Source organism: Xenopus laevis, chromosome 1S (assembly GCF_017654675.1).
Source record: "Xenopus laevis strain J_2021 chromosome 1S, Xenopus_laevis_v10.1, whole genome shotgun sequence".
In the NCBI taxonomy this organism is placed as follows: Eukaryota; Metazoa; Chordata; class Amphibia; order Anura; family Pipidae; genus Xenopus; species Xenopus laevis.
In genome coordinates this window covers 6,686,742-6,750,396 of record NC_054372.1, presented here as the reverse complement: position 1 = coordinate 6,750,396, position 63,655 = coordinate 6,686,742, and the positions used below count along the sequence as shown (strand labels likewise).

The 63,655-nt window shown below is 41.3% G+C and overlaps 1 protein-coding gene and 2 long non-coding RNA genes across 6 annotated transcripts in view; all 3 read right to left on the bottom strand.

The window, feature by feature from the left end:
- rnf24.S (ring finger protein 24 S homeolog) overlaps nucleotides 1-17,600 on the bottom strand; it is a 61,719-nt gene extending 44,119 nt beyond the window's left edge. Inside the window, exons 1-2 of one of the 3 annotated variants that reach the window (XM_041579362.1) lie at nucleotides 17,451-17,586; nucleotides 14,448-14,500 (exon numbers count right to left, since the gene is read on the bottom strand). The gene's annotated coding sequence lies outside the window, so the exon portion shown is untranslated. Of the gene's footprint in view, nucleotides 1-14,447; nucleotides 14,501-17,450 lie in introns of all 3 variants that reach the window. The other 2 variants (XM_018242977.2, XM_018242979.2) reach the window with 2 other exon arrangements.
- A 13,610-nt stretch (nucleotides 17,601-31,210) lies between these two features.
- Nucleotides 31,211-35,818, bottom strand: LOC121399262. Its single transcript, XR_005964861.1, has 3 exons — nucleotides 35,409-35,818; nucleotides 31,612-31,650; nucleotides 31,211-31,479 (listed from the first exon to the last, which is right to left on the bottom strand). It is a non-coding gene; the product is annotated as an uncharacterized LOC121399262 (long non-coding RNA).
- A 449-nt stretch (nucleotides 35,819-36,267) lies between these two features.
- On the bottom strand, nucleotides 36,268-54,816 carry neil3.S. 2 transcript variants are annotated; one of them, XR_005964860.1, is made up of 5 exons: nucleotides 54,113-54,816; nucleotides 48,452-48,575; nucleotides 39,135-43,647; nucleotides 37,923-37,996; nucleotides 36,268-36,685 (listed from the first exon to the last, which is right to left on the bottom strand). It is a non-coding gene; the product is annotated as a nei-like DNA glycosylase 3 S homeolog (long non-coding RNA). The 2 variants fall into 2 exon arrangements; XR_005964859.1 differs by lacking the exon at nucleotides 39,135-43,647 and having other exon boundaries at nucleotides 54,113-54,360.
- Nucleotides 54,817-63,655: the final 8,839 nt, after the last annotated feature.

Sequence of the window (63,655 nt, the reverse complement as noted above, 5' to 3'; positions counted from 1 at the left end):
GGGCTCCTTTTGCCTAGAAGATGTATTAGAGGTCACTCTATTAAACTCACCAGACATCATGTCTCTCTACATGCAGAATTTGTGCAAAAGGCAGTTATTTTGTTACAGCTCACTCAACATCACGGATTCCTTTTGCACAAATCCTGCATGTAGAGAGACATGATGTCTGGTGAGTTTAATAGAGTGACCTCTAATACATCTTCTAGGCAAAAGGAGCCCCCCTATAAGATATATTGGATCTAACTGTCAATGAATATCTGACACCCAACTGCTGCATGAAGACAGAATGAAGAGAAACAGATGCTGAGAGAGGGATAGTGAACATAAACTTGAATATTTCAGAAACAGTACAGAATATTTATTGATCGTATTTAGAAAGTTTCTTATTTCAGTATGAGGAAGTTTCTATTAAATTTCAATTTTCACGATAGTTCCCCTTTTAATAAAAGCTGCCCAGAGTATCAGGATGCTGAATAGAATAGTGAATATAAACTTGATTATTTCAGGAAAAAAAATGCAGAATTTTTAATTGATTGTATTTAGAAAGTGTCTTATTTCATTATGAGGAAGCTTATATTACATTTTCACCATAGTTCCCCTTTAAGCACACAGCTGACTTGCATAACTGCCAATACCGACTGGGTGGTCGGTTATATCATCAGAAAACACCCTTAACCCTAACTACAACTCCCATCGTCCTCAGTCTGATATGCACAGCGCATTTCCAGGAAGAGCCCAAGGGGCTGACATTTAATGCTTTCATTATGGCAGAAGTGCGGAGGCTCGGGGTAGGCCGTGTCTATTATACACAGTGAGTGCCAGCAAGGGGTACCCACAGCTGTTGGGAGATTTCAGTAGGTGCACGTGTGAATGCCAAAATACACCTGTCTCTGGGTCCTCAGGTGAGATACTAATCCTGCTGCTGACAGTCAAAGGGAACACACTGGCCCTTTTCAGAGAGGATTAACTCCTTCCATTTGAGATAATCAGGCGCCTGCCAACAGAAGGCAATTTATCAGAAGATTACAGGTGCCCGGGCATGTCGGTTAGGCCTGGCAACTAGATTACTGATCATGGATACAGAGAAGGAGGCATCCCCAGTACCAAGCCTCAAGCCATGGCAATAAATATGTAAGCAAAAAGAACTACAACTCCCAGCATTCCCAGCGAGCTCATGGGAGTTCTACATTGGCATGGCACGGAGAATAGGAAAGAACAGGCTACGAGGAGCACAAAGCCCACAAGAGGGATTTTATCCATTTTCCAAAATATTCAAGGGACGCACGTCAGATTCACTCGTGTGTTGAAAGAAGACCAGCAACACCGGTATCTTCAGTAATTAAAATAAATGTATTATAAAGTACATGTGCAGCCTCGGCGGATAAACAAATTAAAATCACTCTGGCCTCAACCGAGATTATGATCTATACTTATTCTTATAAGAGTCTGCATAGGGGATATGTTTATATATATATATATATATATATATATATATATATAGAGATAGATAGATAGATAGATAGATAGATAGATAGATAGATAGATAGATAGATAGATAGATAGATATAGGGATGAGACAGCGTCTCTAAGGTGGCATCCTATGACTTTACATATTATATATATCTAGTGAATAAAGTACCCCTCTAGTAAAATATAAGGATATTATAAAATATTGACATGACCATATTAAAGTACATATAAAAGAGGCCGAGTGTTTTTATACAGGTCATGGAACTCAGAGGTAACTTCTAATATCCTCATATTTTACAACTGGGGGTACTTTATTTATTATAATACACAAGTTTCAGTGAGTCATGTGACAGAAATGACATCACTAGTCACCGTTTATAACTGATGACATCACTAGTCACCGTTTATAACTGATGACATCACTAGTCACCGTTTATAAGGATATAATTAATTTACAAGATATTCATGGCTTTTGTGCATTATATATGAATACACACACGTTGTTTTAGCAACAAGAGCTAGTCATTGCAGATTATAGCAACAATACGACTGTTCCAACGAGTGTATAAACGCAAATTCACCCACATCAAACCAGCCCCCTGTGTCACATAATGGCGCAGCCCCTCCCCCCATAAACATTACATTCTGCTCTACTATAGGAGCAATGGGAAACAGACACATAAATCCAACAACTGCAAAATACATTACCCACCTGCCACCCCAATCTGTCACCATTCTGTGTCCCATTGTGTTACATTACTGCTCTTATCTTATGGATTTGACCCTTTCTGACCTGACCTTCATCACAGCATCATCATCTTCTGCTTAACACTGTCTGACCTCTGCCTGTCTGCTGACCTTATTAACCCTTGCACAGCCTGACCAAGCCATGTCTGGACACACACACACACCAATATTCACCTGAGCTAAATAAAAAATCTGTATGACCGATAACCAGTTGGGCAGAAGTATATGGTCATCAGCTCCAAGTGATCAGAAAATCAGTAGGATCAATGCGAGTACTCACCCCAAATCTCCCCCTAACTGGCCTTCAGACTGGGCCCCCTTAGCTCATAACAAGGTTACAGATATATAGAAACATTGGGGTGTCACCCTGCTATAGTTCCAGGGGTACCCAGGGTACAAATAAGCACTCACCCCAAATCTCCCCCTAACTGACCTTCAGACTGGGCCCCCTTAGCTCATAACAAGGTTACAGATATATAGAAACATTGGGGTGTCACCCTGCTATAGTTCCAGGGGTACCCAGGGCACAAATAATCACTCACCCCAAATCTCCCCCTAACTGGCCTTCAGACTGGGCCCCCTTAGCTCATAACAAGGTTACAGATATATAGAAACATTGGGGTGTCACCCTGCTATAGTTCCAGGGGTACCCAGGGTACAAATAAGCACTCACCCCAAATCTCCCCCTAACTGACCTTCAGACTGGGCCCCCTTAGCTCATAACAAGGTTACAGATATATAGAAACATTGGGGTGTCACCCTGCTATACTTCCAGGGGTACCCAGGGTACAAATAAACACTCACCCCAAATCTCCCCCTAACTGACCTTCAGACTGGGCCCCCTTAGCTCATAACAAGGTTACAGAAAATTTATACTCTTCCCCAGAATATAATTCAGAAAACAGCACCAGATTCCTTAAAAATATTCAATTTCCTTTGATCTCACAGGATCAACTATCCAACCTGAATAGTCCAGTATCAATAGAAGAGATATCAAACGTTATAAAAAATCTAAAAAAGAAAAAATCGGGCGGGCCTGATGGACTTCCCCCAGTTTTTTACAAACTATTGAACACTAAAATCTCTCCATTCCTAACCAATCTATTTAACGAAATTCTTTTATCAGGTAATAAACTTCCTACCAGTTCTCGATCAAATCTGATAATCCTCCCAAAGGAAGGTAAGGACCCCTCTTTACCTTCTTCTTATAGACCTATTTCTTTACTAAACCAGGACATTAAACTGCTTTCTAAAATATAGAAATTTTTTCATACTCACCGTAATTTCTATTTCCAAGTCACTTCCATGGCAGCATTCACCAACATGGGTTAATCCCGCCTATCAGGTCACTGGACAGGAAAGAGTTAACGATCGGTATAAATACCTTGCTCCTCCCAGCAATCCTCGTCTAGTAACAAGCTCCAGAAGAAGGGAGGGAAGTTGGTGAATGCTGCCATGGAAGTGACTTGGAAATAGAAATTACGGTGAGTATGAAAAATTTCTATATTTCCCAAGTCACCCATGGCAGACAATTCACCAACATGGGATTTCCCCAAGCTTAAAGAAGGGAGGGACCATTATCGATCAACCAAAAAACTTTATTTAGCATGAACAACAGATTGCAAAATCTTTCTTCCAAACTTTGCATCTTGAGACAACATCACATTCAGTCTGTAATGACGAATGAAGGTACAAGAAGATGTCCACCTCGCAGCCTTGCAGATGAGGTCTGGCGGGGCCTTGGCTTCCGCCGCCCAGGAAGTAGCCATGGCTCTTGTAGAGTGAGCCCTCAGGTCCTTAGGAATCTCATTGCCTATCAACCGATAAGCTAGAGCAATGCAGGAGACAATCCAGCGGCCAATCGTATATTTAGCTGGTGCCATACCCTTTCTAGGGCCCCTCGGAATCAGGAATAACTTGTCAGATTTTCGCCAATCCTTCGTTCGCGTCAGATAATGCGAAACGGCCCTCACCAAGTCCAAAGTATGCCATTCTCGCTCCTTGTTAGACTTTGGAGACGGGCAGAAAGAAGGTAGTGTAATTTCCAAATCGGCATGAAATTGGGAGATTACTTTTGGAAGAAACTCAAAAGATGGTCTCATAATCACTTTGTCCGGATAGACAACTGTGTCTGGCTCTTTTGCTGACAAAGCAGAAATCTCACCAACCCTGCAAGCTGAGGTAATAGCGACCAGAAACAGGACTTTCAACGTCGCATGCCAGTCCGAGGCTTTCCGCAAAGGCTCAAAAGGTGAAGACATTAAGGCTCGTAAGACAATCGTAAGGTCCCAAGGTGGAACTATGGATTTCTTGAAAGGACACACCCTTCTCATTGCGTTGAAGAACCGGTTAACCAGAGGCTCCTCCGCCCAGGAATGACCACACAATGCAGATAATGCGGAGACTTGACCTCGCAGGGTGCTTGTGCTAAGTTTTCTCTGGAAACCCACAAACAGGAACTGAATCACCTGTTGGACAGTAGGATCTTTTGGGTCAAACTTGTGTTGTACTGCAAATTCTGCGAAACACTTCCAGACCCTGTAATATTGAGCCGAGGTAGAAGCCCTCCGAGCCTTCAATAAGAAATTCACCAGATCTTCCTGGAAACCATATTCTGCTAGCCTCTGCCTTTCAATTTCCATGCCGTCAGTGACAGGGAATCCACTCCCTCGTAGACCACTGGGCCCTGGGATAACAAATCCGGCTGAAGAGGCAGTCTCAGAGGTGGCTCCACTGCCAAACTCTGCAGGAGCGGAAACCAAGGGCGTCTCGGCCAATACGGAATTATGGCTATGACCAAGGCTTTTTCGACATCCACCTTTTTCAACACCCTCCAAATCATTGGAAAGGGCGGAAAAACATAACCAAATATCCTGCTCCAATCTTGGAGGAGTGCATCCACTGCTTCTGCCAGAGGACATGGTGCCCTGGAGAAGAACCTGCTGCACTTGTGGTTTTTGTCCGTGGCCATAAGATCGATTTCTGGCCTTCCGAACCTCTGTACTACGCCTTGAAAGGTTAGCAGACATAAACTCCATTCTCCTGGTTGCAAGGTGTTGCGACTGAGAAAGTCTGCCTCCGTATTCTGACTGCCTGGAATATGTAAGGCTGTCAGCCCTTCTAGATTTTCCTCTGCCCACGTCATTATTGGGGCCAGTTCTTTTAGCAGTCGGGCGCTTCTGGTGCCACCTTGCTTCTGCACATAAGACACAGTTGTAATATTGTCTGACTGAATCTTTACCCAGGCATGTAGAATCTTTTCTGAAAAGGCCAGCAATGCCTCTTTCACGGCCCGTAGTTCCAGAATGTTTGAGGAGACACCCTGTAGGTTCCAATGACCTTGAACACTGCGGCCTTCCAGTACTGCACCCCAGCCTCTCTCTGAAGCGTCTGTCGTGATCACCACATACGGGGGGTTTGCGAGGACCATCCCCTGTGTCAAATTTCCTACAACCAGCCACCAACTTAAACTGTCTTTGGCGTCCTCTGAAACTACAATTCGTGAATTTAGTTTCAACTGTCTTGAAGCATTCTCCCTCAGGAAGAATTGTTGGAGAGGCCTCATGTGCCACCTGGCCCACTTCACCATCTGGATCGTAGATGCCATGAGACCTAGGACCGACATGCATGATCTTACTGAGACTCTTTGTTGTTCTTTGAACTGTATTATTTGTCTCAATATATGCTGTATCTTTTCTTGAGGAAGTGAAACTATTCCTTCCTGCGTATCCAGGTGTGCACCCAAGAAGACCATCCTTTGTGACGGAAGTAAGCTGCTCTTCTCCCAGTTTATTACCCAACCGAACTGTTGGAGTACCAGGATTGTTCTGTCCCTGAATTTCAGAGCTTCGTCCCTTGATGAAGCCACCAACAGAATGTCGTCCAGGTAATGAAATATAGGCACACCTTCTACTCTTAGAAAAGCCACGACCGTGACCAGGACTTTCGTAAACGTTCTTGGGGACGTTGAGAGGCCAAAGGGAAGGCAGGTAAACTGGACATGTTGACCTCTGAAAGCAAATCGAAGATACTTCCGGTGTGTCTTGTGCACTGGTACATGGAAATATGCGTCCTTCAAGTCCAGATTTATTAGCCATGATTGTGGAGGAACTGCTTGTAGGATGGACGTCAGTGATTCCATTTTGAAGCGCCTGCAGTTGACAAACTGATTCAGAGGGCGTAAATCCAGTACCGGTCTGAATGCCCCCGAGGCCTTCCGGACTAGAAAGAGCTTCGAATAGAAACCTAAGCCCTGTTGGGACTTCAGAACCCATTCCACTGCCCCCGAGTTCAGGAGTTGATCTACATACTCCTGTAACACTTGGTCCGAACCTGGTACCTGCGGGACTGAAGACATCTTGAACACATTGCGAGACGGCACCCTGTGGAACTCCAACTGATATCCTTCCTGAATCACCCTCAGGACCCATTGGTCTCTGATTTTTGAGGCCCAGACCGCATAAAAGGATGTTAGACGTGCCCCCACTCTGCTGGTCTGAGCCGGCCTGATCTCATTGCTTCTTCTCCGTATGGCTTGAGCTGAAAGTAGAACTTCTCCTATTGGGAGGCCTACTTTCCCCCCTTGTGGGCTTCCAATTCGTCTGTCTTCCGGCAGTCCTTCCATATCTAGGCTGTCTTGAACCCCGAAAGGACCTGTTAATGGGGGAACTAGGCCTCCCCCCTTGACGCCTGAATCTCTTCTCCTGCGGCAAAAATACACTCTTGCCCCCGGAAGCTTTCTTAATGATGGAATCGAGTTTCTCACCGAAGAGCATCTCTCCCTCAAACGGCAACTGACATAAATTCCCCTTAGAGGCTGAATCCGCCAGCCATGGCTTCAACCACAAAGCCCTTCTTGAGGACACCGAAAGTGCCATAGTTCTTGAAGCTAGATGTACCAGATCTAGAGAGGTATCTGTCATGAAATCCACCGCTAGTTTCAATTCAGACAACATTTCACGTAACCCAGACCTTTTGACATTAGAAGAAATAGCATCTTCCAGGTTATTCAACCACACCTTCATAGCTCTTGATGTGGAGGTCATAGCTACTGCCGGTCTACAAGTTGCTCCTGCCGCTATAAACGTCTTCTTGAGGTTGGTTTCGATCCGTTTCTCCATTGGATCACGGAAAGCTGCTGCATCATCCACTGGCAGCGTCGTCTTTCTTGCCAACCTTACCACCGCAGCGTCGACTTTAGGCGGATTGTCCCACAATTTAGAGAAAGACTCCTCCACCGGATACTTTTTTGCAAATTTCCCCTGGATAACAAACTTTTTCTCTGTTCTCTTCCATTCAGAGCTGATGATTTCCTTAATTGAATCATGCACCGGGAAAGTCACCTGTCTTTTCCTGACCGATGGGAAGAATTTATCTGCTGAACTAGACTTAGGTAGCTCTTCCGAAAGACATAGCGTCTTCCTTACTGCCTTTACCAGATTCTCTATCGCTGTAGGATCAAATGCAATCTCTTCCTCAGAAAACACTTCTCCCTCCTCTGAGAGTTCTGAATGTGCGTCCCCTGGAGAATACAATTCTTCATCTGACACATCCGATAGAGACTCATATGGCAAATCTCTGACCCTCTTAGCTTTCCTCTGTACCCCAGAGGTAGAAGCAGTAGCCTCTTGCATGCCTTGTACTACAGCTTGCTTGATGATGGAGACCAGAGCATCCAATTGTGGGGCTCCTGAAGGCTGAGGGTCTGCAGACGCTACTGGGTCCGTAGCTGAAGCCGCTTTCTTTGAGAGAGTAGGCTCCCCTTTCTGCAATTCAGTTGACATATGTAGGCTGAAAATGGAAAAGACAACCATCAGCCACTAATTATCGTTCTCTCTCATTACATCCATATATCCACAGCCAGCTTACCTAGGACCTTTGGGCTGAGATCCTTTTCCAGAGCCAGGCTGATCCATAGTAACCTGTAACACATTATTCCATAAGCATAAATTTAATTACAAAAGCAAGATTCCACTGGAAAGGCACTCACAGTCTGTAGCCGAGTGAACCAACGATCTCCAACTTCCGGCGAAGTGTACTATCACACCCAGCCAAAACGCCAGCCTTGCACACACTGCCAGCGTCTTCTTATTGCGTCACTTCCTGACGCCGTTTTCCCGCGCGTCAGTCCGGTCGCGCGTCACTTCCGGGCGCGCGCGTCCATTTCCGGGCGCGCGTCTTCTTTGAGCGCGCGTCTTACGCGTGCGTCACTTCCGGCACGCGTCACTCCGTTCGCGTCAACTCAGGCGCGCGTCTTACACGCGCTTCCGCGTCCGTACTCGACGCGCGTCCGCGTCAGTATTGGCCTTTGTGCTCTTCCATGGAACAAAACACTTTACCCAGCCTCGAATCCATCTGAAACGGCTGATCCTCTGGACTGCTTCATCCTCCTCTCTACCTTTAGGAGGGAATTCTTACAGCAGCTCCAGCACACAACCCTGCCCAACGGGTTCTTCTCACCACAACCCGTATAGGGTGCACTTGGAGGCATCAGAGGGGAGAGAGAGAGAGAGAGAGAGAGAGAGAGACCCACTCTGGTATGGTAAGCTTAGCAGCCTTTTAGCCATCTGTAGCAGCCTGTAGCAGTCTGTAGCAGCCTGTCGTGACCTGGACAGGAAAAAAGACGAGGATTGCTGGGAGGAGCAAGGTATTTATACCGATCGTTAACTCTTTCCTGTCCAGTGACCTGATAGGCGGGATTAACCCATGTTGGTGAATTGTCTGCCATAGGTGACTTGGGAAATTTTAGCTGACAGACTTTCCTCAATCCTACCTACAATTATCTCTGAAGCTCAAAATGGCTTCCTAAAAAATCACTCAGGCATAAAGAATATAAGAGCAGTTTTTTCAGCAATCTCATTTGCCAGAAAAAACAAAATCCCATGTACCATCATAAGTCTGGACGCTGAAAAAGCATTTGACAATGTTGTCTGGGATCATCTTTTTAATTGCCTTGAGCACTTTGGAATAACAGGCCCTTTCTCCAGCTTTGTTAAATACCTATACACTTCTCCTGAATCCCAAATATCAATTGCAGGAGCGAAATCATCCCCTTTCAAAATCTTTAAAGGAACCAGACAAGGATGTCCTTTATCTCCTTTACTCTTTAATATCTCCCTTGAACCCTTGATTAAAGCCCTAGATAACTTGGTCTCATTCCATGGTATAAAAATTAACAAAATTAATTTGAAAACCCTTGCATATGCAGATGATCTGTTACTGTTAACTCAAAATGCTAATGACTCACTGGTAGAGATTTTCGAATTACTTAAAGATTTTGGCTCTTTTTCGGGTTATAAGATAAATGTAAATAAATCCGAGTTAATGAATATTAATGTAAGTATACCGGACTCTAGTTTTTTTCTAGGTCTTAGAATCCCAACGGATTTGAGGAAACTTTATGCATTGAATTTTACCCCAGCATTCAATAAAGTGTTTTCGCTTTGTCAGAAATGGAAAAATGCTCCACTAAATCTAAAAGGGAAAATAGCATTTTTTAAAATGCTGATTTTTCCCAAAATAATCTACCTTTTATTACATTTACCACTCCTAATAAAGCACTCAGATATCAAAAAGCTTGATTCCTCGCTGACTAACTTTATCTGGGGGAATAAGAAACCTAAAATTTCCCTTTCCAAATTACGTTGCCCCTACGATTTGGGGGGGTTAGGAGTTCCGAACTTCAGGGTATTTAATCTAGCTTCTATAACCCGTTATCTAGTCGAATGGGTGTCAGGTGGAGATAGATATATAAACCCTAAATTAGAAATAACTCAAGAAAATCATTCCAATATAGTGAATATTCTTCATTACAAATGGAGTGAGATTCCTTCAGATTTCAAAAAAGACCCTCTATTCAGAGACTCGCTATTCACGTGGAAATTTCTCTTCTCAAGTCATGGCTTTAATCATATGCAAACCCCATTTATGCCTTTAGAACTTCTTTGGAAAAAATCAAGATCGGGATATCCTTGGTTCCTCCCATTCAGAAGGAAATATCCACCTTTTATGATCAAAGATGTAGTGGACCCCACAAATGGCAATTTAATTAGTTGGAGTGATTTTAAGAGTCAAAATAACCTGAAATCATGTGATCACTTCATATACATGATTATCAAGAGTGGTTTACTGAGATTTCCAAATAGAGAGTCACTTGCCCTCCAGAAACACTGGCTAGCCGACTCAATAAATAAATTCATAGAGAAATTCTATCCATTGAACATACATTTTATTTCTCAAAAACTATGGCCATCATCAGGTAAACAAAATCACCCTCTTGCTAAAGTGGCGGATAAATGGTCGGGTTATTTACAAACAGAAATCTCACCAAACCAACTTTCTCAATCCATTTGTAAGTATAATTTGAACTTTACATCTGAAAATTGGAGAGTTCAACATTTTAAAATGGTCCATTTGGGGTATGGGAAAATGTTCAAAAAGTTTTCAGGTTCATGCCCCCAATCCTTTTGTCCTAAATGTACTCAATTAAATGTTGACTTGTTTCATTACTTGTGGAGCTGCCCTGAAATCCATAAAGTCTGGCTCGCCCTAGAAAAGTTTCTGAACCACAAACTTAACCTCCATATCAAATTAAACCCAGTTTGGGCATTACTACACCTGAATTATCCTGATTCATCTTTGAAGCCACAACCAAAATCTTTATTCAATAATCTTAACAACGTTATTACATTGTTGACAGCAGCTACAAAGAAATTGTTATTCTTAAACTGGTTATCTGTATCTACACCAACGATAAAGGATATCTTGTCCCTCTTAAATCACTTATGCTGGCAAGAAGCGATAAGGATTAAGACTGCTGACCCTCACCTTAAACAAGATTTCATTAATAATTGGTCGTTATATTGGGACTTTTTTGACTCTACTAACAAACTCCGTTCACTTGGGCTGCTACATTTATAATTGTAGATTGTAAATCATTTTAAAATGTTTATTTACATTTGTGATGTGTTTGTAGTCACTTATATGTTCCAGCATATCCTTAATTTTATCTTTCTTGTTCAACTTTCAAGATTAGCTGAGCATTATTAGCTTAATATGTTTTGTTTTACTTTTGTTTTCTTACTTAGTTCTAATAACAGCTTAGGTGTATTCTCCATCATCAAATTCTTCTAGGACACCTAACTCTCTAAGCTGTATAAGTTTGTGTTATAGTCCTTCAATGGACAAATGTTATATCTTGCTTGTTTTTGTAAAACCCAATAAAACTTTAAAAAAAAAAACAAAAAAAACAAGGTTACAGACATATAGAAACATTGGGGTGTCACCCTGCTATAGTTCCAGGGGTACCCAGGGTACAAATAATCACTCACCCCAAATCTTCTCCTAACTGACCTTCAGACTGAGCCCCCTTAGCTCATAACAAGGTTACAGATATATAGAAACATTGGGGTAACAGTCACCCTGCTATAGTTCCAGGGGTACCCAGGGTACAAATAAGCACTCACCCCAAATCTCCCCCTAACTGACCTTCAGACTGGGTCCCCTTAGCTCATAACAAGGTTACAGATATATAGAAACATTGGGGTGTCACCCTGCTATAGTTCCAGGGGTACCCAGGGCATAAATAAGCACTCACCCCAAATCTCCCCCTAACTGGCCTTAAGGCAGGGTCCCCATGTTCTTCTTTAATATACCGTAGGGGTGCCAGCCCCACATTATGTGATCCACTGGGATAACTGGAAGGCTTATATTTCTATGGAGATATTGCAGGATAGGAAATAGTGGGAATTAAAAGACCACCATAGTTATTGGGAAGTTAAAGGGATGGTGACCTTGTATATAATGAAACATTACACCAATGCTATGATTTAATAACAGCTAAGCAAATCATTTTCCCATTATAATTCAGGTATGTTTAACTGCAGCGATACAGTTCCGGCCCAGGGATCCCCAGGGCACGTGTGCAGTACAGAAATTGCTGGGGTTCTGTGTTGCACTTGCTCTCACCCACGGCACAACAGGGGCATTTTTAAAGGCGTTTTTCCATGGCTGCCCCATGGCTACACAGCAGCTTGTTTATATAAACTATAGTAGTACTTATCTGTTATCTACTGTGTATCCTGTGCTTGAATGGCTGCCCCCATGGCTACACAGCAGCTTGTTTATATAAACTATAGTAGTACTTATCTGTTATCTACTGTGTATCCTGTGCTTGAATGGCTGCCCCCATGGCTACACAGCAGCTTGTTTATATCAACTATAGTAGTACTTATCTGTTATCTACTGTGTATCCTGTGCTTGAATGGCTGCCCCCATGGCTACACAGCAGCTTGTTTATATAAACTATAGTAGTACTTATCTGTTATCTACTGTGTATCCTGTGCTTGAATGGCTGCCCCCATGGCTACACAGCAGCTTGTTTATATAAACTATAGTAGTACTTATCTGTTATCTACTGTGTATCCTGTGCTTGAATGGCTGCCCCCATGGCTACACAGCAGCTTGTTTATATAAACTATAGTAGTACTTATCTGTTATCTACTGTGTATCCTGTGCTTGAATGGCTGCCCCCATGGCTACACAGCAGCTTGTTTATATAAACTATAGTAGTACTTATCTGTTATCTACTGTGTATCATGTGCTTGAATGGCTGCCCCCATGGCTAGACAGCAGCTTGTTTATATAAACTATAGTAATACTTATCTGTTATCTACTGTGTATCCTGCGCTTGAATGGCTGCCCACACGGCTACACAGCAGCTTGTTTATATAAACTATAGTAGTACTTATCTGTTATCTACTGTGTATCCTGTGCTTGAATGGCTGCCCCCATGGCTACACAGCAGCTTGTTTATATAAACTATAGTAGTACTTATCTGTTATCTACTGTGTATCCTGTGCTTGAATGGCTGCCCCATGGCTACACAGCAGCTTGTTTATATAAACTATAGTAGTACTTATCTGTTATCTACTGTGTATCCTGTGCTTGAATGGCTGCCCCCATGGCTACACAGCAGCTTGTTTATTTAAACTATAGTAGAGTTTTTGAAGCAAATACACCAGTTTTACCAGCGTAGCACAGCAGTATTTTACATTTTCAATCCTTTAAAACACTTTAATTTATGGCTTTACTGTTTCTTAAACTCCAGACAGAAGCCCATATAGCAGAAGGTAAGTGCACAGGGCAGTAGCCATATGTCTTGCCTCACCGAGGTGTGAAATCCCCGTATTGCACATAAGACGTTCTATCATCTATTTATCAAGAGAGGGTCAGTTTCCGTAGGAGTGACCATAAGGATGTGTGAGCATTAGTTGTACAATTCCACTGCAGACGGCGCATTACTAACTCACAAGCAGTACAAGTGCAACCACCACATTTCTGCCCTACAAATCTCCCATAGAGGGTGTGAACAATACACTTTCCTTCCTTAGCGGGTGCAGTAGGAGCTGCTATACTGGTTACCAGCAACAAGGCACTTCTTCCATTGTCTGATACTATTGGGGTGCACAGCTTACAACACAGAGGCAACAGTCTGGTGGGAGGGAGGAGATGTATCTGGGGTAAACATTTAGATTGAGTAAAGCGGTGCTCCCCTGCCGCTTGGAATGTTTGGTATGACCCGCAGTGCAGTTAAAGAAATAGTACAGACAATACAATCGCCACTTTCTATTTATAACCAGGAGCATAAATATTGGCACCTACTGTATATATCATATTCCACTCACTGCAAGGATAGTGATATATTCATAATACTGGTATGGGACCTGTTATCCAGAGTGCTGGGGTTTTCCTGATAACGGATCTTTCCGTAATTTGGATCTTCATACCTTAAATTACTAGAAAATCATATAAACATGAAATAAACCCAACAGGCTGGTTTTGCTTCGAATAAGAATTATTATATCTTAGTTGGGATCAAGTACAAGCGACTTTTATTATTACAGAGAAAGGAAATCATTTTGAAAAATATGGATTATTTGGATAAAATGGAGTCTATAGGAGACGGTTTTTCCGTAATTCAGAGCTTTCTGGATAACAGGTTTCCGGATAACGGATCCCAGATTTTGTGCACTACAACTCCCAGCAGGCTTGCACACACCATTAAAGACAGAGGATTCTGGGAGATGTAGTCCAACAAGTTTATCAGAAGGAAGCCTGTTCCATGGATTAAGGGAAATCCTGCCCCTGATTCCCTATGTGCTCTCGGCTCCATTTAATGACAATTAGGAGAACAATAAATCTGCAAATGTTATAAAGATAAAGCAACTTACAGAATGCACAAGGTAGAGGGTCCTGGTCTCAAGAGCTTACAGTCTAGAGATTGCTGGAAGAAGAAAAAACCCAGATTCTGCAAATTAAAGAGCCAGTGGCAAGCTGCAGGCAAAAATGGGCTATGTCAGACTGGACCAAACCAACTGTAAAACAGGATGGGGGGGGAGACTTAACGTAACATCCCAATTTCCCCCATAACCCCATTGTTATCCATTTGAGATACTGACAATCATGTCCTAACAGAGCAGGTCCACAACATACAGAGCCCCGGGAGCTGCTTTCTATAAACCCAATCAGCCGAACCCTCTGCAGAGGTAAAGTGAACTCCCCCCGCTGTAGCCGAGTGATTGAACAAACCAGCATTCTCCTTCACAAAAGCCACATGGTTGGGCTGATAAACATAAACACTGCAGGGGGGGAGCTTCAAGGCCACAGCAATCCACTGAATAGGGACGGCAGAATCATCCAGAAACAGGCAACCTCTCCCCCCTCCTCTGCTGTTGGTACATTCTGTCCCTTCTGCTGTCAGGGGTTGATGGGAGCTGCAGTTCCACACCGGCTGGATATTCCATATTATTAACATGTGCAGCCAAAAAAATAAATTTCTGTTAAAATGACCTGACCTCACCCTTTATCTGTTTTGTGCCACAATTTCCTCCAGCACAGAATGGGTTAACATCCCAGCCCTCGTCCAGAGTTGGGCACCTGGGCACTGGTTCCATAAATATTCTACATATGTGCCCCCTGTATAGTCGTATAGTGCAAATAGCCACGTATTGCCTGCACTCGTACTGACCACTCACACTCACGTCAGGGACTCGTCCTGTAATTATACAATGAGCAGAAGCTATACACAAATGTTCCTGCATCTGTATACTGGGCACACGCCATCCACTATATACTTGGCACAATCACACGTCACTATATATACTGGGCACAATCACACGCCATCCACTATACACTGGGCACAATCACACGCCACTATATACTGGGCACAATCACATGTATATACTGGGCACAATCACACGCCACTATATACTTGGCACAATCACACGTCACTATATATACTGGGCACAATCACACGCCATCCACTATACACTGGGCACAATCACACGCCACTATATACTTGGCACAATCACACATCACTATATATACTGGGCACAATCACACGCCACTATATACTTGGCACAATCACATGTCACTATATATACTGGGCACAATCACACGCCATCCACTATACACTGGGCACAATCACACATATATACTGGGCACAATCACACGCCACTATACACTGGGCACAATCACACATATATACTGGGCACAATCACACGCCACTATATACTGGGCACAATCACACGCCACTATATATACTGGGCACAATCACATGAATATACTGTGCACAATCACACACCACTATATACTGGGCACAATCACACATATATACTGGGCACAATCACACACCACTATATACTGGGCACAATCACATGTATATACTGGGCACAATCACACATCACTATATATACTGGGCACAATCACACGCCACTATATACTTGGCACAATCACATGTCACTATATATACTGGGCACAATCACACGCCATCCACTATACACTGGGCACAATCACACATATATACTGGGCACAATCACACGCCACTATATACTGGGCACAATCACACGCCACTATATACTGGGCACAATCACATGAATATACTGTGCACAATCACACACCACTATATACTGGGCACAATCACACATATATACTGGGCACAATCACACACCACTATATACTGGGCACAATCACATGTATATACTGGGCACAATCACACGTCACTATATATACTGGGCACAATCACACGCCACTATATACTTGGCACAATCACATGTCACTATATATACTGGGCACAATCACACGCCATCCACTATACACTGGGCACAATCACACGCCACTATATATACGGCACAATCACGCATATATACTGGGCACAATCACACGCCACTATATACTGGGCACAATCACACGCCACTATATACTGGGCACAATCACATGAATATACTGTGCACAATCACACACCACTATATACTGGGCACAATCACACATATATACTGGGCACAATCACACACCACTATATACTGGGCACAATCACATGTATATACTGGGCACAATCACATGTATATACTGGGCACAATCACACGTCACTATATATACTGGGCACAATCACACGCCACTATATACTTGGCACAATCACATGTCACTATATATACTGGGCACAATCACACGCCATCCACTATACACTGGGCACAATCACACGCCACTATATATACGGCACAATCACGCATATATACTGTGCACAATCACACACCACTATATACTGGGCACAATCACACTGGGCACAATCACACACCACTATATACTGGGCACAATCACATGTATATACTGGGCACAATCACACGTCACTATATACTGGGCACAATCACACATATATACTGGGCACAATCACACATATATACTGGGCACAATCACACATATATACTGGGCACAATCACACGTCACTATATACTGGGCACCAGATAATTGGTCATTAATATTTTCAGTAAACACTGGGCATGATACAAAGTGTCATTAGATCAGCTGAGAGTTCATCACCCTGTGCCAACTAGACCCACCCTGTGCCAACTGCATTTATTCTCCATCAGGAATTGGCACCAGTATTTGTACAGACTCAGGGCTCAGTCCTACAGGGACATTCCTTCCTGCAGATCAAACACTTATGATATTTGAGTTTTCTGAGCCACAGAGCTAGCAATCACATGCCTGACATCAGCTCCCCGGCCAATAAAAGACATTCCCTCCTTGCAACCCGACTCCAACCTAGAAAAGCGGACCGCTGAGCAGCCTGCAGCCCCTCCTCCTTCCCACACTTCTGTCTGTGACACCCCGAGAACTGCCCCCGTGACCCCACAGCCTGCACCGACCCCACCACAGTCTGCCCCGGGGTTACTCACACAAGAGTCTGTGCGGGGAGTCAGAATGTGCCAGTCAGGTGGGGCGCGCGTAGGATCCAGGCTCGGGGGTTAGAGACTCCGCTGTGTCCGCAGATACAAGTGAAAGCGACGAGCTGTCTGGGCTCCTTTTGTGGCACGTAGCTGGGGAGAAGGTGCCCACCCACCAGGAAAAAGGGCGGGGTTATGAAGGGAGGGGCGTGGTGCAGTGGGGGGAGGGCAGTTTAGGCTAAAGCTCAGTGTTTCCCTTGTAATTCATGTAACAACTACTAGTAATTAATTTATTAACCCACCTATTCATATGTACACTCTGCACCTTCACCCTCACACTTACTCACCATTGTATTAATAATATGCTGGAAATTGCCTGTGTTCTGCCATAGGTCCTACCCCTGCCCCTGTCACATCATGTTATATACATTAAAGGGCAATTTCACCCAGACTAATGTCTCCTGCCTAATTACAGGGCTTGTTCCCCTTTAAATTAACTGTTAGTATGATGTAGAGAGGGATATTCTGAGACAATTTGCAATTGATTTTCATTTTTTATTATTTGTGTTTTTTGAGTTATTTAGCTTTTTATTCAGCAGCTCTCCAGTTTGTAATTTCAGCAATGAAGTTGCTAGGATCCACATCCCCCTAGCAACCATGCATTGATTTGAATAAGAGACTGGAATATGAATAGGAGAAGCCTGAATAGAAAGATGAATAATAAAACAGTAGCAATGACAATACATTTGTAGCCTTACAGAGCATGGAAAGAGCCAGACGAAAAATGAAAATAATTCTAAAACTATAAAAAATAAATAATGAATACCAATTGAAAAGTTGCTTAGAATATTCCATTCTATAACATTACTAACCAGGGCCACCGTCAGAAATCACGGGGCCCCCTATAACAAAATTTTACCCCGCGCCCCCCCGCTCACTCCACATAACAGTTAAAAGACCACACAGACATCAGCATTAAAAAAGGTATCTCCCCCCCCCCCCACACACAAGTTATAAAAAGCTATTGAGGACTAGGACCACCCTATAAGTTAAAAAAAAACAAAAAAACATTGGCACCAGGGCCCCTCTTACAAGTTAAAAAAAATTGGGGCCCCAAAGAATATTTTTTTTAAAAAAACATTGGCGCTAGGGCCCCCCCATAAAAGTTTTTTTTAAAAAGTATTGGTGCCAGGGCCCCCCTCACAAGTTAAAAAAATTGGGGCCCCAAAGAACATTTTTTTAAAAAAACATTGGTGGCAGGGGCCTATAGAATATTAAAATAATACATTGGTGGCCAAGGTGCTGCTGTAAAATGCTATAGACCATAGTCTGGACTAGGATTCACAATAGGCCCTGGCATTCCAAGTACACAGAGTCCCAAATAGCCCCCCAGCAGCCCAATAAATAGTGACTGTAAATCAGTCACCTTAGAGGTCATTAAATTATATTAGGGACATTAAATTATATTAAGGCATTAAATTATATTAGGGGCATTAAAGTATATTAGGGGTAAGAGATTAATATTCTGTAACCCTTGGCCTTGTACATCACTGTCTATTGCAGCTATAATATATGGAATATTCATGGATCAATAAGGTCATTTCCCTAATGATATCCATGGCAGCCTGATGATAATACTAAATATAGCGATATATTTGCCCATTAAGAATAGGGAAAGTCCATTCACTGATTAATTCATGTATATACTGATATATAAAATGAGTGTATTGCTGAGTTACTGATATATGTGTATAATATAATAGAGATAAAGGTAAAAAGGAAGTTATATTGAGCAACAATTATTAGATATTTTCAGGTTTCCGCTGTCAGTGGGACGTGGGAGTTCATGTAGTTCAACAACTACCCTCTAACTATACATGTGCCTTGTAGGCTCCTCCCTCTCTGTCTCAGTGTAAGAAGGTCCTCCAATGAGAATCCAGCCTGCACTGTGCACCCCACCTTCCCCTGTTACACCCGGAGGCATAAAACAAATGTTTGTACCACCAAATACGTGGCAATGAATAGCAAGATTCCTATTGGACACTTCTTTTGCATATGTAATGAAGTCAGGCCTCATGGAGAGCTGGGTATTTTTCTCAAAATGATTTCAGGCAGAATTTCCTTATGAGGAAACGTTTCATTCTGAAGGATTTGTAATATCCGAGCCATTATGGGGCTGCTCCTGCCTGTGTCAATATTCTCCATTGATACCAACCCCCCCCCACGCTGATCATATCATGAGTTTTATTAAGAAAGATTTAATCTCCAATATATAATCCCACAGGTGGAGCCTGCAGATACTGTAGATGGAGCACAGGTTGCACATGATTGGTTTACTTTAGCCCCATCCCCAAGCTCCCAGCATTTCCTGAGCTTCTTTGACTCTAAATCCAGCTCTATGGGGGGAGGGGGGTGCTGGGAGTTGAAGTTCCGCAGAAGCAGCTGTACTGCAGCTGAACATTGTTTCCATATACTCTTCTTGTCTTCTGGGTTCATTTTTGAAACCATCTCCTGTATTCTCTTTGCTGCCCCCTGTTGCCAGAGAAATGCAATGAGACAACAAGCTGTCAGTCATCTGTGTACAACTATATGGAAAACATCAACTGCCGGTTATTAAAGGGTAAATGAAGCCTCCCATTTACTGTGTAGCACTATAGTAAACAAAGTGGCACTGTCTCTACTATGAGCTTACTTTTAAATATATTTGTGCCACGGATGAGACCTTTTCTCTCAGATGTAAGCCCTCGCAACGGTGTGGAGGCAGGGTGTAGTGCAAATGTAACAAAGTACTCACACACAAGAACTGGGGGCCAGTGGTTCTTTATGCTTAAACATAGAAATTAGTTTATTTACAGAGCAATCCACAATGGAGTATAGAGGACATATAGCATAAAGGATAGCATATACTCACAGCACCAGTTACAGCAGTAGTTAAGCAGCAATTGAGAAGTTACCCCAGCTTTCAGCCTGTGCCCTAAGTGGAACCTAGGGGAAATTCTACCATCCCTAAGTCTATGCACTTAGTCCCTACTTCTGGGCTATTAGTAACTGAGATGTAAATCCCTCTGACTCTCCTCGTCGGAGCCTTGAGCTGCTCAACTATATAACCTATCTATCATTCCTAGAGTGATCTATCAAAGAGTATAGCTATCCACTTTATTAGGGCCGGAGCCTCTAGGTTCCACTACACATTCCCTTCCTGGCTGCTTGGTAAGGGCTAAAGCAATGGACTCAGACCGCATGGTTACCTAGACCTTTATACTATAGCACAGTGCCATCTACAGTACACTGTGAGAACTACAGGGGCTTACATAAGCAGCACAATGACACCATTGTCCCCATTTGAGCATCCAAAACCTTTAAGATGTGCCTGCCAATAATACGTGAGGGTGTCTAAATGATCACATTCCTACATTCTCCCCCTGGTGAATTCCTTCCGTCCGGCAAAGAGCCTTCACATATCATGCGAGAAACCTTTAATAGTAGCACATGCCAACACTGTACCATTACCTTATAACCTCTTCAGGGCACTCTCCAGAGTTTACCCAGGTACAAGGGCATATCTGGAAGGAAACTTATCATAAGCAACAGTTTCATTCACAGTCATGTAAACTTTGTCATTCAACACCTGCATCAAATCTCGAACACACTAAGGAGGGTAAGGGATAATTGAATGAACCTACTAACGAGTAGGTGTGAACTGAAAAACAACTGGAGTAAAACAAAGCAGATCCTTCCCTTTAGAAAGTTCAGTCACTTGGAAGGGACAGGAAAAATAGGCAGCAACCAAATCCTTTTCCCTCTCAAGTGATATCTTACCCCCCCTCATAGTGGTATAGCTCTGCCACATAACTGCTCTCCCCTGGTTCACTGGGAGTTTACTTTAGGGTGGACTGACCTTACTGGGTCACTGTCGACAGTCCTTTGGCACTTGCATTGGATCTGTTCAAGGACCTCTGATCCGGATTCTCCATCACTATCCACACTAGAGGAAATCACCTTATCCAGAGGGTCCTCATCTTCCTCCAGCAAGGGAGGGTCTCTGAAGGTTGGAGCCACAGGTACAATGGGTCCTAACCACCCAAAAGGAGAATTTACTCCAATCTACGTCATTTCCTAGGACTGTAGGAGGAGTAGATACAGCAATGGCAGTGTAAATAGTAACAGTCAAGTCTCCATAAGGTCCAAAATCACTCACCGACACTCTGCGGGGTGAAGGGTTTTCTTTAGGGCACAACACAGAGGTAACTTCCCAGTCAGTCTCGGGTCTTTCCTCCTCTGAGGCATTGGGCAGTTCAATTTTAGGATTCACCTCCAGTGAGGTATATGGCTCAGCGGAGTCTAGCATCATCTTGACTTCCATGGCTTCTTCAGCACCCAAGGGTGCACTTGACTCACTAGGATCATCGGAAAGGTCCTCCTTTCACAACATCAGCACAGGCTGCAGGGTTTCCTCCTCCGAGGATACAGGAGCAGCTTCAGACCTGGAGGCCGCATCAGCCTCTAACACGAGCCGCACCTATTCTCTGGACTTCTCATGTCGCAGTAGGGGAAGAAGGCAATAAGCGGGGCCCACTATTGCTTTTTGGGTACCCGCGTCTCTCCCTGGTGCAACTAGCTTGCCACCATCAGGTGTTTGGGCGTCCAGCCGGACGGTACTAATTTCATGACCGCAGCCACGGTAACTGGGACATCGCCTTTCAGCAAAACAACTTTGGAGGGGGAGGCACACTCAGCGGTAAGTCAGGCCTCACTGTGTGGGTTGGCTGGAATGGATTCTGGTGCAGGGCAGCAACCGCTGACATCCCCGGGGCACCCTTGATCTCCCGGTAAACTAGGACAGGGTTACCGCTCACCTCATCCTGTATTTCTTCCGACAGTGGAAGCTGGTCAGCCCGGTGAAAGGCTCTCATCCATATTTGGGCACCGCATTGAGAACAGGCTCCGTTCGAATCCTTTAGGGTATTGGGCACTTCCATTTCGCACAGGCCACAAAAAAGAGTCATCACTCCTCTCACACTGGATGAGAAGGACCCTTCATACACATACTGCCGCTCGGGCTCCACAAGGGTAGGAGCACAAGGCACTTGCTCCATCTTATCCTTTTGAACGTCCGGTTCAACAACAGGCTCCGCCATCAGCTTCTCAGACTCGGCTGGCTCCAACATCATCGAGGCCAAGCTGAAATTGGCGGCGGTACTATCCCTCAGATCAGGACGTCTCGCCATAACTCTTGCGACAGCTCCTCGAGTTGGTCTGGGACGCCCAAAATTAAGAACGGGTTGGTCCCAGGGGTAGGCACTTTAACTTTAGTGTCAGCATCCATCTTCTGGGTCCTCAGTAAGCTGAAAGGGAGATCGGTATGTTGGTGCATGCACATTTGGAGCAATTTGCCGGTTTTCAACAACTGCGCGTGCACCGAAATTAACAAAGATTGACGATCTCCCAGTCAGCTTACCGAAGACCCAGAAGATGGATGGCGTGAAGTCCACTGCCAGAATCTGCAACGAGGGGTAAGTTAAGTACTGTATAAAGTATGGGGCATATACCCCGGGGGGCAGTTAGCCTGGGGGACCCAATTAGGCGTCTATAACACTGGGGATTTGCCTGCCAATATTATTAGGGGTGGCTTTTTTACCAGATCCCTACAACTGTTTAAAGTATTTTAATGAATGTATCTCTAGGTGAAGAACGTGTGTGTGTCTGTAAATCAGTCACCTTAGAGGTCATTAAATTATATTAGGGGCATTAAAGTATATTAGGGGCATGAGATTAATATTCTGTAACCTTTGGCCTTGTACATCACTGTCTATTGCAGCTATAATATATGGAATATTCATGCATGAATAAGGTCATTTCCCTAATGATATCCATGACAGCCTGATGATAATACTAATTATAGCGATATATTTGCCCTTTAAGCATAGGGAAAGTCCATTCACTGATTAATTCATGTATATACTGATATATAAAATGAGTAGATTATTGATTTACTGATATATGTGTATAATATAATAGAGATAAAGGTACAAAGAAAGTTATATTGTGCAGCAATTATTAGATATTTTCCACTGTCAGTGGGACATGGGAGTTCATGTAGTTCAACAACTACACTCTAACTATACATGTGCCTTGCAGGCTCCTCCCTCTCCGTCTCAGTGTAAGAAGGTCCTCCAATGAGAATCCAGCCTGCTCTGTGCACCCCACCTTCCCCCGTTACACGTGGAGGCATAAAACAAATGTTTGTACCACCAAATACCTATTAGGCCCTACTATATGTCTATGACGTGGCACTGAATAGCAAGATTCCTATTGGACACTTCTCTTGCATATGTAAGACAGATAGATGGAGCACAGGTTGCACATGATTGGTTTAATTTAGCCCCATCCCCAAGCTCCCAGCATTGCCTGAGCTCCTTTTTCTCTAAATCCAGCTCTATGGGGGGGGGGGGGTGCTGGGAGTAGAAGTTCTGCAGAGACAGCAGCACTGCAGCTGAACATTGTTTCCATATACACTTTTTGTCTTCTGGGTTCATTTTTGAAACCATCGTCTGCATTCTCTTTGCTGCCCCCTGTTGCCAGAGAAATGCAATGAGACGACAAGCTGTCAGTCATCTGTGTACCACTATATGGAAAACATCAACTGCCGGTTATTAAAGGGTAAATGAAGCCTCCCATCTATAAAGTATTTTAATGAATGTATCTCTCGGTGAAGAACATGTGTGTGGCTGTAGTCAGTCAGTGTGTTGTTCATTTCTATGTTTGGGATAGTTCTTCCTCTGGGCAGCACCTTCACAGTAAGTTAAAGGAGAACTAAAGCCTAACTAAAGGTAAAGTAGGTAGAAATGTTGTACATGATGTTTTGTGCTTCTGTACCAGCCCAAGGCAACCACAGCCCTTTAGCAGTAAAGATCTGTGTCTCCAAAGATGCCCCAGTAGCTCCCCATCTTCTTTTCTGCTGATTCACTGCACATGCTCTGTGCTGCTGTCACTTACTGAGCTTAGGGACCCACTCACAATATACAGTACACATAGAATAGAAATGTCACAATATAAGGCTGATTAGTAATTAATACACATAATTACTACATGGCAGCACAGAAACCAGTGCAATTAGCATCAGAATTGAATAATCAGCAAACCTGTAGCATCAGCTTATATTACAGCCAGGGAAGCTCATTTTCTGCTGGATAATTAGTGACGAGCCCTAAGCTTAGCTTCTCAACAGCCAATCAGAGCCCACTGAGCATGTGAGTGTCACAGACACTTTCCAAGATGGTGACCCCCTGTGACAAGTTTGAAGTCCTGGATCATTGCTGCTATTGACAAGCTCAAACTTTAGCCTCGTGCAATAAGTTCACTATATAAAATAGGACATTTTTAGCCACATTAATTTTTAGGGTTTAGTAACCCTACAACTCACAGGCTGTAAAGTACTGAATATATATATATATGTATGTAATACACAAAAAAAACATGAATATCTTGTGTTTGGGATAGTTCTTCCTCTGGGCAGCACCTTCACAGTAAGTTAAAGGAGAACTAAAGCCTAACTAAAGGTAAAGTAGGTAGAAATGTTGTACATGATGTTTTGTGCTTCTGTACCAGCCCAAGGCAACCACAGCCCTTTAGCAGTAAAGATCTGTGTCTCCAAAGATGCCCCAGTAGCTCCCCATCTTCTTTTCTGCTGATTCACTGCACATGCTCTGTGCTGCTGTCACTTACTGAGCTTAGGGACCTGGATCATCATTGCTGCTATTGACAAGCTCAAAATTTAGCCTCATGCAATATGTTCACTATATAAAATATGCCATTTTTAGCCTCATTCACTTTTAGGGTTTAGTTCTCCTTTAAGGTATATGGTTACGGGCTACAAGTTGACACTATTCAACATTGGACCCGATGTTCCTGATTGTCTATCCAATGGCCGAACTTTGACCTTCAATATCAGTACAAAGCTGCCTGTGTGAGTCCACCTGTATAAACTTTTGGAAAGTCCTCAGTCTTGAACCTGTTCCTCCTGTGCTGAGCTTGGCCTCTATTATGTTGTTTCTGCTTTAAGATTTACTGTTGCTATGAGCTCTCAGACCACTATTACTGACTGGACTGAGGGTCCCTGTCTGAGGTTTGTGGGGCGCAGGTTAGGGTTCCTCCTTAGTTTCCACCATGCAGAATGCCAGTTTACTTACTGGGATGAAGTGGCAACTCTCACCAATTCTAGGTGACTGGCAGGACCAAAGGGGCCCCAGCGGAGACATAGGGGCCACAGGAGTAAAGACCTAGGAGCAGGGGTCGGGCAAGTGTGGCTAAGATGTGCCCAGATCCAAAACTGGCATCTCTGACTGCCATGAGCAGAGTGGCCAAGGGAACAAGACCAATAAACTGGCAGCAACCACTGACATTAGTGGGGCTTTAAAGAAGTGCTTGAATTGGAGTGAAAACGGTGTACGGATGCTCTGTGTGGTGAGCGTAGGGCGGTGTGCTAAAACAAGCCCCTCCCACAAACATAAGCCACACCCATTTTTATAAAAAAAGCCTTCAGAGGCCGAGGTCTCTGAGGAAGTGTCAGGCATGAAATGTGTCAGACACTGTCTTTTGTAAATCGGATATGGAAATAATGATTGTTGTTTTATACATGTGATCATAAATTAAGCGTTTCTTGAAAAGAATCCCGGAGTGCGCTGTTGTAATGGTTGGTGTGAGCTGGCAACATTCTTCTTAGTGACGGACTCAGGGCGGCGGCACCCGGTCACTACTCCGACTTGTTAAGACTTGTATCAATTGTATATCGCATGTATATCGCATGGAGGACGTGCAGAGCAGGATTATTCCAAATTTTGAGCGCAGGGTCAAGGATGGGAAGCACCAGACCATTTGTTGTTAATGGTGAGCTCTAATACATCTTCTAGGCAAAAGGAGCCCCCCTATAAGATATATTGGATGTAACTGTCAGTGAATATCTGACACCCAACTGCTGCATGAAGAGAGAATGAAGAGAAACAGATGCTGAGAGAGGAATAGTGAAGATAAACTTGATTATTTCAGAAACCATTCAGAATTTGTAATGGATTGTATTTAGAAAGTTTCTTATTTCAGTGGGATGAAGATAATATTCAATTCTCATTTTTGCGATAGTTCCCTTTTAAACCAGACAAGTAGAGGAGGTTGGGGTATCAGTATAATCCACACTGTAATATAAAAAAACATAAGATTTCAGACGAGACTCTCCAGCCAAAAGTGGGGAAAGTGTCAAGAGGTTTCCATTAGCCGAGAATCAATGTTCTGGAGACCTTCATGTCTTGTATAAGTTATGGCAACGAGCAGAGATCACACAAGAGAAGCAACATGACCCGGCACATTACTGAAAAGTATAATCTGTACTGAATCCTCTCAGTGACTGCACTGGTGCTGCTGGCTATCCGATGACCCGGCTTGGTTTCTTAGCAACTCCAAAATATACGGTTTATGCAGTTGGGGGGCTTACCCCATTTATTGCTTCACCAAAAGGATCAACGTTTCGGGGGGCACACCCTCCCTTCATCAGGATACAAACTGTATGTGCACATGCCATATAAATAATATGAGATCCTTGTTAATAAAGAAGAACTAAAGAAGTAGGTAGAAATGTTGTACATGATGTTTTGTGCTTCTGTACCAGCCCAAGGCAACCACAGCCCTTTAGCAGTAAAGATCTGTGTCTCCAAAGATGCCCCAGTAGCTCCCCATCTTCTTTTCTGCTGATTCACTGCACATGCTCTGTGCTGCTGTCACTTACTGAGCTTAGGGACCCACTCACAATATACAGTACACATAGAATAGAAATGTCACAATATAAGGCTGATTAGTAATTAATACACATAATTACTACATGGCAGCACAGAAACCAGTGCAATTAGCATCAGAATTGAATAATCAGCAAACCTGTAGCATCAGCTTATATTACAGCCAGGGAAGCTCATTTTCTGCTGGATAATTAGTGACGAGCCCTAAGCTTAGCTTCTCAACAGCCAATCAGAGCCCACTGAGCATGTGAGTGTCACAGACACTTTCCAAGATGGTGACCCCCTGTGACAAGTTTGAAGTCCTGGATCATTGCTGCTATTGACAAGCTCAAACTTTAGCCTCGTGCAATAAGTTCACTATATAATATATGCCATTTTAGCAACATTCATTTTTAGGTTTTAGTTCTCCTTTAAAATGAGAGGCATATTGGATTTGGTGGCTAAAGACGTTTTAATGAGAATTTTAGCCTCATGTTTGTTTTTTTTAATGACCCCAAAACAACATTTCTCTTGCACCCTGACATTCTCCCTTTTCTTTCACAGATAAGAAATGCTGGAGGGACCACAAACACTTAACATAAAGTTAGCAATCCCTCCGGCAGTGAGCAATACATATATGGGACCTGTTATCCAGAATGCGCGGGACCTATGTTTCTGGACAGGGCCGCCATTAGAAATCACGGGGCCCCGTACAACATTTTTGGGGCCCCCTGGGCCCCGCCCACACTGACGACCAAGCTCCACCCCATATCCCGCCCACTCCACATCGCAGTTAAAAGACCACACAGACATCAGCTCTAAAAAAGTAAACCCCCCCCCCACACAAGTTGTAAAAAGCTATTGATGGTCAGGGCCCCCTTATAAAAAATGTTGTTATTTTTTTTTTTTAAAAACATTGGTCGCAAGTTAAAAACAAATTGGGGTCCCAAAAAGAATTTGAAAAAAATATATTTTTTTTTTAAAAAAAAAACATTGGCGGCAGGGGCCCCCTTATCAGTTAAAAACAAATTGGGACCCCAAAAAAAATGTAAAAAATTTTTTTTTTTTTAAAAAAAAAAACTGGTGGCAAAAGTTAAAAAAAATTGGGGCTGCCAAAAAAAAAAAAATTATTTTTTTTTTTTAAAAAAACCTGTAATTTAAAAAAACAAACAAAAAAACAATGGTGGCAAGGGGCCTCTTTCGAGTTAAAAAAAAAAAAATGTTTTAAAAAAAAGATTGGTGGCAGGGGCCTATAGAATATTAAAATAATACATTGGTGGCCAGGGGATTAAAAAAAAAAACACACACAAACTGGTGTTCAGTAGAATTGAACTCATGGCTTCAGTACTTCAACTTCGCCTCCTTTCGTGACTTCGGGTCTTTTCACAGCTTCAGGACTTCGGCTTTTTCCGTGACTTCGGGTCTTTTCGGCGCATCGGCTTCGGCACTTCCGCATTCGGCAAAGCAAGAGGCAAGACGTACGGCTCGGGCGCTCGTAAGGGGGGCCCGGATCTTCAAAAAATGCAGCGCTGCCGGGCCCCCCTTCATGCCCGGGCCCGGTACGCTTGTCCCCCCCTGATGGCGGCCCTGTTTCTGGATAACGGATCTTTCTATAACTTGGATCTATATACCTTAAGTCTACTAGAAAACCACGTAAACATTAAGGGGCAGATTTATTAAGCGTCAAATTGAAATTCTAATTATTTTTCTGGTCAAAACTCTCGAATTCGAATTGTGAACTATCCAAGATTTATCAAACCTTTATCCTATTTCCGACTATTCACCACCTTAAACCTGCCGAGTTCATGTATAAGTCAACGGGAGGGGTCCAGTGACCAATTTGAAGATGTTTTTTAGCCTTCCTAACATTCAAGGTTTTTTTCTGAGAAAAAAAACTCGATTCCAGTTTAGTTGAATTCGAATCAAATTCGATTCTAGTTTTCGGGTCGGTAATATTCGTTCAAGTTTTAGATATTCGATTTTTCTCTTAACCTCCCAGTCGAATTTTCGAGTATATTTGAATTTATTAGAAATAAAAACATGAATTCGAAATTCGACATTTGATAAATGGGACTCCCTGTAAACCCAATAAGGATTAATTATATCTTAGTTGGGATCAAGTAAAAGTTAGTTTTATTATTACACAGAAAAAGGAAATCATTTTTAAAAATCTGGATTATTTAATTATAATGGAGTCTATGGTAGACACTTATTCTGTAATTCTGAGCATGCTGGATAATGGGTTTCCAGAAAACGGATCCCATACCTGTATTGATTCGTACAGTAACGTTTGTTTATGGGGAACTGTGGTTTTCTCACTCATTCAGGTTCGGATTCGTATTGAACAGGAATGGTTTCAACACAATGTGGACTAATTGGACAATTAAGGACTAAGAAACTATGGGTATAGGGGGAGGGGCACATGGCTTTAAATGGTGTTGCTCATTTGCCATGATGATTGGACGATGATTAAAGGGTTTGTTCTTCTTTAAATGAACTCTTAGTATGATGTAGATAATGATATTCCGAGGCAATTTGCATTTGGCTTTCATTTTATTATTTTGTTTTTTTTTTATGATTCAGCAGCTCTACAGTTTGTAATTTCAGCCATCTAGTTGCTAGGGTCCCAATTGCCGTAGCAACCATGTATTGATTTGAATAAGAGACTGGAATATAAACAGGAGAGGTCTGAATAGAAAGATGAGGAATAAAAAGTAGCAATAACAATACATTTGTAGCCTTACAGAGCATTTGTTTTTTTAGATGGGGTCAGTGACTCCAATTTGAATGCTGGAAAGAGTCAGAAGGCACATAATTCAAAAAATATAAAGAAGAATATTGAAGGCCAATAGAATATTTGCTTAGAATTAGTCATTCTATAACATACTAAATTTAACCACCCCTATAAACCATGTGGAAAACAATCAATGCCTTAAAGAGCTCAAAAGTCAAATGTTAACAGAGCCAAATGCAATATAAACACCAATAAAATGTATTTATCGTTTTTCTAATGTCTTAATTCTTTTTAAATATACGAGTGCCGCACAGTTCTTGTAGATCACTTTGTCTGGATTTCTGCTTTAAAGGAACAGTTCAGTATAAAAATAAAAACTGGGTAAATAAATAGGCTGTGCAAAATACAAAATGTATCTAATATAGTTATTTATCCAAAAATGTAATGTACAAAGGCTGGAGTGACTGGATGTGTAACATAATAGCCAGAACACTACTTCCTGCTTTGCAGCTCTCTTGCTTTCCACTGATTGGTTACCAGGCAGTAATCAGACACTTGAGGGGGGGTCACATGGGTCATAACTGTTGCTTTTGAATCTGAGCTCAATGTTGAGGATCAATTGCAAACTCACTGAACAGTTATGTCCAATGTGGGCCCCCTTAGAGGCACATTTATCAAGGAACCAAATTTCAAATTCGAAATTCGACTAGTTGAAATTTATTAACAAAATCCAATTTTTTAAACTCAAATTAATTTAAACCTCCCAAAAAACTCAAATTAAAATCGATTCTAATTCTAAAAACTTGATTCAAATTCTAAAAACTTCATTCGAATTTAAAGAAACTCGATTCGAGTTTTTTTTTCTCCATAAAAAAAAACCTCAAAACGTCAGGAAGGCTACAAGCACCACCAAATTGATCCCTGGACCTTTTCCATTAACTTATACAGTAATTCAGCAGGTTTTAGGTGTTGAATTTGAGTTCTTAAAGGGTCAGAGTATGATAAATCTGGAAATTCAAATTAAAAATGGAATCGAGTTTGGATAGTTCACAATCAAATTTGAGAGTTTTGACCAAAAAAAAAAATTACAATTTTCCTTCGACCGTTGATAAAGCTGAGCCTTATAGTCACTGACTAACTCAGAGTTAGAGAGCTGAAAAGCAGGAAGTAGTGTTCTGGCTATTATGTTACACATCCACTCACTCCAGCCTTTATACATTACATTTTTGCCTAACTAACTATATTAGATACATTTTTTTATTTTATACAGCCTATTTATTTATCCAGTTTTTATTTTTATACTGAACTTTTCCTTTAACCAACCAAAGACTGAACGTTCAATATGTGAACTACTAATAGCGGATGTTTTTCTTTTCTTTACTCTCACCTGTAATAAATAAAGTAGCCACTGATGGGCCACTTGTTCTCCGCATGAATCACTGCAATTACAGCGTCGTGATTTAGCACCGGCTAAAATGCTCTTTTCATGTCATCGGTAGGAACTTGTTCTGTGATTGTCGTGAGTCACCCGCTGCTCCACGAGACGCTGAAAAGCATTTACGTAAGGGACGGACGCATGGAAATAACAAAGGAAATGACAGTTTTAATACAAATGATTGGGGTCAGGCAAAATGTCTTCATTTTATTTCTTGTAGTCGCACAGCTCCAGGCAACATACCTGCAAGAGTGCAACGCAGAAGTAAAGCCGAAGTGAAACCTAATGAAACATAACATATCAGTCCATCAAGATACGAGCTACCCATATCCACCATTTCTTTCATCATGTCTCTCTACATGCAGGATTTGTGCAAAAGGCAGTTATTTTGTTAGATTGTGTTTGTACTGGAATCAGTTATTTGAGTGAGCTCTAATACATCTGCTAGGAAAGGAGCCCCCCTATAAGATATATTGGATCTAACTGTCAGTGAATATCTGACACCCAACTGCTGCATGAAGAGAGAATGAAGAGAAACAGATGCTGAGAGAGGAATAGTGAAGATAAACTTGATTATTTTAGAAACAGTACAGAATATTTAATTGATTGTATTTAGAACGTTTCTTATTTCAGTATGATGAAGCTTATATTAAATTCTCATTTTCGCAATAGTTCCCCTCTAAAGACCGGCAGGGTTGAAATGATACAAGAGCAAGGATCCCTGGCATTGCAAGATGGGCCAAACATTCTGTAAATTAGATTTTTAACCCGGGGCCCTCCAGCACTTTCTCAATTATAACTCACAAGTGGAGCTCAAGTATTTGTTCCAAAACACACAAGAGTCACACCTAGCTTTGGCACAGGACAAAGATAAGTGTTGTTTTACCTGTGATATTTCATTGCTCTTGCGCCACCTAGTGTTTGGAAATTAAACTGAACCGCAAGCAGCTCTCACCATTTATTCTTTTATTATTATTATTAACATGTATTTATATAGCGCCAACATATTGCGTAGCACTGTAAAGTAAATGTGATTATACAACTACATCACATGAATTATATACATAGAATATATGGAGTAACAAACATCACAATCAATACAGATACAAAAAGGTGAGGAAGGCCCTATGCATAGGCATACAGTCTAAAGGGAAGCGAGTAATACACAAGGTGTGGGAGTGGGCAAGATCGAATTAAGTGGGTGAGAAATGTGGTACTGTATGTGGTGTTGTGTTTGGTAGTTAAGCAGAGTGAGGGGAGGCTTCTAGAAAGAAGTGCGTTTTCAGAGATTTTTTGAAAGCAGAAAGGTTGGGAGAAAGTGGGACAGACTGTGGGAGAGCGTTCCAGAGGAGGGGTGCAGCCCTTGCAAAGTCTTGAATGCGAGCATGTGAGGATGAGAGAAGAGTTGAGTAGCAGGTCAGTAGAGGAGCGTAGTAAGCGGTTGGGTGAGTATATAGAGATGAGTTCAGAGATGTAGGGTGGGGCAGAGTTATGAAGTGCTTTGAAAGTCAGCGTCATTAATTTGAATTTGATTCTGAAAGGTAACGGAAGCCAGTGCAGGGATTAACAGAATGGCGAGGCAGAGGAGGAGCGGTTGCTGAGGTGTATGAGCCTCGCAGCAGTGTTCATTATGGACTGGAGAGGTGACAGTCTCTGGAGTCCAAAAACAAAACACCAATGGCAGTACGGATGCAGTTGAACCAGTGTGAACCAAAAAATTGCAAAGTTTCGAATCCTTTGTCAAACCTTGTATGGACCTGAAACTGGTTCAACTGCATCACTAGTGCCATTGGTGTTTTGTTTTTGGATACTTGGCAGTTTTTGGGCCATACACCTAGAGGCACCTGAGAGCAAACAGGTATATATACTGTTAGTAGCACTGCACTCTGTACGACATTTATTTTTATGACACCAACAATGCCAAAGTCTCTATTGACAGAAAACGCATTCCATAAACACTGGGTAAATTGCAAGCCGGATACAAAAGAAGTGAGAGGGCCCTGCTCAAATAATCATTTTGTTATTTCTTTGAAAAGTTAATATTGACTGAAAACTTGACTTTGTGCCAAGTATAATCCCTTGTTGCAATTCATTACACTTGGTGTAGCTCCTCCCAACGTCTTTCAATACATAGCGCTATTGCCTGGGGAGGTGGTTTGGCAATTTCCATCCACATGCTGCTACTTGTGTGTTCTATTTATAGCTTTAAAGGGGAACTCAACACAAACATAACTTTAGCTTTTTGAAAAGTAAACATAATTTCAAGCAACTTTGCAATGTACATCAATTAAAAAATATGCAGACTTTTCATAATTTTTAATGGTTTCTGACAGTTCCCTAAGCCCAGCCCCCTGCTCTCCTGTTGATCTGTCTGACTACTTTTCTGAGCTGTCTGACTACTGTTACTTTGTATCAACAACAGCAAACAAGAAACGGATCCGCACACACGCTATGATCAGCAGTTGGGGGGACACCCCTCTTTATTATATCACCTCGTGATCAACGTTTCGGGGGGATAAACCTCCCTTCATCAGGATGAAGGGAGGTCCTGATGAAGGGAGGTTTATCCCCCCGAAACGTTGATCACGAGGTGATATAATAAAGAGGGGTGTCCCCCCAACTGCTGATCATAGCGTGTGTGCGGATCCGTTTCTTGTTTGCTGTTGCTAAGGGACCTGGCCGGGGTCAACGGAGAAACCAGCACCACCAACGCAGTGAGAGGAAAGGCGAGTGTGCGGTAGGAACATATATTATAGACTTTGTATCAACAGCCATCTGTCCTCAGCCTGCATCCTCTAAACCCCACAATTCCCTGCACATGTGATATCAATTAGGAACAGAACATCCCAGTGCAATGCATTGTGGGTTATGTAGTTCCTGCATGTTGTCTGTAAGCTGTGGAGAAGTTGTTACTATTTGTAACATCAGTTTTTAGTCCCTCCTTCCCTGCCAGGGTTTCAAGTGATGCAGAAAGAGAAGGACTGCTGGAATTCAGCATAGAAAATGCCATTTATTGATACTTTCTGTTTAGGGGTTTCTGTGTTACGTGGGCCTCAATCAAATTTTGGTTTGGAAGCCGGAGTTCCAGTTTAAAGGAGAATTCAACCCGTAATAAAAAAAAAACCCTCCCTCCCTCCTCCCACTCAGCCTACCTGCCCCCTGGGCAAATGCCCCTAATTTTTTACTCACCCCTCCGTGCAGATTCTGGCCTCGGAGTTGACGGCAGCCATCTTCTTTCTTCTGTCTTTTTCGGCGCACGCACAGTTGGAGTAAATGTCCAGTCCCGAACCACTGCACATGCGCCGAAAGTCACATCATTTCAAACATTTTTGTGGCTTTCAGCGCATGCGCAGTTGTTTGGCACCACAAATTACTTCAACTACGCATGCGCCAAAAATGCCATCAATAAACGATTACCGGAGAAGAAGATGGCTGCCGTGAACTCCGAGGCCAGAATCTGCACGGAGGGGTGAGTAAAAAATTAAGGGCATTTGCCAGGGGGCACAGGTTTTTTTTAAACTACGGGTTGAATTGTCCTTTAAATATATGTTGCCATACCTCATTCTGTCAGGGTGGAGGATGGTCTGAAATAATGATGCATTGTTTAATGCAACAAGTAGATCAACATTACCATAACATGTCCAGTGAATACTAAATTAAATAGAAGACATCATTATCTACTGGCCTAATCCATTGGACCGGGACCCTCCAACTCCTTTTGAGCCAAAAAGACTCACTCATTGTAGCTATAGCATGTCTGTCCCCTTGAAAGGTAGATCACAGCTGCAGCAAGCTTACGCCTACCCATCATCCTTGAGGTTAAAGTGATACCGACACTAAAAAATGATTATTCAAAATATGAAGGTGCTACTTGCATTATCACTATATTGTGCTCACTGAAATATACATCATTAAATCAATTTGAACAACATTCAAGGCTTTTGGGTTAATCAAATAAAAATGTGATTATTAAACACACAGTAAAATGTAGGTATAACATTTCCAGGGTTACAGTTGCTTTATAAAGAGATCATACATACAGCGTTTAGATATCTCTTTCCTGAGAAACCGGTACTTTCATAGTAAGTGCAATAAAATGGACGTTCCAGCGTCGGGTTTGGTCTATTCCTGCAATCAGGCAATGTGGAAAGGAATGAGTTAACATTGATTATTCCGGTACATGAGGGACAGTGGCAGTAGGATCTGAATCAAGAATAAAGGATTTAAGAAACAAATGTGCAAAAGGCAAAAAAAAATACAGTAATAAACTGTATGAAAAGAAATCACATCTCACTCAATGTCCAGGAAGTGATCAGATACGAATACCGTAATCCCACTGGATTTGTAACCAAGAAAAAAACCCAAATCTGCCAATTAGTTAAAGGAGAACTAAAGCCTAACTAAAGAAGTAGGTAGAAATGTTGTACGTGATGTTTTGTGCTTCTGTACCAGCCCAAGGCAACCACAGCCCTTTAGCAGTAAAGATCTGTGTCTCCAAAGATGCCCCAGTAGCTCCCCATCTTCTTTTCTGCTGATTCACTGCACATGCTCTGTGCTGCTGTCACTTACTGAGCTTAGGGAGCCACTCACAATATACAGTACACATAGAATAGAAATGTCACAATATAAGGCTGATTAGTAATTAATACACATAATTACTACATGGCAGCACAGAAACCAGTGCAATTAGCATCAGAATTGAATAATCAGCAAACCTGTAGCATCAGCTTATATTACAGCCAGGGAAGCTCATTTTCTGCTGGATAATTAGTGACGAGCCCTAAGCTTAGCTTCTCAACAGCCAATCAGAGCCCACTGAGCATGTGAGTGTCACAGACACTTTCCAAGATGGTGACCCCCTGTGACAAGTTTGAAGTCCTGGATCATTGCTGCTATTGACAAGCTCAAACTTTATAAAATATGTCATTTGAACCTACATTCATTTTTAGGGTTTAGTTCTCCTTTAAGGTGGCCATACATAGGGACAATTTGGAGGATCCAAGCCATGAGCACATTGATGAATGTGATGGCCCGTTGAATGAGCAGCTCTTTGGGAGTAAGGCCGATTCTACTTGCACAATTGTGACCCTATATGAATTCTTTGTATTATTTAAAATGAATACCTTGTGAAGTCTAAAACTGCATCTCAATATTTACATATAATACATTTCATATGTTACAAACAATTGCTGCTATGCCCAGCAAGTAGTGCCAAGGAGTGTAGTGCACTAGTTTGTTCCATCTTCAGTCGCCAGGACTATTATGTTGTTGTTATTGTGGGGAGCTCAAGAAGCGCACCTACAGCTCCAAAGTAACCCTAAAAGACATAAAGACATACAGTGTGATCATTATACACTGCTGGACGGGGCGATATAAAAACTGCCCAATTATTAGTCTTTCCACTTCGTTCAACTGGATAAATGGACAAGCAGATACATAGTTAAAGGACTAGTAACATCAAATTTTTTTCTAAATAATTTCATTAGTATACCACGAAAAAAAAAACCCACCAAGACTAATTAAACTTTAAAATCACAGACTTTATTAAGAAAGAACTTACCGAAACTCCACTTGCACTCCTCTTCAGAAAAGGAGACGATCCATCGTGCGTTGCTCGTTTTCTCCTCTCTGGCTATCTCCTATAGGGAAGGCAGGGAGGAGAAATCGAGTGCAGCACAATGGATCGCCTTTTCTAAAAGGAATGCAAGCGGATTTCGATGAGTTATTTCTTGCAATTTTAAAGTTTAAGTAGTCTTGGTGCTTTTTTTTCGTGGAATACTAACAATTTTTTTAAAAAATTTTTTGGATGTTACTGGTCCTTTAAAAGATATTGTTAGACAGCAGTAGAAAATGCAGGTTACAGATTCGTTTAAAGGTGGAACTATCGTGAAAATCAAAATTTAATATAAGCTTTATCATGTTGAAATAAGTACAATCAATTAAATATTCTGTACTGTTTCTGAAATAATCAAGTTTATCTTCACTATTCCTCTCTCAGCATCTGTTTCTCTTCATTCTCTCTTCATGCAGCAGTTGGGTGTCAGATATTCATTGACAGTTAGATCCAATATATCTTATAGGGGGGCTCCTTTTGCCTAGAAGATGTATTAGAGCTCACTCAAATAACCGATTCCAGTACAAACAAAATAGCTTCCTTTTGCACAAATTCTGCATGTAGAGAGACATGATGTCTGGTGAGTTTAATAGAGTGACCTCTAATACATCTTCTAGGCAAAATGAACCCCCCTATAAGATATATTGGATCTAACTGTCAGTGAATATCTGACACCCAACTGCTGCATGAAGAGAGAATGAAGAGAAACAGATGCTGAGAGAGGAATAGTGAAGATAAACTTGATTATTTCAGAAATAATGCAGAATATTTAATTGATTGTATTTAGGAAGTTTCTTATTTTAGTATGAGGAAGCTTATATTAAATTGTATTTTTTCCCCTTTAGGTCCACAAAGTGAAGTAGCAAGTTTTAAATGGCTGGGTTGCTAATTGGAGATTTTTTTTACTCCTACTATAATGATCAGATTCATAATGAAGTACCTCGTGTTTAAGGAAGGTTCAGCTGTCCGTTCGACCAGTATTCCAAGGCGTAACCAACAGTTTCATGGAAACTTCTGGTAAAAAACAAAGATAATTAATTAGGAGATTATGCGGATGTCTGTAGTGGAGGTGTGTGGTTTGTTTAACCAGCACAGAAGGGTATAATCTGAATACGCATTCAACTCACACATTCATGGTTCAAAAAGGGGTGAAGTTTCGGTACCCAAACCATTATTCAATTACAGGTATAGGACCGGTTATCCAGAATGCTCGGGACCTGGAGTTTTCAAGATAACGGATCTTCACACCTTATATCTACTAGAAAATCATGTAAAAATGAAATAAACCCAATAGGCTGGTTTTGCCCCCAATAAGGATTAATTATATCTTAGTTGGGATCAAGTACAAGCGACTGTTTTACACAGAAAAGGGAAATCAATTTTAAAAATCTGTATTATTTGATCATAATGGAGTATATGGGTGAATTTTCGGTACGTAACCCCTGATTTAATCAAAGGTATGGGGCCTGTTATCCAGAATACTCGGAACCTGGTGTTTTCTGGATAACAGATGTTTCTGTAATTTGGATCTTCATACCTTAAGTCTTCTAGAAAATGATGTAAACATTAAAGGACAAGGAAAGTCTAAAATAGAATAAGGCTAGAAATGCTGTATTTTGTATACTAAACATAAACATGAACTTACTGGTCCACAAGCCTAATCAAACAAATGATTTATGCTTTCAAAGTTGGCTACAGGGGGTCACCATCTTGTAACTTTGTTAAACATCTTTGCAAGACTAAGACTAAGTGCACATGCTCAGTGTGGTCTGGGCTGCTTAGGGATCGTCATAAACAAAGCTGCTTGAGTTCTGCATGGCTGGTAAGTAAGGCGAGGGCTCCCCCTGCTGTTCATAAGTATGATTGTTTCCCTGCAGAGCAGTTAGGGACCGTCTGACAATTCCTATCCACAGCAGTAAATGAAGGGAGAATTTCACTGCATACAGTCAGGTTTCTTATAAAAACGGTACACATTTTTTAATTAAAGCATATTGGAGATAGGTTTCTTTTTCATTAAAGAAAGTAAAAATTGGATTTTATTTTTTTGGCTTCACATGCCCTTTAAATAAATCCAATAGGCTGGTTTTGTCTCCAATAAGGATTAATTCTATTTTAGTTTGGACCGAGTAGCTACAGCTGCACAAAAGCTTACCGGAGATGAAAAGCCGAATTGATACTGAGGAGCAGACGAGAAGGAACTCCTTTGCGGCTGACATAATTGCAGGAGGAACAAAAAAAACTGACGGAACACATCACTCGGTTCCGCACTGAAGTGGAGTCCCGCAAGCGACAGAAATTTCAACACGATGCGCAGGATTAGGCGACCGGATACGTGTACAGATGGGCACCTGGGCAAAGTGACATCGCAAGACCACGGGGACAAACTACTAGGAACCGGAACACAATGGATCAGGAACGATCAGCGCAGCAGACGCAACGGGAAGGAGCTGGTACACACTCCAGATCTGCCTCGGCTTCCACTACTTACGCTTTTTTAGAGACATCACAAAGCTCCATAACATCCGAGCCAGCAAGCGTGGAGGGCGCAAACATCGGAAAAGGGAGAGGAAGGGGAGCTTACAGAATGAGACCAAAATAGTGATAAACATCTCTTCACGGGAATTGACTAAAGAACAAATACAGGTACTGGAAAAGGGTTTATCATTTGGCCTAACTGCTAAACCAGACTTTTTTGAAACAGACTTAGAGCTTTTCCGTTTATACAGAACCATTAAATTGAAGGTACAATTTAGTGACACCCAGAAACTGTTGGAGACGGATTCAATGGGCACATACACTGGGAAGTCCTTGGGCCTAAGGGGCCAATATACACCAAATGTGGATAATGTTTTTGTGGAAGCATTTATGAATAATGTAAATCGTGATGTGCTGGAACTTGAAAATAGATTTAGGAGGGGGGAATGTCATCTACCACATAGCATTCTTTCATATGATCAATATAGAGCCTTACAGGACATAGTGGGAGATGACACCTTAGTGGTTAAACCCGCAGACAAGGGGGGAGCGCTGGTGATAATGGATAAGACATTTTATGTGAACGAAATCCATCGTCAGTTGTCAGATGTGACAACATATAGATCACTTGGCACTAGCCCTCTCCCCTTGATACGGAAGAAAACTGATAACCTGGTGAAATCTGCATTAGAGTTAAAAATCATTGATGGAGCTCTGGCACAATTTTTTCAGGTGGATTTTCCAGACACCAGTATTTTATGTCTTACCCAAGATACATAAGAGACTGGAGAATCCGCCTGGACGCCCTATAGCAGGGGTGTCCAAACTACGGCCCGCGATCCATTTTTAATTGGCCCGCAGCAAATTCCAAAAGTATACCTTAATATGGCCGCACACAGGGTCGGACTGGCCTACCGGGGCACTTGCGGCATGCGCTTTGTCTGCACGCAGGGTTTGATTGCGCAGCACCCCGTGACTCCTCTTCCTGACGCGACTGGCCAGAAGAAGGACCTGACGCCTGTAGAAAACAGTGCGCTCATGCTTGCATGCACGTGCATGCTCAGCACAGCGCAGCAGGGATGGCCCTGAGACAGCAGCACTTAAAAATGATCAACATTTTGTAGCTTCCTAACAGCCATCTTCCAAGTACTGCCTGGACAGGAGGGAGGTCGGTAGTGAGAGTGAGAAGTGAAAGGGACAGGGGAGAGAATGGTGGAGGTGGGTGAAGGGGAGAGGTCCAGTATGAAGAGAAGGGGGGGAGTAAGAAACTGCTAGTATGGGGAAGTGAAATAGGGCTCCATGATGAGCAAAGTGGGGCCTGGAAGGGATTAAAAAAGCAGGGCCCACATCCTAATGTTCCAATGGGGTTAAAAAGCAATTGTAACAAAGCAACACAATATGGGGTCTTGGACAAATGTAAGGGGCTACAAAGATTTCTACACAGCACTGAATACTATTTGGCCCTGCCCTCGTTTGACAGGGTTGCTACTTTTTATTACTTACTTAGGGCCTAAATCGCTAGTTAGCTACCTCGGAAGGGATATTGGTGTCAGGCTGAATGTCAAGCTGAATGGTCGGCCCCCGCACATTTTTACTTCACCAAATCTGGCCCTCGTTGCAAAAAGTTTGGACACCCCTGCCCTATAGTGTCTTGTATGGGCTCACTGTTAACGCCAATCTCAATTTTTGTGGATAAAATAATAAACCCCTATTTAGCCCAACATAAAACATACATAAAAGATACATCTGATTTCTTACAGAAAATACAGGCAATGGGAAGTCATCCGGGGGAATTGTGGCTGGTCACGCTTGATGTGGAGAACCTCTACACCTCCATCCCACATGAAGGGGGTTTGGAAGCAGTCCGCATGGAGCTGCACCAAGACCAAACAATTGACAATGCACAAAAAAAGTTCACCCTCCAGTGTTTAGAAATGGTTCTTTTCAATAATTTTTTCCTTTTTCAAGACCAGTTTTACCTACAGACGAGAGGCACCGCTATGGGATCCAATGTGGCCCGTCCTATGCGAATATATTTACGAATAGATCTGAAGAACAGTATGTATACACTAACAAATGGTTTCAAAAGCATTGCACTTCGTGGCTTCGCTTTATAGATGATGTATTCGCTTTGTGGACGGTGCCACGTTGGACCCTTGATAATTTTGTGAGTGATATTAACTCGGCACTACCATGCAACTCATGTAAGTCAAGAATATGTTTCCTTCCTAGATACCAAGATATTGAACTCGGGGGGATCATTGTCTGCAGATTTGTACGTCAAGCCCACGGACAGGAACACCCTCCTCCATTACCAGCACAGGTGAAAAAGTCACTGCCAAAATCTCAATTCAGTAGAGTAAAACGAATTGTCAGAGACAAACAAGTGCTGGATGGTAGGTTAGACGAGATGGAGGAGAAATTCAGAGAGAGAGAGGGTACCCAAATTGGAAAGACAGAGGAGGGAAATTGATAAAACTGAAAGAGAAAGTATGATACAAGGTCGGAATTACAGACAGATGGATCGCATTCCCTTTGTCTCGAGATAGAATAGAGTCACCAGATTGCTGACATTATAAGAAAGCATTGGGGAGTTTTAAGAGACGATTTACCAGGGGTTGGTTGTATCCAACAACCCCCAGTAATGTCGTATAAACGTAGTAAAACTATAGGATCCATGTTAGTAAAATCGGAAGTGTAAAGAAAACTCAGAGTGTGCTGCACCCAGTCAAACATGGCACTTTTCCCTGTTTGGGGTGTAATTGCTGCTCGAACTGCCAGAAAGGCAGCGTGATATACCATCGGTGAAAAGGAACCCCAATTAAACTACAGGGTTACTACACTTGTGCCACTTCTTTTGCTGTATATGTAATTAAGTGTCCCTGTGGACTACTTTATGTAGGTCAGACAAGCCGCACTGTAAGAGAGCGAATCAGGGAACACAAATCGGCAATAAGAACTAAAAAAACGGAGCAAGCAGTGGCGGCACACGTTGTAGAAATGCGCCGTGGGATACAGCAACTCAAATACTAAATTGTGGATTATGTTCCCAAAATACGTAGAGGGGGTGGTCGCATAAAAATATTATTAAAAAGGGAGGCTCAATGGATAAGGAAACTCGAGACCCTTGTACCCTATGGGTTAAATAGGGAATACGATCTTCAGGCAACTTTTCGTAACGGATTGTTTTTAATGTGCTTTTAAATATTTATCTAATTGTTCTTGAAGAGATTAAGGAAAGGATTTAGAACAGGATGTAAGATAACAAGATACTCTGTGACATTGTGCATGAATACATTATCTGTAAGATTGTAACATTTTCGTTTTTATTAGTGAGAAGCATTGTAACAAAGTTATAAGTAAAGATAAGGCCGTATCGCCTTCTGTGTATAAAAGGAATTAACTTTGTAGCAGCTGGTGAGCTTGAGAAAAGGCCATAGGGCCTGAAACGTCGCTGTATCCAGATCATTGGCAAATGTGCTTAATAAAGGCTTTTTAGTTTTAAACATAAACCGGTGCTGTGCTTCAAGACTTCTATAGTACATGAATGGATGGTGGCCATTAACTGCACCTGCACTGGGATCTTTCTGAACGAAAAGGTGAAAACGGAGCTGACTGGACCAAGTTTACAAGTACCGTATATACTCGAGTATAAGCAGAGTTTTTCAGCACCCAAAATGTGCTGAAAAAGTCTACCTTGGCTTATACTCGAGTCATTACCCAAATCGCATCAATTTGTGCCCATGAAAGTTCCTCCTGTGGCCCACACAGCTGCCTCGTTCCTGGCTGTATGCATTAGCTCAGCCGGAAGCCATTTTCAATGCATTACCGTAATTATTGTTGCTGCAGGGGCGTCCAGCCCCTGCTGTAAATTGGCATGCGATCCAGTGGGCTTTAGGACCTGAGGCGGCAGAGACTTCATGGAAGAAAAGATTACATGGCCCCTTCCGCATCTTCCGGTGCTGAGTTCATTGTGCCGGTTTTCAGGTTCTCGGTGCCTGCTGTAAATTAACATGCAATCCAGGGGCTTTAGGACCTGGGGCGGCAGAGCTTTCATGGAAGAAAAGATCACATGGCCCCTTCCGCATATTCCGGTGCCGACGCAGGTTGATTGTGACGGTTTTCAGCTGCTGTAAATTACCGGTAACATGCGATCCAGTCTCTCTCGCTCTCCCTCCCCCCTGGCTGCTCTAAAGGAAATGGAGAATACGGCACTGTGAGTAGAGGCAGCTCCCACACAAGTCACCCTCAGCTCATTTCACTGCTCTCTCCCCTACACATACCAGGCACAACTTCATGTGGCCCAAATACCTCCTGAAGAAAGACATCAATGCTACATATATATATACATATATAATAAAGCAATAGAAGGATCAGTTGGGATGTTTTTCATTTATTTGAATGATCACGAATAAACAGCATTTCCCTTTAAAGGTAATGGCCTATTTGGAGATTTGTAGCCTCAGTCACACGTTGATGAGAGGGATTTGGAAAAAATGCTGTTTATTTGACACCATTCAAGTAAATGAAAAACATCCCAACTGATCCTTCTATTGCTTTATTAATATTATATATTATATATATATATATATATATATATATATATATATATATATACACACACACATACTATACATGTGTTAGTGTGGATTCAATCTTGCCCTAATTTAGCAACCATAATATAAATCTCTCTCTCTCTCATCCTAGCAGTGACGCTAAGTACTACTGGTTCAGAAACTACCCATTAACACTCAGGGGTTGCTATTTATTATGGAAAATTTTGCACACCTCTCTCTTTAACATGTAATTGTTGGGTGTGGATAAGCGGCAACAGTATACAGTTTGGACACCCCTAAATACTTGACTTCAACTTGCTGAACCTACTTAATGGATCTACTGGAGAGTTGTGTAAAAAAGTTGTGAGGCATTTTTTTGTGGCCAAATTTAGGGAAACTTACCAGCACCCTAGGCTTATACTCGAGTCAACATGGTTTCCCAGTTTATGTAGGTAAAATTAGGTACCTCGGCTTATACTCGGGTCGGCTTATACTCGAGTATATACGGTAGCTATTGCTTTATTACACAGAAAAAGAAATCCATTTTAAAAATCTTGATTATTAGGGATGCACCAAATCCACTATTTTGGATTCAGCCGAACCCCTGAATCGTCACGAAAGAACTGAATCCTAATTTGCAAAAAAAAAAAAAAGTCACACGATTTCCCACCGCCCCTAATTTGCATATGCAAATTAGGATTCCGATTCACCGAATCCTTCTTCCTGGCCAAACCGAATCTGAATCCTAATTTGCATATGCAAATTAGGATTCAGTTCGGTATTCGGCCGAATCTTTCGTGACGGATTCGGGGGTTCGGCCGAATCCAAAATAGTGGATATAGATATATATAGTGGATAGTGGATGGTAGATATATATATAGATAGATATATATATATATATATATATATATATATATAGAGAGAGAGATAGAGATATATATATATATATATATATATATATATATATATATATATATAGAGATATATATATAGAGATATATATAGTCAACTACAGAGATAGAGAGAGAGAGAGAGAGAGAGAGAGAGAGAGAGAGAGAGAGAGAGAGAGAGAGAGAGAGAGAGAGTAAAGGACTCCAGGGGTGGGTCCTGGACAGCAGGTATATTTCCCCTTTATTCAGGTACCTGGAGGGTGCACAGCAGGGCTAATTACTGCAGCAGTGCAGGAGTTAAGAGAGCCCTGAGAGTTCAGGAAGGGGGTTGGTAGACACACGTGAGGTCTGCAAGAGAGAAGTGTGTTTGAAAACTGCTCTCCTGACTGGGAATCACAAGCTTTGCAAGGCTAGGTGAGCCTGATCCCTGAATGGGAATATGAACTGTTTCTTTCAATTCTGCTGTGCATGAACGTGATTGTTACTTTATGCTGAAGACTATGTTTAAGTTGACTTACTTTACCTGCTAAGGATACAGCTTGTTTAAGTTACCTGCTGAAGATACAGCTTGTTTGTTTGAATATGGAATAAAAGGACATTTATTCTACTACTGTGTTGTGGCCGTAGTGCATGGGCGATCCCACTCCCCCTGAACTTTACAATATATATATATATATATATATATATATATATATATATATATATATATATATATATATATATATATATATATATATATATATATATATATATATATATATATATTGTTCAACGCTACCTGCATTTTAGGCAAACATGTGTACCAAACAGACCTGTGTCCAATAACAAGTAGATGTCATGCACACAAGGCAGAGATATGAGGGAAATAGAAATAGTACATGAGTTGGGCTGAGGAGAAGACGACTAGATCTCTGTTCCATCATAGCCCTGTACAATGCTGCTTGACATAGATGATACAAGGCAGCACTGTAAAGAAGCTGAAAGCACAGAGCACAATTACCAGCACTAAGTGTTTTCTTCTATATTAGAGGAGCAAACAGTCCAGGGATTCTTGCAAGGCGGCGAAACATACCTGAAAACTTATGGCTATAGGGCCTCTCAGAGGAAAGGTTATTAGGTAATGTAGGGAAAACAACTCCAGGGCGTATTTCAGTCCCAAAAATGCTTAAAGGAGATGTAAAGGCAAAAATAAAATCCAATGTTTACTTTATTTACTAATAATAAAACCTATACCAAATATACTTCAATTAAAGGGGGTGTAAAGGCAAAAAAAATAAATAAAATCTAATTTTTACTTTCTTTAAAGAAGGAAAGCTACGGAGGCATATTATTGTCAGTAGATTAGCTGCAATAGTGGAAGCTAGAATGTTATATTTATTCTGTAGAATGTTTTACCATACCCGAGTAGAAAGCTCTAGAATATCTCTCTGTTTGTTTAGGATAGCAGCTGCCGTATTAGCTTGGTGTGACATCACTTCCTGCCTGAGTCTCTCCCTGCTCACTCATAGCTCTGGGCTCAGATTACAGCAGGGAGGGGAGAGAGGAGCAAACTGAGCATGCTCAAGCCGTAGCCCTGGAGGTTTAAGCTGAAAACAGGAAGTCTGATACAGAAGCCCATGAGTACACAATAGAAGGAAAGAAATGTGATGTTTCCTTTGACAGAGGACTCCGAGCAGCATTACGTTGAGGGTTTACTGGTGTATTTATATAGACCTTTCTGATAAAGCTTACTTACTTTTAGCCTTTCCTTCTCCTTTAATGAAAACAAAATCTACTTTCAATATACAGAGTTTTACTTGCTCTGACTGCTGCAGGGAAACGATCAAACTCTCAAAAAGCAGGGGAGATCCCATACTCCCCAGCTGTGCAGAACTCAAGCAGCTTTGTTTGTTTTCCTGTAGAGCAGCTGGCGAATGTGTAGAGATTCATTTCCGCAGACCCAGTGCAGCAAAATTCTGTACCGTTTTCTGTACAAATGTAATTTTAATTAAAGTTTATTAATAGATAGGTTTTTTTTTTCATTAAAGAAAGTAAAAATGGTTGGTTGTTCACCTTCTAGTTGACCAGAAATAAAGACTTTTTCAAATTACTTTCTATTTTCTATTTGTGACCATATTTCTAATATTGAAGTGTAAAGTTTCATTTTTCACCTTCTTGAGTCAGCTCTGAGAGGGGAGGGTCGCCGACTCTTTAGCTGTTCTAAAATGAAACATTTAGTTGATAAATTTGTTATCTTTGTCCCTGCTGAGCAGAATCCCTGGGTTTCATTAAAGGCAGCTGTTAGAATTGATACAATAGTTGCTAATATTCCACAGATACTGCTGAGAAATGTATCACCTAATTGTATCAACTAAATGTAACAGTTCAGAATCTGTTCATAGATCACTGAACTTCCAGACTGAAACGTCAGAGACATGAACATTAAAGGCGAAGTAAAGTGTTAAATAGAACAAGGCAAGATATACTGTATTTTGTAAACTAAACAAACATGAACTTACTGCACCACAAGCCTAATCAAACAAATGATTTATGCTTTCAAAGTTGGCCACAGGGGGTCACCATCTTATAACTTTGTTAAACATCTTTGCAAGACCAAGACTGTGCACATGCTCAGTGTGATCTGGGCTGCTTAGGGATCGTCATAATTATCAAAACAGCTCAAGTCAAATAATATCTGCCAGAAGCCGATACACAAGACTGATTAATAATCAGAATATACAGACTGCACTGGCTCCTGTGTTGTCATGTAATCTAATGTGGATTTTATAGTTTTTGTATTGTTTAATACAAACTTTCTCCAACTCTGCAGAACCAGTGGCTGCAGCAAAATAATCCTCCAAATAGAATCCCAGTTTATCTGTTTAAATCTGCCTCCATGATCTTTGTCCCTGCAGCTGGAGTTGGAAACAGTAAAGGGGATGTAAAGGCAAAAATAAAATCCAATACAAATCTCTACACAGTCGCCGACTGCTCTACAGGGAAACAAACAAAGCTGCTTGAGTTCTGCACGGCTGGGAAGTAAGGCGGGGGCTCCCCCTGCTGTTCATAAGTATGATTGTTTCCCTGCAGAGCAGTTAGGGACCGTCTGACAATTCCTATCCACATCAGTAAATGAAGGGAGAATTTCACTGCATACAGTCAGGTTTCTTATAAAAACGGTACACATTTTTTAAATTAAGTATATTGGAGATACGTTTCTTTTTTATTAAAGAAAGTAAAAATGGGATTTTCTTTTTTTTGCCTTTACATGCCCTTTAAACTTAAATTTTGGGAAAACAGTAAAAATAAAAGATGGAAAGTAATAGAAAAATGTCTGTTTATGGTGAGCAATCTGAAAACAACTTAACTGGAAAAAGTGTTTGGAAAATGAACAACCCCTTTAAGTGAGTGTGTTTGGTTTAAAATCCACTTTGTGTGTGCGCATTCAAGTCACTGGCCGTGTACATCCAACAGTAAGGAGCCAATTCAGCAGGAAAGATCACAGCATGAGCCATTAGCCTTAGTATAAAAGTCCCTCTATGTAACATAACGGACTGCTCCACACTCACCTCATTGACACCTCACATCTGAGCTATAGAGCCAATGTTATTTGTAATTGTAACTAGTGTTGCTCTGGACAAGTCTTCTTTGTAAACGAAATCCCTTTTTTCTTTGCTCATCATATTTCCAAATCTAAAATGGAAAAAAAAGAGGATGGAAAATTTAGATTGTTTTAGAACAGACATCAAGAAAGCTTATATGTAACAATAAGCAATAGAAATCTCACAGACATGGGTGTGTTGTGAGAGATAGTCTGAACAGAGAGATCCCATAAAACTATGGCAGCATAGGTATTCCCTGTACTAAGCACAATTCAGCAGGAACAGTCCCTAAGTTTGCTCATAGTCTGAACAGAGAGATCCCATAAAACTATGGCAGCATAGGTATTCCCTGTACTAAGCACAATTCAGCAGGAACAGTCCCTAAGTTTGCTCAGTCTGTACAGAGAGATCCCATAAAACTATGACAGCATAGGTATTCCATGTATTAGCACAATTCAGCAGGAACAGTCCCCTAAATTTGCTCATAGCCTGTACAGAGAGATCCCATAAAACTATGGCAGCATAGGTATTCCCTGTACTAAGCACAATTCAGCAGGAACAGTCCCTAAGTTTGCTCATAGTCTGAACAGAGAGATCCCATAAAACTATGGCAGCATAGGTATTCCCTGTACTAAGCACAATTCAGCAGGAACAGTCCCTAAGTTTGCTCATAGTCTGAACAGAGAGATCCCATAAAACTATGGCAGCATAGGTATTCCCTGTACTAAGCACAATTCAGCAGGAACAGTCCCTAAGTTTGCTCAGTCTGTACAGAGAGATCCCATAAAACTATGACAGCATAGGTATTCCATGTATTAGCACAATTCAGCAGGAACAGTCCCCTAAATTTGCTCATAGCCTGTACAGAGAGATCCCATAAAACTATGGCAGCATAGGTATTCCCTGTACTAAGCACAATTCAGCAGGAACAGTCCCTAAGTTTGCTCATAGTCTGTACAGAGAGATCCCATAAAACTATGGCAGCATAGGTATTCCCTGTACTAAGCACAATTCAGCAGGAACAGTCCCCTAAGTTTGCTCATAGTCTGTACAGAGAGATCCGATAAAACTATGGCAGCATAGGTATTCCCTGTACTAAGCACAATTCAGCAGGAACAGTCCCCTAAATTTGCTCATAGTCTGTACAGAGAGATCCCATAAAACTATGGCAGCATAGGTATTCCCTGTACTAAGCACAATTCAGCAGGAACAGTCCCTAAGTTTGCTCATAGTCTGTACAGAGAGATCCCATAAAACTATGACAGCATAGGTATTCCATGTATTAGCACAATTCAGCAGGAACAGTCCCCTAAATTTGCTCATAGCCTGTACAGAGAGATCCCATAAAACTATGGCAGCATAGGTATTCCCTGTACTAAGCACAATTCAGCAGGAACAGTCCCTAGGTTTGCTCATAGTCTGTACAGAGAGGTCCCATAAAACTATGGCAGCATAGGTATTCCCTGTACTAAGCACAATTCAGCAGGAACAGCCCCTAAGTTTGCTCATTGTCTGTACAGAGAGATCCCATAAAACTATGGCAGCATGGGTATTCCCTGTACTAAGCACAATTCAGCAGGAACAGTCCCTAAGTTTGCTCATAGTCTGTACAGAGAGATCCCATAAAACTATGGCAGCATAGGTATTCCCTGTACTAAGCACAATTCAGCAGGAACAGTCCCTAAGTTTGCTCATAGTCTGTACAGAGAGATCCCATAAAACTATGGCAGCATAGGTATTCCCTGTACTAAGCACAATTCAGCAGGAACAGTCCCTAAGTTTGCTCATAGTCTGAACAGAGAGATCCCATAAAACTATGGCAGCATAGGTATTCCCTGTACTAAGCACAATTCAGCAGGAACAGTCCCTAAGTTTGCTCATAGTCTGAACAGAGAGATCCCATAAAACTATGGCAGCATAGGTATTCCCTGTACTAAGCACAATTCAGCAGGAACAGTCCCTAAGTTTGCTCAGTCTGTACAGAGAGATCCCATAAAACTATGACAGCATAGGTATTCCATGTATTAGCACAATTCAGCAGGAACAGTCCCCTAAATTTGCTCATAGCCTGTACAGAGAGATCCCATAAAACTATGGCAGCATAGGTATTCCCTGTACTAAGCACAATTCAGCAGGAACAGTCCCTAAGTTTGCTCATAGTCTGTACAGAGAGATCCCATAAAACTATGGCAGCATAGGTATTCCCTGTACTAAGCACAATTCAGCAGGAACAGTCCCCTAAGTTTGCTCATAGTCTGTACAGAGAGATCCGATAAAACTATGGCAGCATAGGTATTCCCTGTACTAAGCACAATTCAGCAGGAACAGTCCCCTAAATTTGCTCATAGTCTGTACAGAGAGATCCCATAAAACTATGGCAGCATAGGTATTCCCTGTACTAAGCACAATTCAGCAGGAACAGTCCCTAAGTTTGCTCATAGTCTGTACAGAGAGATCCCATAAAACTATGACAGCATAGGTATTCCATGTATTAGCACAATTCAGCAGGAACAGTCCCCTAAATTTGCTCATAGCCTGTACAGAGAGATCCCATAAAACTATGGCAGCATAGGTATTCCCTGTACTAAGCACAATTCAGCAGGAACAGTCCCTAAGTTTGCTCATAGTCTGTACAGAGAGGTCCCATAAAACTATGGCAGCATAGGTATTCCCTGTACTAAGCACAATTCAGCAGGAACAGCCCCTAAGTTTGCTCATTGTCTGTACAGAGAGATCCCATAAAACTATGGCAGCATATGTATTCCCTGTACTAAGCACAATTCAGCAGGAACAGTCCCCTAAATTTGCTCATAGTCTGTACAGAGAGATCCCATAAAACTATGGCAGCATAGGTATTCCCTGTACTAAGCACAATTCAGCAGGAACAGTCCCTAAGTTTGCTCATAGTCTGTACAGAGAGACCCCATAAAACTATGACAGCATAGGTATTCCATGTATTAGCACAATTCAGCAGGAACAGTCCCCTAAATTTGCTCATAGCCTGTACAGAGAGATCCCATAAAACTATGGCAGCATAGGTATTCCCTGTACTAAGCACAATTCAGCAGGAACAGTCCCTAAGTTTGCTCATAGTCTGTACAGAGAGATCCCATAAAACTATGGCAGCATAGGTATTCCCTGTACTAAGCACAATTCAGCAGGAACAGTCCCTAAGTTTGCTCATAGTCTGTACAGAGAGATCCCATAAAACTATGGCAGCATATGTATTCCCTGTACTAAGCACAATTCAGCAGGAACAGTCCCCTAAATTTGCTCATAGTCTGTACAGAGAGATCCCATAAAACTATGGCAGCATAGGTATTCCCTGTACTAAGCACAATTCAGCAGGAACAGTCCCTAAGTTTGCTCATAGTCTGTACAGAGAGACCCCATAAAACTATGACAGCATAGGTATTCCATGTATTAGCACAATTCAGCAGGAACAGTCCCCTAAATTTGCTCATAGCCTGTACAGAGAGATCCCATAAAACTATGGCAGCATAGGTATTCCCTGTACTAAGCACAATTCAGCAGGAACAGCCCCTAAGTTTGCTCATAGTCTGTACACACTCACAAAAAAAAAAAAAGTGTAAATACGATTAAGGAACATATGTTCTATGGCCATAGTAACATCTCGTAGCCCTCCTGGGGTAGATTTATCAATGACGGGACTGGGAAATTCCCAGCTATGAATCAATCTAATTCGATTTTGTTACTTGCAATGGTAAATCTCTAAGGGGGTTATTTATTAAAGTTTAAATGCCAAAAACTTGAAAAATTCTATTTTTTTTTTACTATGAAATCAGAATTTTTAGTGGAAAAAGAAAACTCAAATTTTTCGAGATTTATTATACCCCGAGAATGGAAAACGTCAGAATCCGAAACTCCGGCATCTCAGACCTACCAAGGTTTTATATAAGTCAATGGGAGAGGTCCATACCCTATTTGGAAGTTTCTTTGGTCTGCTCTGGAATTAGCCCGAAAATCCTTAAGATACATATTTCGGACTTTTCAGGCGGAAAATCTGAAAATTTCATGCTTTTTGGAAGGAAAATCCGAGAAATTTGGGATTTTCGGGGGGAAATCTGAAAAATCGATTCAGAAAAAAACTAATTTTTTCATTTGTCCCCAATCTGATTAAATCGAGCTTATTTATTAATAAAGAAGGTCCAATATATATATATATATATATAGCAAATTTGAGTACAGTGCACACGGATAACCGAAAAAAAGCAATGCCTGTGTGCTGGTTACATGTGTTAATAGTCATAGGCAAGAGGGAAAAACCGCACCAACAGGTCTTTATACAAAAATAGAAAAACTTTTATTCATATATATATCTGCCTGCCAGTTGATCCAGAGGAAGGCAAAAAAACATCTGAAGCCTCTCCAATTTGCCTCAGAGGGGGAAAAATTCCTTCCTGACTCCAAAATGGCAATGGGACCAGTCCCTGGATTAACTTGTACTATGAGCTCTCTCCCATATCCCTGTATTCCCTCACTTGCTAAACACCATCCAACCCCTTCTTATACCTATCTAATGTATCCTTAACCTATCTGACCCCCCCATTCCCATTTAACTTCACAATCTCTGCACCTACACCTCAACTCACTCGAACCCTACTTACTCCCCAATCTCTGCACCTACACCCCAACTCACTCGAACCCTACTTACTCCCCATCATCTGCACCTACACCCCCAACTCACTCGAACCCTACTTACTCCCCAATCTCTGCACCTACACCCCAACTCACTCGAACCCTACTTACTCCCCAATCTCTGCACCTACACCCCAACTCACTCGAACCCTACTTACTCCCCAATCTCTGCACCTACACCCCAACTCACTCTAACCCTACCTACTCCCCAATCTCTGCACCTACACCCCAACTCACTCTAACCCTACCTACTCCCCAATCTCTGCACCTACATCCCAACTCACTCGAACCCTACTTACTCCCCATCATCTGCACCTACACCCCCAACTCACTCGAACCCTACTTACTCCCCAATCTCTGCACCTACATCCCAACTCACTCTAACCCTACCTACTCCCCAATCTCTGCACCTACACCCCAACCAACTCAAACCCTACCAACTCCCCAACCTCTGCACCTACATCCCAACTCACTCTAACCCTATTTACTCCCCAACCTCTGCACGTACACCCCAGTTACTTTACTCAATCCCTAATTCATAAGGCAAACCCAAATAGGTTTTTTTCTACCCCTTACCCCAAATGGTGTCTGTAAGTTATGGTCTCATTTAGACTGTAAGCTCTGCAGGGTAGGGACCTCCATCATTTTGTCTCTGTGACACTCTATAGTGTAATTCTATTTTATATTGATGTGAATGATATTATTAATAATGCTCTTATTGTTAGTTGTGCAGTACAGAGCTTTGCCCTCATGTTGGACTATACAAATAAACATGAATAAGCCCCTCCCCCAGCTCATACAGCCCCGCCTCTCACCATATTAACCACACCCCTTTATCTCCAGGGTAACCAGTATCCTTCACCCTCCAGTAAGAGACAATTCCAGTTACCCGGAGCCATGTGTCCCCTAATGTCCCACATCCCGCCCCTCTTCCCTCTCTCGTGTCTCCGCCTCTCTCCTGTCACTTACACGGTCTGTTCCTCCCCACAGATTCCAGGCGCGGCCTTGAGCTCGAACTAAGCCTCTCCCGAGGAGCCCCGGCCGAAGCACAAGGACTATCGGAGAAGCTGGCACCGCGCCGAGGTGTTTGATGCTCCTTCCCACTCCCGGTACTGTCAGGCCCAACCGGCCCGTTCTGCGCCATCACGCCACCAGCTCGCCTCAACAACACTGGCTTCTAACTACGCAAGCGCCAGCAGGCGGGTCTAACTCTGCAACCAATCCCATCAGAGAGGATGTACAAGTGGCACCAGCACTAGCCAATGCTTAGGGCAGAAAAGATGGGTGGGTTCGTGCTCTGAGTGAGAGCCGCCCGGTATCCATGGCAACGGCAGGAGATGTCAATCAGGCAGCCCCTGGTGTGGATATTTTTGGAAGCGGTTGTGAGAAGTGAGCGAGGAAATGAGACTAAGAGCAGCCTCACTGTTACTGGGGAGAAACACATACACACACATACAGATACACACACACACACACACATACACACACAAAGGCTTAACAACAGCGTGTGACATTCTGTAACTTCCACACAGGCCTCTCATGAATTCCTCTGTACAGCTGAGCTCTTCTATATAATCTCTTGTTATACACACAGTCCTCCTCATATAGCCACTAATATATTTCTATTGTGGTTATACACCCCTATATAATATACACACCCCTATATAATATACACCCCTATATATAATATACACACCCCTATATATATAATATACACACCTCTATATAATATACACACCCCTATATATAATATACACACCTCTATATAATACACACCCCTATATAATATACACACCCCTATACAATATACACACCCCTATATAATATATACGCTCCTAAATATAATATACACACCCCTATATAATCTACACATCCTATATAACTTAATAATATAAACACTCCTAAATAACTATATAATATACACACCCCCATACAACTATATAATATACAAACATCCCTATATAACTATATAATATACACACACCCCTATATAATATACACACCCCTATATAACCATATAATATACACACCCTATATAACTTTATAATATACACATCCCTATATAACTATAAAATATACACATCCCTATATAACTATATAATATACACACCCCTATATAACTATATAATATACACCAAACGTTTTATTAAGAAGAAAGAATGACCCAAAATATTGCACCATCCCATTTAATATTCCATAAATCCCAAGAACAAATTATTTTAAAATTTAACCTTTATTGGTATATATTAAAAATAGAAAATGAACCAAGGGTGAAGAATGTGTATTAAAATTACAATCAGGCGGAGCACATTTATTTGCTCTATTGTATAATGTATCCCGGATGCTTATAAATTAATCATGCTCAAAATAGATGAGATTATGTAGAAAGCATCATAGTAGGGATCAATTAGATCTAGTTGTGTTAGTGGAGACAGGAGGCCCTGCGCATTCACATACAATTGCCCAAACCGTTTGTTCACTGTGAAATACAGAGATACATACACAAGTTACAATCACTTGTGTGATAGAGTTATGATATGGGCATAATCATAATATACACACCCCTATATAACTATATAATATACACACCCTATATAACTATATAATATACACACCCTATACAACTATATAATATACACACCCTATATAACTATATAATATACACACCCTATATAACTTTATAATATACACACCCCTATATAACTTTATAATATACACACCCCTATATAACTATATAATATACACACCCTATATAACTATATAATATACACACCCTATACAACTATATAATATACACACCCTATATAACTATATAATATACACACCCTATATAACTTTATAATATACACACCCCTATATAACTTTATAATATACACCCCCTATATAACTTTATAATATACACACCCCTATATAACTATATAATATACACACCCTATATAACTATATAATATACACACCCTATATAACTATATAATATACACACCCTATATAACTATATAATATACACACCCTATATAACTTTATAATATACACACCCCTATATAACTTTATAATATACACCCCCTATATAACTTTATAATATACACACCCCTATATAACTATATAATATACACACCCTATATAACTATATAATATACACACCCTATATAACTATATAATATACACACCCTATATAACTATATAATATACACACCCCTATATAACTATATAATATACACACCCCTATATAACTATATAATATACACACCCCTATATAATATACACACCTCTATATAATATACACACCCCAATATAATATACACACCCCTATATAATATACACACCCCTATATAACTATATAATATACACACCTCTATATAACTATATAATATACACACCCTATATAACTATATAATATACACCCCCCTATATAACTATATAATATACACCCCCTATATAACTATATAATATACATATAGTCAACTACAAGAGGTCCTCTGCACTCAACCCATTATCAATATATTTAAGACAGAGACATTTTGTGCTACTGCTACTAAAAAATGCCTTACCCTTTAAACAACACAGGGATTGTTTGTCCATATATTGCAATATATTTAAGCTGAACAACTACGTCACAGTCATCCCATATCTGGCCAGACCTACGCTTAATTTTCATCTGATTCATTAAGAATTCTATTGCTTCATTATACATTTTACAAAGGGACTAAGTTTAAATGTCGCTGTCTTAAATATATTGATAATGGGTTGAGTGCAGAGGACTCTTGTAGTTGACTATATGTATTTTGTGGTCACAGCCTCATTGCACCCCCGCCTAATGGTTTTAAAAAATAGTGGTGAGCACAACTTTCCCTTGTTTGTTATAGTTATATAATATACACACCCCTATATAACTATATAATATATATCCCCGCTGCATCACGGCCCTGCCTGGTCTCCACTGGGGAAAAGGTGGCAACCCTATGATAAATAGATGGAATAATAGAGTATAGTATGTAAAGAAAAGAGACTAGGAGAGCAAAAATAATAGTACCGAGAGTGGGCCCCTGGTCCAAGGTATATTAGGAGGGCCCCTGGTGTCCCAGTCCGACACTGCAGATACCTGCATACAGAGAAACTTCTTCTAAAAAGCTTATTGCCAATGTTTATGCCAATTTACCTTTCTCAGCTGCCTCTCCATTAACCCAGGCGCATGAGAAATAGAAAAGGTACTTTCCAACTATATATGATTACGCCAGGGAAAAATACACACAAGAAGCCTACTCATACTTGTTAGGCACTAGGGACAGACTCATTTAGTTTAACACTCTGCACTAATTATTTATCACCCCCCCCCCCACAATGGTTTAGCTACATGAGTGATGCAAATTCTGCTGCCTCCCCCAAATGTGGAGAATGGAAAGCCTCAAACTTCCCATTTCTGAAAAGAGGTAAAGACTGTATACAAGACAATTATGTCACCGGGGGGGGGCAGATCTGCTTCTTGGGGGATAAAGTGGCGCCAAGATCTTTGGAGAACTCTCCTTTTCATGGCTTGGAAGATTAAAAACTGGATGTGTAATGTGTACACATACACCCCATCCTCTGTCTAATATTGCTCCCCAGTAATGTGTACACATATACCTCATCCTCCATATGTCTAATATTGCTCCCCCAGTAATGTGTACACATACACCCTGTCTTCTATCTGTCTAATTTTGTTCCCCCTGTAATGTGTATGCCTACACCCCATCCTCTATCTGTTAAATATCCCTTCCCGAATATTGTGTACACATACACCCCATTCTTGATATGTCTAATATCCCTCACCCAGGCTAGTAATGTGTATATATACACCCCATGCTCTATCAGTTAAATATTCATCCCCCAGTAATGTGTATACATCGATATGTGTAATATCCCACAAGCAGGGTAATGTATCCCTTTTTATATATCTAATACCCCTCACTGAGCCTGACAGCAACATATACATACACCCTAATCCTCTATATGTCTAATATCCCTCACCCAGGGAAATAATAGTATATGCATACACCCCATGCTCTATATGTCTAATAACCTTCCCAGAGGACAGTACTGTGTATACTGTATATATAGCCCCCTCCTCTCTATATACCCAAGAGCCCTCAACCAAGGGCAGTACATACCATGTATGCTTACAAATTATAGGGCTGTATTTAGGTGCAGTGCTGCTATTATGTTTGTTACCTGCCAGTTGTTCTGTTGAGAGGGCAGAGAGCAGACAAATGAAGAAAGCATTCACTGGACCTTGAGGGTTGGACTTATCTCTACAGGTATGGGATCCATTATCCGGTAACCCGTTATCCATAAAGATCCAAATCACGGGAAAGTAATTTCCCATAGAAATTTTAATCACATAATTAAATTTTTAAAAAATGATTTCATTCTGTTATAATTAAACAGTACCTTATATCTGTATGGGACCTGTTATCCGTAATTTGGATCCTCATACCTTAAGTTTATTACTATAAATATTGACTTGAAAAAATCACCAGATAATGTTTTAACACCAAAGCATATTTTCTTATAATGGGAAAAATCTCCCTTTAGAATAAAAAACAGCAGGGAAAAACTATTGCACATTTTAGTAAACTATGCAAACACTTGCAAACACAAAATGGTCAAATCTGGAAGATTATTTTGTCTAATTTCAGTGAACTAACCCTTCCAGTTGATTGTAGCTGGTAAGACACTATGGGGCAAATTCACTAAGCGCCGAACGCTAGCGTTAATTCGCTAGCGTTTGGCATTTTCGTTACTTCGCAAATTCACTAACGAACGCTGGCGTAGATTCGCTAGTGTTACTTCGCACCCTTACGCCTGGCGAATTTTCGCTACGGACGTAACTACGCAAATTCACTAACTACCTTTTACGCTAGACTTACTTCGCCACCTCAGACCAGGCGAAGCGCAATAGAGTAGATAGGGATTGCTTCAAAAAAAGTCAAAATTTTTTCTAAGTCCCAAAAAACGCTGGCGTGTTTTCTACATTATGGGTGATAGGCTGAAAAAGATCGAAATTTTTTTTGGGGCTCCCCTCCTTCCCCCCTACATTTCCTGACTCATGGCAACTTACCTAGACAGTGGGCACATGTGTAGGGCAAAATAAAAATTTTATTTGATGTTTTGAAGGTTTTCAAGGCATCTGTAGTGCTGATACGTATTCCTCCATTGAAATTTGAATTTGGCGCCGTATGCAAATTAACCTTCGCTAGCGTAACTTCGCTTCACTTAGCGAATCAACGCTAGCGCAACTTCGCAACCTTACGCTACCCCTGTGCCCAACTTCGGATTTTAGTGAATTTGCGGAGCGCTGGCGAAACTACGCCTGGCGAAGTGTGGCGAAGTGCGGCGAAGCGCGGCGAAGTTGCGCCTGGCGCAACTACGAATCTTAGTGAATTTGCCCCTATGGCTTCATGTTGTAACCAACTGAATTGATGACAGCCAATCACTGAACCCTGCTTATATTTAGCATTGCCTGATAAAAGTTAATATGGAAAAGGGAAGTGTAATATTTCTCATTCCTGGAATCAAAATGTCATTGCAGTAGCAAAATGTAACTGAAATCACATGATTTCTAAAAAATTTTGACCATGACAACATTATCAACTGCCAAATATATCAGGTTGTATCCAAGGACAAACTTTGGTTTCCCCACAGTTCAGCACTTGCAGGTCCTCCTCCACCTGTTTGAGACGATCTCCAAGTACAGAAAATAAAGTGCTAGAATCCTCAAAAATTCATTGAGGAGGGGGATTTAACAGAAAGAATAAAATATAGTGTAGTATTTTTTCAAAAAAAAAAAAAAAATTTTTTTGTTATTTGTTTTTTTTAAAGAATTTCTTAAACACCCACCGTGATTATTGACAGTGATAATAGTGTTCTTTTATTTGGCTTAGAAAAAGAGAGCCCAAACTGTGATGGTTGTGAAATAACAAGTGAAAAAATATATATAAAAAAATGAAAAATGAAAAATAAAAAATAAAAAATAAAATATAAATAAAAATAAAAATAAAAAATAAAAAATAGAAAAGAGTGAAAAGTGAATTTGTTCAGTGAATTAATAAATACCAACGATTTCTTTCCAAGTGATAATAAATGCAGTGTTATTCATTACTTAAAACACATTCAGTGCAGTAGGTGAATATTAATCTGATTAGTGAATATTTAGTGTGGGTTAAACTTCCCCTTAGATTTTTCTCGTTTGGGATCCACACTCTATGGATTAGAGGAAAGGTAACGTAAAATACTTTGCCACAATTCCGGTACAACCGGTTGTGCAGCTCACTCACCAAATGTGAGTTAAGGGAGAGCGTCTGATAGGTCCTGTTCGCGCTGTTTCCACTCTTTTTCTGCTATCCAGGTTTTTGTAAGAGGGATAAAAATGGAGAGGGGCATGTGCAGGGATCACTTTAAAACAGTTTAATAGAATAAAAAATACACTCACAAACACGATCGGTAAAACTGCAAAAAGGATTGGTAAAAGTCCCGCGAAAGTCGCTGTGTTTCCTTGGCGTCCCTCGGAAGGTACAGACGTCTCTCTGGGTCGGGTACTCCTGCAAAAGGTTAGCGTGGTCTTTTTTCGCTAAAGGAGGAGAGAATAAAGGGGCAAGAAAGTATGTGGACGTCATCGCTCAGGAAGAAGCCAGCCAGGCGAAACGCGTAAGCGAAAAAGACCACGCTAACCTTTTGCAGGAGTACCCGACCCAGAGAGACGTCTGTACCTTCCGAGGGACGCCAAGGAAACACAGCGACTTTCGCGGGACTTTTACCAATCCTTTTTGCAGTTTTACCGATCGTGTTTGTGAGTGTATTTTTTATTCTATTAAACTGTTTTAAAGTGATCCCTGCACATGCCCCTCTCCATTTTTATCCCTCTTACAAAAACCTGGATAGCAGAAAAAGAGTGGAAACAGCGCGAACAGGACCTATCAGACGCTCTCCCTTAACTCACATTTGGTGAGTGAGCTGCACAACCGGTTGTACCGGAATTGTGGCAAAGTATTTTACGTTACCTTTCCTCTAATCCATAGAGTGTGGATCTCAAACGAGAAAAATCTAAGGGGAAGTTTAACCCACACTAAATATTCACTAATCAGATTAATATTCACCTACTGCACTGAATGTGTTTTAAGTAATGAATAACACTGCATTTATTATCACTTGGAAAGAAATCGTTGGTATTTATTAATTCACTGAACAAATTCACTTTTCACTCTTTTCTATTTTTTATTTTTATTTTTATTTATATTTTATTTTTTATTTTTTATTTTTCATTTTTCATTTTTTTATATATATTTTTTCACTTGTTATTTCACAACCATCACAGTTTGGGCTCTCTTTTTCTAAGCCAAATAAAAGAACACTATTATCACTGTCAATAATCACGGTGGGTGTTTAAGAAATTCTTTAAAAAAAACAAATAACAAAAAAATTTTTTTTTTTTTTGAAAAAATACTACACTATATTTTATTCTTTCTGTTAAATCCCCCTCCTCAATGAATTTTTGAGGATTCTAGCACTTTATTTTCTATATTTGAAAGCAACAAACTTGATAAAAAATAATCAATATTGAAATGCAATACAGATTTAGCAAAGACATACCCATGAGACAGAAATAGCAAGAGACAAATCCAATACAATAATGACAATATTGAGCCTTTTTGGTCATGTGTAAAAAATGATGCGGATGTAGACCAAGCGCAACACTGTTTCAAGTCACAAGTAAAAAAACATTGTCAGCTGGTCCCTTTGCATTGCTCCACTATGATCCTAGAGCAAAGAAAAGAACCAAGGAGCGACCTGTGTGCCAAGCAAATGCCCAGGGCACACACGTCGCCCCCGCTGACGCCACCGCTCTCCGCCCCTGTATGTAGGGTTGCCACCTTTTCTCCTTGGGGAAACCTGGCAGGGGACGGGCCAGTGACATTGGAGTACGGGCCGGATGACGTCCGGGAAGTGCCGGATAACGTCGAGTACAGGGAGGTGATCTTGGGGGGCGGGCTGGATGAAGTTGGGGGCTGGGAAGGTGACGTAGGGGGTCGGACAGATGACATCGGGATGGGCCTGATGACGTGGCAATCAGCGATTGGCTGATCGACATGTCATTCACTTCAATGTCCTGTCCAGATTTCCTAGTTTGGTAATCCGGACTGGGACTTTTCACCCGGGCAGCCCATCCAAAAAGCGGGCTGTCCAGGTGAAATCGGGAAAGGTGGCAACCCTATCTCTATGTGTAATATTGAGCAAAAATGCCTGTTTGCACCTATGTCCACACCGCATCAAGTTTCAATGACAACCAGAACCACATAAAGAGATATAGAAACCTCAAAAAGACACCCTCTGCATCTCAACGCATTCTTAATGACTATTACTCTACATACATATTTGAAAGCAAATATATCAGGTTGTATCCAAGGACAAACTTTGGTTTCCCCACAGTTCAGCACTTGCAGGTCCTCCTCCACCTGTTTGAGACGATCTCCAAGTACAGAAAATAAAGTGCTAGAATCCTCAAAAATTCATTGAGGAGGGGGATTTAACAGAAAGAATAAAATATAGTGTAGTATTTTTTCAAAAAAAAAAAAAAAATTTTTTTTGTTATTTGTTTTTTTTAAAGAATTTCTTAAACACCCACCGTGATTATTGACAGTGATAATAGTGTTCTTTTATTTGGCTTAGAAAAAGAGAGCCCAAACTGTGATGGTTGTGAAATAACAAGTGAAAAAAATATATATAAAAAAATGAAAAATGAAAAATAAAAAATAAAATATAAATAAAAATAAAAATAAAAAATAAAAATAGAAAAGAGTGAAAAGTGAATTTGTTCAGTGAATTAATAAATACCAACGATTTCTTTCCAAGTGATAATAAATGCAGTGTTATTCATTACTTAAAACACATTCAGTGCAGTAGGTGAATATTAATCTGATTAGTGAATATTTAGTGTGGGTTAAACTTCCCCTTAGATTTTTCTCGTTTGGGATCCACACTCTATGGATTAGAGGAAAGGTAACGTAAAATACTTTGCCACAATTCCGGTACAACCGGTTGTGCAGCTCACTCACCAAATGTGAGTTAAGGGAGAGCGTCTGATAGGTCCTGTTCGCGCTGTTTCCACTCTTTTTCTGCTATCCAGGTTTTTGTAAGAGGGATAAAAATGGAGAGGGGCATGTGCAGGGATCACTTTAAAACAGTTTAATAGAATAAAAAATACACTCACAAACACGATCGGTAAAACTGCAAAAAGGATTGGTAAAAGTCCCGCGAAAGTCGCTGTGTTTCCTTGGCGTCCCTCGGAAGGTACAGACGTCTCTCTGGGTCGGGTACTCCTGCAAAAGGTTAGCGTGGTCTTTTTCGCTTACGCGTTTCGCCTGGCTGGCTTCTTCCTGAGCGATGACGTCCACATACTTTCTTGCCCCTCCTTCCCCCCTACATTTCCTGACTCATGGCAACTTACCTAGACAGTGGGCACATGTGTAGGGCAAAATAAAA